Source organism: Phoenix dactylifera, chromosome 11 (genome assembly GCF_051530095.1).
Source record: "Phoenix dactylifera cultivar Ajwa chromosome 11, Ajwa_hap1_PhDact_Kaust_v1.1, whole genome shotgun sequence".
Taxonomy (NCBI): Eukaryota; Viridiplantae; Streptophyta; class Magnoliopsida; order Arecales; family Arecaceae; genus Phoenix; species Phoenix dactylifera.
In genome coordinates, this window is record NC_143200.1 from 9,223,783 (window position 1) to 9,295,871 (window position 72,089).

General features: G+C 42.3%; 1 protein-coding gene and 2 non-coding genes across 3 annotated transcripts; all 3 read left to right on the forward strand.

Moving 5' to 3' along the window:
• The first annotated feature begins 6,558 nt into the window (after positions 1-6,558).
• LOC113463686 (small nucleolar RNA Z159/U59) lies at positions 6,559-6,657 on the forward strand. Its single transcript, XR_003388404.3, has one exon. It is a non-coding gene; the product is annotated as a small nucleolar RNA Z159/U59 (small nucleolar RNA).
• Positions 6,658-6,739: 82 nt separating this feature from the next.
• LOC113463687 (small nucleolar RNA Z159/U59) lies at positions 6,740-6,830 on the forward strand. The gene has a single exon (XR_003388405.1). It is a non-coding gene; the product is annotated as a small nucleolar RNA Z159/U59 (small nucleolar RNA).
• A 30,467-nt stretch (positions 6,831-37,297) lies between these two features.
• On the forward strand, positions 37,298-40,245 carry LOC103721490 (polyphenol oxidase, chloroplastic-like). Its single transcript, XM_008811731.4, has 2 exons — positions 37,298-39,122; positions 39,495-40,245. Exons 1-2 carry the CDS (start codon positions 37,923-37,925, stop codon positions 40,053-40,055), a joined length of 1,761 nt encoding a protein of 586 aa, XP_008809953.4. The 5' UTR covers positions 37,298-37,922; the 3' UTR covers positions 40,056-40,245.
• Positions 40,246-72,089: the final 31,844 nt, after the last annotated feature.

Genomic DNA, 72,089 nt, shown 5'->3' on the forward strand with positions numbered 1-72,089 from the left:
GATGATATTAAATAAAATATGTTGTTTCCGCAGTCTTGAATGCCTCTTCCCTATCAAGCCAATTGTCTGCCGTTCAAACCTTGACTGGAAATAATTATGTGAGATGGAAACGAGACATAGAAATAGCACTGGGTCTCTTGGGTTTAGATTTTGCTTTGGAGGAGCAGCCTTCAAAACCAACAGATAAGAGCACTATCGAATACAAGGCTGAGTATGTCAAATGGGAAAGAGCTAATAGGCTATGTTTGAAGATTATCAAGCGTTCCATATCTGATTTCATTATGGGTGCTATACCGGACCACGACAATGCTAAGATTTTTTTGGATGCTATAGGACAGCGATTTGTTGAGTCCGATAAGGCTGAGACTGGGGACCTAATGGATAAATTTATGAATATGAAATATGATGGTGTTTGTAGAGTTAGGGAGTACATCATGAAAATGCTGCACATAAGTTCTAAATTGGAAGCCCTCAAAGTTCCCATTGCAGAGCCTTTTCTTATCTATCATATTCTTAATAGCCTTCCTAGCCAGTTTAATCAGCTTAAAGTTGCTTATAATGCCCAGCGTGACAAATGGGATTTGAATGATTTGATTGCTGTGTGTGCCCAAGAGGAGTATAGAATACGTCGTGAGACTGTTGAAACTGTGCAACTGACCCATCAGGCTTCTCAAAACAAGAGGTCTTCTCATAATCGTAAGGGCAAGTTCCATAAGGGCAACAAACCTCACTACAATCAGCAGAACAAAGGGTCTGGAGGGCAGACTTCTGGTGGTCCTAAAAGAATTATGAAAAAGAATGACAAATGTAAATTCTGCGAAAAGAAGGGTCATTGGCAGAAGGATTGTTTTAAGTTTAAGGCTTGGTTGGAGATGAAGAAGAATTCATCAGGGATTAATAAGGAGACGGAGGCCAAGTGAGAATGAAGTGAACCTATGCGTTGGAAATGGAGTTCAAGTTAAAGTTGAGTTTATAGGAGCAGTGAAGTTATCCTTGGAGTCTGGTTTTTCTCTTATTTTGGAAAATATATTTTTTGTATCGACGATGAGACGGAATTTAATTTCTGTGTCAAAGCTTGATCAGTCTGGATTTTCTTTTAAATTTAGTAATGGAATGATTGAACTATTTTATGACTCTCGTATGGTTGGACATGGCATTTTGTGTGATGGTTTATACAAATTGATTTTGGCTCCAGTTGATGAAGTCTCTTGTGTTACTAAAGTTGGAAAGAAAAGAGCTTTAATTAGTGAATCATCTTCTATATTATGGCATAAGCGTTTAGGGCATATTTCAAGAGAGCGAATGGAGAGATTCATGAAAGTTGAGATTCTACACTCTCTGAATTTTTTGGATTTTGACACTTGAATAGATTGCATAAGGAAAAAGTTGACCAAAAATTACTAGAAAGGGATCTACTAGGAGCGATTGTCTTTTGGATCTTATTCACTCCGATATTAGTAGACCGTTACCTTCTACTATATGTGAGAATAAATACTTCATAACCTTCATTAATGTTTTCTCGTGTTATGGTTATGTTTACTTAATTAATGATAAATCTCTCGCTCTTGAAAAATTCAAGATATTTAAAATGAAAGTTGAAAAACAATGTGGGAAAAGTATTAAAGTTGTAAGATCTGACCGTGGTGGTGAATACTATGGTAAGTATGACGAGTCTGGTCAGAACATGGGTGATTTTGCAAGATTTTTACAGCAAAGTGGGATAGTCCCTCAATACACAATGCCAGGAACACCTGAGCAAAATGGTGTTTCTGAAAGGCGTAATCGGACTCTAAAGGATATGGTCAGGAGTATGATGAGTAGAACAAATTTGCCAGAATTCTTATGGGGTGAAGCATTGAAATCTGCCATGTACATTCTGAACAGGGTTCCTAGTAAAGCTGTTGAGAAAACTCCTTTTGAATTGTGGACAGGTCGTAAACCCAGTTTAGCCCATTTTAAAGTTTGGGGCTGCCCAGCTGAGATTAGGATTTATAATCCTCATGAAAAGAAATTAGACCCCAAATCCACACCTGGTTTTTTTTCATTGGGTATCCAGATAGATCAAAAGGCTACAAGTTCTATTGTCCTAATCGTGGCACCAGAATTGTTGAGTCCATTACAGCAAAATTTTTAGAAAATGATGTTGGTAATAGTGAGAGCTCCGTGTTAAATAAAATTTTTGCTGAACCGGATCAAGTTGTGGTTCCGATTCCTGTTGTACAAGAAAAAGTTATTTCTCAGCCAATTACAATAGTTAATGAAGAACCTGAGCATCAAGAAGAACTTCACGTTCCTCCTCCAACACCAGTAGAGTCATTTTCTGAACCACAAGTTAGGAGATCACAAAGGGAAAGAATGTCTGCCTTGCCTAATGACTATATTGTCTACTTACTGGAGAGTGATTTTAATATTGGGCATAATATTGATCCTGTTTCTTTTAATGAAGCATTAACAAGACCTGACTCAGATAAATGGCTGAATGCCATGGAAGATGAAATGCTTTCTATGAAGAGAAATAAAGTTTGGGAACTTGTTGAACTTCCACCACATGTTAAGGCCATAGGTTGCAAATGGGTTTACAAATCCAAGTTAGACTCAAAAGGGGATGTTGAACGACAAAAGGCTAGACTGGTTGCCGAAGGGTTCACTCAGCGAGAGGGCATTGACTATAATGAGACTTTTTCACCGGTTTCATCCAAGGATTCCTTTAGAATTATCATGGCACTTGTAGCACACTATAATTTGGAGCTTCATCAAATGGATGTTAAGACAGCATTTTTAAATGGAGATCTCTATGAAGAAGTTTACATGAGGCAACCTGAAGGTTTTGTCGTAGAGGAAAAGAAAAATTTAGTGTGTAAGTTGAACAAATCCATATATGGGCTCAAGCAAGCATCCCGACAATGGTATTTGAAATTTGATGAAGTTGTGACTTCTCTTGGTTTTGTTGAAAATACAGTGGACCAATGCATTTATCTCAAGATCAGTGGGAGAAAATTCATTTTTCTTGTTTTGTATGTGGATGATATTTTACTTGCCAGCAGTGACCTAGGGTTACTTCATGAGACAAAGAAAATATTATCTGCTAATTTTGAAATGAAAGATCTTGGAGAAGCTTCCTTTGTACTTGGAATTGAGATACAGCGTGATAGAGACCGTGGCTTGTTGGGACTTTCACAGAAGACATACATACGACGCATCCTAGAGAGGTTCAATATGCAAAACTGTGCACCCGGTGATGTACCTATAGTAAAAGGGGATAAGTTTAGCAAAGTCCGGTGTCCAAGAAATGAACTTGAAAGAGAATCTTTGAAGAACATACCCTATGCAAGTGCTATAGGGAGCTTGATGTATGCTCAAGTTTGCACTAGACCTGACATAGCCTATGCAGTAAGCGTCCTTAGTAGATTTCAATCGAATCCAGGACATGAGCATTGGAAAGCAGCTAAAAAAGTTATGAGATATTTGAAAAAGACTGAAGGTTATATGCTTACCTTTCAGCGTACAGATCATCTTGAGGTGGTAGGCTACTCAGATTCTGATTTTGCAGGATGTCAAGATGATCTGAAGTCAACTTCAGGTTATGTTTTTATGATGGCTGGTGGTGCTATTTCTTGGAAAAGCGTTAAGCAAACTCTAGTGGCTTCTTCTATTATGCAGGCTGAATTTGTGGCATGTTATGGAGCTACGGTCCAAGCCATTTGGTTAAGAAATTTTATTTCTAGACTGAAAGTTGTTGATTCCATCTCGAGACCAATTACCATCTACTGTGATACTAGTGCAGCGGTGTTTTTTTCAAAGAATAACAAGAGTTTTGGTGGCTCTAAGCATATAGACATTAAGTACTTGGTAGTCAGAGATAAAATTAAAGAAGGGCAGACAAAAATAGAGCATATAAATACAGAGGTAATGATTGCAGACCCATTGACTAAAGGACTCGCATCGAAAGTCTTTAAGACACATATTGCCAATATGGGCATTGTGGAAACTTTTGATATTTTGGATTAGTGGGAGTTATTTATGTAAAAGAACTATGTTTTGGCTTGATCCTCTTTACGAGGTACGTAGGCAACCCATATGCTTCGGGTACAGCCTCTTCCAATTATAAAAATATTTATCTCCCTATTTATAATTCTGTATTTTGTGCATAGAAATTATAATTATGTTTGAGCATGCATTGCACATATGTCTTTTATTATGATATCATTTTGATCTCGAGATATAATGCATAAAGACATGATGTGAGTCTCTTTTGAGACATGTGGCTTCTTTTGAAGCATTTATGAGGACCGATATGAATTAGCACACCTTTGATCACATTTTGGTGCTAAGTTCATACTACATACTACCACATTGGTTGGAGGATGGGGATCCATGTCGATAAGGATGTTAGCATTTGTAGCTGTGGAGTGGTCTTACATCGATTAAATGGTGTAACGACTTCCATGCTCAATGTTGATGTTCTTGTTGGACCGGATCATGTATCTAAGGTGATTATCATTTGAGCTATATGTGTGGCCACTTTTGTAGTCTAACCCGAGAGTCGTTTTCAAAACAAAGTTTTTAAATTAATATGACAATCCGTGTTCGCCAAGTGGGAGAATGTTAGAATAATTTTAAAATATGGGCTTACACTGATTGCGTATTTTTGTTTTATAAAACGGGTTAGACGTATGGCTCAGAATGGTACTATGGTTAAGCCCAATATGATGTGTGATCATTTTGTTTTATGGGCTTTGGTGCACCTTGGATGTATAGGATTGAGTCCTATTTATTGTGGTACTTTTGGTATGTAGGCCAGGAAACCCAATTAGGGTTTTGGAGCCTTTAATGGGAAGGCTCCTCTATGTTTCCTATATATAGGCTAGGTCTCCCTCTCCTCTCCATATGGTTGATAGCTTGCCCCATTGACGGCTATCTTTTGTGAGGAGCAAGGAAGGAAAGATTCAGCCGCTATTATTCCAGGTGATTGAAGAACGTATTCAATATGTCTTCCGCAGGTATATCTCTCAAACTTGAATACGGCATTATTGTGATTCTAAATCTTAACATGTTATTATTTATATCTAACAGAGTATTAATAAAGAAAATATACTATATAGAGAAGTAATATATCAAAGTCCAATTTTACTGTATCCCAATCATCAAATAGATAGTTTTGGAAATAAAAAAAAATTGTAGATAACTAATCCTCATCTTGTCCCCCCCTCTCCATCCATTCGATATGGCGTTTTTTTAGCACCTTAAATTTCCAGCAAACTTATTCCCCTCTATGTCCTTCTCTCTAAAGCCCTATGCACCTTCGGTCACTATCATTTTTTATATTGATTTACTATTATTTAATAATTTTTATGTGATTTATATTTTTTTGCTGCTAGATGCATATTTCATGTGCATGTATGCTAGTTTTTTTTTTTTTTCGGTGACACATGTATGCTGGTATTTATTGCATATTTGACAATAAAATTTAATGAGACCCAAAATATATCCGGTTGTAAGCCTCATACTTGTCCAGATCCAATATTTACAAAGATTGATCCAAGGTCAGTCCAAGGCCCTCTAAACCTCAATAGACTAAGAGTATGCACGGGTCCAATTGAATTGATTTGGAGCTAAACTTGAAACTAAACTAGTTTAAATTTGTTTTCTAAAATCGAAATCGAAATTAAAACCGAATCGACCAACTATAAAAACAGCTTGAAATCAATTCAAAAAATTTAGTTTGGCTTGGTTCGGTAATATATATATATATATATATAAAAGAGACTAGATTGAGCCGGTTTGAATATATATATTTATATATACATATATAGACTGGTTAGATTAGTTTAGATTAGTTTTTTGAAAATCCAAGCTGAAAGCAAACTTTGAATTTTTTTCGGTTCTGAATTTCTCAAACTAAAATCAAGTGAAAGTTTAAAAATAATTAACTTAAATTGAACCGAAAAAACCCGATCGGATTAGATTCGCAGATCGGACCATTTTATATATATATATATATATATATATATATATATATATATATATATATATATATATATATATATATATATATATATATATATATAAAAGAGACTAGATTGAGCAGGTTTGAATATATATATTTATATATACATATATAGACTGGTTAGATTAGTTTAGATTAGTTTTTTGAAAATCCAAGCTGAAAGCAAACTTTGAATTTTTTTCGGTTCTGAATTTCTCAAACTAAAATCAAGTGAAAGTTTAAAAATAATTAACTTAAATTGAACCGAAAAAACCCGATCGGATTAGATTCGCAGATCGGACCATTTTTTGCACACCTCCGCAACTGACCCATTCCTGCCCCAAAATAGTGCCTAGGGTTTAAGGCCCGGGCATCCTTGCATCCATCTCCCCCGTTCCTCTATAAAAGCCACTTCTCTGTCCGCTTTTGCTTGTTCTTCCTCCGGCGGCGACGAGATGAGGGAGGTACGCTTCTTCGCTCTCCTGCTTGAGGTCCGATCTAATGACGGAAAAATCTTTGATATTTTATTGTTTATCTTTTAGTTGTTTATCTTTTTGGTTGGTGTGATGGATATCTCCGACGATGATCACAAGAGTAACTTTCGTTCTTCCGAGGGTGGCGATGATCGCCATCTATGCGGAAAAGCTTATGGAGACCTGAACTGAGGAGACCCATCCATCAATTGAATCGGTACTATTTATTTATTTATTTATTGTTATCTGATTTACCTTTTTAAAATTCTGTTTAATTATAATTTCCGGTGATGATCAGATCAAAACTTTCGTTCTTCCGAGGTATTTGTTGTGCAATGCGGAAGATTCATGGAGACCTGAACTGAGGATACTTGTGTCAAGAATTTTTACTCCTCGATTTTTCTCTTACTTTTTGCTGTTATACTTTGTATTGGATTAACGCGATTATTATGCTCTTTGAATCTCTGTGAAGATCATTTTTTGAGATTAAAATAGTGGGCTGACATCATTTTGATGAATGGAATTATCTGTTTCTGAGGGATTTATCTGCACTTGCGTTTGAGATAAACGTTATTCCGTTTTCCCTTTCAGGATCACTATGGGGTTGCGCACGAAAGCTGATCTTTTGTGCAATGCCCTGATCAAAATTGCTATGATTTCTGGGGTTTGTTATTATATTCCATTATTAGAAATTAGTGACTTGCATTTTTGTTTGACTAATTTATTTCTTGGAGCCGTGTTTTCCAATTTCTGCCATTCTTAATAATTGGTGTCTAGTCGTTCAATACTTCACTCTATACTAGCTTTTAGTATTGATTTATTTTATCATGCTTAATTACTTTAGAAAATCAAAATTAAAGGTATGGCCTTTCCAGATGAATGGGTCACTTATTGTTTTATTCAAGTTAAAGCATGTTTTATTTTTCTTCTTTTGTGATGGTTTTACAGGTCATTTACTGTCTATTAGGTGCTTTTGTTTGCAGTTCCTGATTGGGGCCAGGATTTTGATTGGTAGAGTAAGTTTGCCCGAGGATGGATCTGTTTTTGAATTTTTTATCTGAAATATCAGTTTAACATGATTTATTATAAAATACTATTATCCATATCATTGTAGTATTTATAAAAGTATATTGCCCTCACAAATTCAATCAACCTTGTTTTCATTTGATTCTGTGTTTAAATATGGTGGTGTCATGCCTTACAGGCTCCTTTTTCTATTTTAGACGTGTCTGGAGTCATATTCAGGATTCAACAATGCAAATTCAGGGTCATATTAAGAACTTTGGGTCTTTGTTTTGTTGTAATTGGCAATGGGTGTTTTACTTGGGGAAAGATCGAAATTGTAGCTCTCAACTTTAATATGTATTTATACTGCTTTTTACCGTGATATTGATTTCTTTGTTGTTTATGTTGCTATTCACTAGTCAGGTAATCTTTACATTATCTCTTCAGTTAAGGCTGGCTGCAGCTTCTGTTGTTTGATAATTTCTTAAGGGATAGTTACCAAAAAAAAATTCCTTAAGGGATATTTATTTTGCAATATTTTAAGTTACATGTTTCTTTGCAGATTCTGTGTTTATTTCACATATGAATGATTTCAGATATCATGTTCATTACTCTATTTAACTGGTTTAATGTTATCGATATTCTATTGATCTTTTGAGGTCCAAGCTTCCAGTGATTGAACATAACATCAGTTTCAGCCTTATCTGAACAATGTATTGATGTTGAAATCTCAAATTTGTTCTGAGGGAGCCATTTACTTGCCATAGTTTACAAAATATTAAGCATATAGGCGTGTCCTTACTATTTTCTTTTGACATGTCCTTACTCTTTGCATTTTCTTTTGCTTATCTTTTGGGTTTTCACAATGGGTCGAAGACTTGCTCGCTGCTACCACCGACAGATCAAGAACAAGCCTTACTCCTAAGGCCCTATTTGGGGGAGCTGTTGGAAGTAGAGCTTTTGAAAGTAGAGTTGTTGGAAGTAGAGCTTTTTGAAGTAGAGCTTTCAGTGAGCCTACTGTTCCCATTGATGAGGGTATCGACTATCGATCCACCTGCCCCCATGAAAATGCCTTTAGTAGAGCCAGAGATTCCTGTGAAGCATGGAGTTAGGAATTTCATGGCATCATTTGACTTTCAGCTTCCACATCTAAAGAGCAGCACAAGTCACGCTATTAGTTGGATGAGGAGCAGATGAGAACCATAGTTGAGCAGGTGATTTCTGGGAGAATTGCTTCCAGAGCTGTTAGTCAGGGGGAGCAGAGACACATGGTTCATTGCCTACGGATCAGAGGATGGAACCTCATGTATCTTCATTGACCTAGATGGTAGTTGAGTTGAGGCACAACATCTCGGACATCCACTTCTTGGTGACCAGTCAGCTCAGAAGGACTGGAGACATTGAGAGGGAGACAAGGACCTTGTAGACCTCTGTACAAGATGAGATCAAGCATTTTACTACAGAGGCTCAAGGGATTGGAATGGAGATTTTGTGTTTGCTAAAGGAGGTTTGGGACGAGTTGCGGTGACTGATCGAGTCTCTTATTGCATCTGCATCTACTCTTGTTGCAGTTATTTGTTGCTTTACTTAGGAGATGAGAGTCAGTCGACCTTTTTAGCATGGTCCCTCTAGACCATCAGCCCATTGGCCTAGCCGCTCCACTATTTAGCATCCCCATCATAGCTCATCTTCATCTTCTGATCAGTCACCTAGGAACCTTCATCTTCTTATTTTGTATAGATTCTTAGGGATCTTAGAATTACATTTTATTATATGTACTTGTAAAAAACAAAATACAATGAAGTTATCCTTTTTGTTTATGCCTCTTTGCATAATGATGTTACTTTCTAGTTTTAGTTCTTCCATATATTGCTATGTATTGTGTTCTTATATTGTCTTTATGTACTTTTGCTCCTATGCTGTTCTTATATATTATGGACTTGTGGGAAGTTTCGTGAATGACTTTATTTTGACGGGTTCATGTTTATGACTTTGTCTTAATGCAATGCTGTTGAATTCTTACTTCTATAATATGTTCAGTTAAAAATGCAAAGCAATGAAGCTATCAATTTTGTGTATATGCCTCTTTGCATGTTGCTTACTTTCAAGTTCTTACTTTCCATCATCATATCTTTTTCATTATCACCATGATAGTAAGAGAAGGGGAAGAGTTGCTATATTATGGCAGTAAGGGATAATCAAAATCTTGAAAAAAAATTATAATATTGAAAACTTGCAAAATCTTAAGGAAAATTTTTCAAAGAATCTACAAGAGGATACAAAATTTCAAAGAAAAAATTGAAGGAAATGTAAATCAATAGAACTTGAAGCACTATTTCTGCATGATTTAATCATAATTCGAGCACTATTTTCTTGTGATTCAATGAAGGGTATTAGTGAATTTCATAAATTACCTTCTATTTAAAAAAAGATGTTATTTTTTTAAAACTATTTTTTTTGATACTTAAAGATTTTGTCATTATTAAAAAAACAGAGATTGTTTACCTAAATGATTTGATTTTAGTGGTACAAAATGTTTGAGTAAAAAGTTTATTAATTACCTATTTAAAGTGTACTAGAATGCTCATAGGATGCTAAGAATATATCAATCCAAAACTCTTAATATGGAAGAATGAAACCCAAGTTAATGAAGTGCTGAACTAAGAGGAGTCAACCCCAAGAGTACTGCAAGCAGGCCTCTGTATGTCCACAGGTAAAAACAGAAGACTTCAATTTTGGGTAGTTTCAAGAGTCGACCCCAGCACACTAACAAAGACTGGCACGCATTTACAAGTCAGCCCTTGGATCAATCGAGTCAACCCCAAAACAATCTCAAAAGAAAGATAGAAAGAGGTCAAAATATGCACTTTCATGAGTCGACCCTTGTTTAATGGCTAGAAATATTTTCCAATTACTTTTTGAAACTATAAATGCATAGAAACACCTGAGGAGGAAAAGCAAATGAAAGAGAAGTGATACAGGAGAGAAGAAAGAGTGATATTCAAGTGCCTTAAGTGTGGTCTTAAATATCACATCTTCCACTATAAAAGAAAGTTGGTGTAGATCATTCAAGTCCATTCAAGGCCAACTAACAGCTTCTAGGAGCTGCGTCAAATCTTTCTCAAATTTCTTTTAGGGGGCTTTAATTTTTTTTATTACAAATACTTGTACTTTTTTTGTAACAAGTTTTAAGTATTGAAACTTGGAGAAGGGTCCATCCAAATTTTGAATTGGAGCATATCAAGCCTAGAAAAGACTTGGAGGTGATTTTGATTGATTTTCTGTGTAAAATCTACTGGATTGATTGTGAGCCCAATCAAAACAATCTTGTTATAATTGTAGAGAGATTATAGTAAAAATTCTCAAGAAAGGTGTCTTGGTGAGTGGACTTAAGTGCAGGGCTTGGCACCAAACCACTATAATTTTTTTATATTTGTAGTGCTTGGTTTGTGTGCTATATTCTTTTTGCATATTCATTTAGTTATTACTCATATCTTTCATTGCATGTCACATACACATTAAATTTTCTTGAGCTACACTTATAGTTTGAAGTTTTTGAAAAACCCAATTCACCCTTCTCTTGGGCTTTTCAAAAACTCTAAGTGTAGTAGGCTATGGTAGAATTCTAGCATTGGGCAATAGTAGCACTAGGTTATGGTAGAATTTTAGCATTGGGCTATAGTAAGGTTATAGCACCAAGCTATGGTAGATAATCTAAATATCTATTCTTAGGATAAAAGGCTAAGGTAAACATAAAAATAAAAGATAATTTGATTAGATTGTTTATCGAAAAGTTCCAATACATAGCATACTTTCCACTTATTTATGCTAACAAATAATAATTGCACACTATGACAACTGTTCTCACATCCAACGTCCATTCTTGGTAGTTCTGGTAAGTAGCACTAGTTATCCTCGAGTATACATATTTGATAACACGGTTGCTCTGCAACTGTCAAGCCGATAACCATGTCTTTTCGATTTGAGACATAGTTCTACATTTGCAACTATCCTTGAGGCTATTTTAATCACCTTGATCTATTTACCATATTATGGTTGATGACAAAAAAGTTTTAAGCTTTTGGGCTGCTCTTGATCGAATTCTCCTTTCTCAGTCTATACTTCCATATTTGGTGAAATTTGTTATGGTCGAACTCTTTCCAATTCAGGAAGGGCCGCGTGAGTCTTTCTTATACTAGTTTTATCTAATCCACATTGAACTTGCTCTCAGTCACCAACTGGCTTGTTGAGATCGGGTGTAAATATTTGGTCCCCTTTTCTTTCATTAGTGAATGGTAAAATTGAGTTACAAAGTTTCTTTAGTAGTAAGGTCTGCACTTACATAATTCGAGTTGAATTTCTCTTCTAATTAAAAAGATTACAGCTTTTCTGAAATAGACTAACTAGTAGAAATAACTATAAAAAAGCTACATGAGGTAGATCTCAACTTTATCTTCAATCTCTACCTAATTCTTTCATAATTGGGAGATATATTCGAGCAAAACCTTTTTTTGGAAAGATATATATTTTTTTTGATTAGCCTATCTCTCCCAGCTAGAATTGTTTGCTAAATTGTTTCATCTTATCACCGGATATATGGTGGCCCATCTCTCTAATTCTAAGCCATTTAGGCCATTTAGTGTCAATCAGCTGCCAAAATTTTAAATTCGTTGCGATATGGCTAAGCCATCTCTGCTATAGAATGTTATCACATGATAACTAATTTTTTGTAAAATTCAATAACTGCTCTTCCCACTATATGAGCAAGAGGTCCTTGTTTTGGCAAAAACTGAAGGGAAGAGTAGTGCTATGAGATCTGTACCAGTGGATAAATGATAAAGGATTGAGTATTTTGAGATCTGTGTATATGAATGGATGACAAAGGATGAAACCTTTAAGAGCCAGACAAATAGATGAATAATATAGGATGGAGAGATTTAAGATCCATGTAGGCAAATGAATGTTAAAGGTTGGGCAAATGAATAACAGTGGATGTAAAATGTAACACTTTGAGATTTATGCATGCGAATGGATGATAAATGATGGAGTGCTTTGAGATTTATGCCTGAGGATGGATGATAGAGGTTGGTATGCTTTAACATCCATGCAGGCGGATGGAGGATGGACCACTTTGAGATTTGTGTAAGCAATGACATAGAATGGACCACTTTGAGATTTGTGCAAGCGGATGGAGGATAAAGGATGAAGCATTTCAAAATCCGTATAGGCGAATGAATGACAGAGAATGGAGTGCTTTAAGATCTATATATGTATATTAATGATAGAAAATGGAGTGCTTTGAGATCTATGTAGGTTGATGAATGTTAGATGATGGAGCGCTTTGAGATATGTGTAGATAAATGGACAATAAAGGATGAAGTATTTTGAGATCTATGCAGGTGAATGGTTGCTAAATTTTTTTAAGATTCATATACTTTTATTAAATTTATTTTAAAAGGGATTTTTTTTAGCCTAAAATATAATATTTTTATCTAATAAATCGGGTATGAAAGATGATCCTGCTTTATTTTTTTTAGTTATCATCTATTATTGTATGCTATGACACTTCTAGGGGAAGCAATACAGTAACATAGGCGGGTCAGTGGGGAAGAGCGCAGAGAGGGGGGGATGCATTAATTTTCGTGCACTAGTGAAGAGTCAGTGGGGAATTTTGTCGAATAGCTGAGGGGTGGGGACCATGGAGGTTGGGGGGGGGAACGACACGACCCGAGGCGGGGTCGACCGGTGGACAGGCAGTCCGGGATCCCGGGGGTGCAGTGAAGGGTCGGACCTGGGCGGAGGTAGCGAAAGGGGGTCCCCGGCAGCTAGCGTGGACGACCCATCGGATGCCTTCTAGGGTGTTAGAGATGCTGCGGAACAGCACGACCGAGGTGGTGGTCTTCCCGGAGGAAGAGCTGGAGGGGACCCGAGCGGAGTGGTGGAGTACCGCCGTCATTGTGAGGAGCTTGGGTAGACCTGTTCCTGTGGATTGGGTGGCCAAGGAGATTAAGCGGGTGGGACGGCTGGACTACAATGTGAACTGCTTCTTGCTGATGGATGGCTTCATTGTCGTCCGGTTTGCCAAGGAGGAAGATCGGAGGCTGCCTTGATGAGTGGTCTGTGGACGGTGGCCGGCCAGCTGCTTGCAATGGAACGATGGCGACCTAACTTTGTGCCCGGAGAAGGAGGGATTGGCCGGGTGGTCGTATGGCTTCGGATGCCAAGGCTGCCTTTGGATTATTGGAAGAAGGAGACTATCCTTAGAATTGCGGCTTGTGCTGGTAATCCATTGGCGGTGGATGAATTCACGGATCAGGGGCGGCGATATGGTTTTGCTCGGGTGAAACTGGAGCTGGATTGTTCTCAACCTCTTAAGCCGGGTACCTTGATTAGGGGGAGTTCGGGGGGGGGGGGGGGGGTTGAGGAGACCTTTTTGTTGCCCAGATAGACAACCCAAGAGGGGGGGGGGTGAATTGGGTTTTTAAAATAATTTGACTAATTAAAACTTTGTGGATGATTAATTAAAAACTATAGCAAGTTATTTAATTCAGGCCTAGTGCTGTGAGTAATGTGCGGGGAAGAAGATGAGAGACAATGCACTACAAACACAAAGTTTTATAGTGGTTCGGAGCTAACCCTTGCTCCTACGTCCACTCCCCAAGTCTCACTTGGAAATTTCACTATAACCCCCTTGGATTACAGCCGGTTGTTTTGCAAGCTCACAACCAAACTTGTTGTTTTACGAGCTCACAACGAACTCGGTCGGTTTTCTCAGGCTCACTGACTAGAACCAACCCCGATTGTTTTCCCGGGCTCACAATCAAACCCTTACATACGTTGGTTTTAACTTGGCTCACCAACCAACCTTAAACCTCTTGATTCAATCCCCCGATTGAATCAAGTAAATACAAGAGATAGAAGAAAACAGAAAATAGCTTCTCAAAAAGCAGATTTAAAACAATATAATCGTAAAGGAGTTAGAAGCCCTCAAACGCTTTTAAGCTGGTGAAGAGGTATGGCTTCTGGAACTCCGGTCTCCTCTCGAAAGAGTGGTCGACTTGAATGCAGGAGGAGGAAGCTTTGATTGTTGGGAAGAAGTTGTTGGAGCAGTAAATGCAGATCTCCCCTTTTTCGTTTAAGAGCACTTGGAGAGCTTGAAAACTTGAATGCTTGGAGTGGAATATCTGTTCTCTGCCTTGCTACAGTCCTCTGTGGCTATTTAAGCCAACCCCCATGGAAACTAGCCGTTACTCTGCTTTTTCTGGCCGTTCTGCACACTCTGCGCAGCCTGACAATATGACCGTTGGTGGGTTGGAGTCGACTCGCGCGATCAGGAGTCGACTCGGCTGTAGCAGGAGTCGACTCACGCTTTTCCGGAGTCGACTCGGCAACTGTTCCAAATTTGAATTAAAGTTGCCGTCTTGATTGGGAGTCGACTCGTCTTGACCTGGAGTCGACTCGCCAACTTCTGGAGCTGACCTGGCAATTTTGGAGTCGGCTCATCCACTGAAGTCCGTGGATCCAATTTTGAATTTTGTCCACTCGAGTCGACTCGACTGTCCTGGGAGTCGACTCGAATCTCAGAGCCCGAACTCCCGTTTCTCTGTCTTTTGGCTCATCCAGTCTTGGAGTCGACTCGAACTTCCTTGGAGTCGACTCGGCTCTCAGTTTCCGAAAGTTGGTCTTCTGCCTTTTGACGTGAAGCTTGTCTCGGAGTCGACTCGAGCTGTCTGTGAGTCGACTCGAATCTCAGAGGCAGTAACTTGGTCTTCTGTCTGTTGATGGTCGCGGAGTCTCGGAGTCGACTCGTGCAATGCGGGAGTCGACTCGAATCTCAGAGTCCGAAAACTGCTTTCTGACTTTTCTTTGTGTTTCTCTTGGAGTCGACTCTTACTACCATGGAGTCGACTCGTTGAACATTGGAGTCGACTCGCGCACTTCGGGAGTCGACTCGTTGACAGTCTCTGAGTTGAAGCTTTCTGTCCTTCTGTCTGTTCTCAGTCGGAGTCGACTCGTACTGATCTGGAGTCGACTCGAGCTCGTGCCAGTGAACTTGATACGCTTGGAGTCGACTCGTGATACTCGGGAGTCGACTCGAGTCTCAGACATTGGTTCATGCAGACTTCTTAACTTATCCAAAATACTATGAACCAAGTCTAGAAACACTTGGACAGGATTTTCACTGAAACACTCAATTGAATTCATTAGTAATCACAAGATATACTCAAATGCTTTGAGCTCATCAAAATCAAATGGGGTTTTAATCAATCACTCCACAATCTCCCCCTTTTTGATGATGACAAAACTTTGAGTATATATAAAATGAATTGCTCATAAAACAATGAAGTAAAATCCATAAATGAATTCAAATGTCTGATAATTTAATTTATCCAAGTTTGAAAGGAGTGAAACATTAAATTTCGGAGTTAAAGCTCCACCTTTCATTTGGAATTATATAAGCCTTCATATTATGCAATCAATTGTTCGGCTTATATGTCATTAATGATTTAGCTTGATTAAAATTCAGATTCTCCCCCTCAACATATGCATTCAACTATGTTTTGATTCTCTGAATTTCCTTTTAATGCTTTGAAGTTTTTGAACTGAATTTTATCTTTTTAGAGGGAAAATCTGTCAATTTGTTCTTGAGTAGGATTCAGCTAATCTCCGAATATCCCTTGAATAGATTCTGGAGATTACTCCATTAGGAGCCCCAAAAGAGAGATAATGAGCCTCGAGGTACCGAATCCACTTAGAACAAATTTGTGTGTGTTATTAAGAGTTTATCTTTTTATTTATTTCCATTGATTTCTTTTACATATTTTTTCATATTTCTCCCCTTTTTACATATTTTATACATATTTCTCCCCCTTTTTGTCATCATACCAAAAAGGAGGTAATCACACACAATCAATGGCACAACCAATCATCAAATGGCACATAATTGAAGATAAAATGTCTACTCATTGTATTGATATGAATGTGAATACATGTAAGAATACAATAAGTAAAGCAAAGCAAGACAAAACACAACTCAAACACATCTATGTCCTCCTCGAGGATGAAGCTCCCCCTCTCGAGGATGCATCTCCTCCTCTGGAGGATGTGGCACCTCCTCTCGAGGATGGTGCTCCTCCTCTCAATCGGCTCTGCTCCATGAGGAGGGTGACTGCATCTGTCACATGTCCGAGCTGCGTGATAATAGACGTGGTGGCTCTGCTGTGTGTAGTGGAGAGCTCTGTCACCGACGCCTGAAGCCCAGTCACCGATGTCTGAAGTGCGTCCAGCTTGTCGATGAGTACATTCACCAAGCGCTCGGCCCCCTCGGTGGTGGTGTGCATGTCACGACCTATCTCCTCTCGCATCTGTCGAGTGGAGCTCGTGACCTCACTCATGCTGTGGAACTGGGCCTGGACCAAACTCCGGACATTGTAGATCTCTTCCCGTACATGAGCCGTCATGTCAGTCACGGCTGTCAAGGAAGGGACCAACTGAGAAGATACGGGTGCAGGAGTGGGGGCAGGCACCGCACCTCGGAGCTCCCGAAGCAGCTCATCCCTCAGATCTCGGACGATCTCCTGCCGCAGCTCCCGGAGCTGCTCTGTATCAATACGGACCTCCATAGATGGTGGAACTGAGGAGGAAGGTCCGGCAGAGGTGGTAGGAGCAGGAGGAGTGGATGGGAGGTCTGGATGGTCTGGAAGGTCTGGGTAGTCTGAATCTGGCTCAGGACTGGGTGATGGTCTGGTGGTCTGAGCAGTGAGAGTGGACTTCCTAACCCAGATCCCTTCTCTCTTCCGAAACCCCATCCTGTGCATAGTCCCCGTACATAAGCGATCAGTCCATCGCAAGGCACGAGAGGGTTCCCTCTCAGGAATGGGAATCTCGTACTGCCTAAAAAGAAGAGTGAATAACATCCCGTATGGGAGTGAGAGCCTAGGTCTATCTAGGGGCTCACACATATACCTATAAATGAGCTTTGGGAAGTTGATCGGGGTGTCCTGAAGGATATAAGACATAATAGCTAAGTCCCTCTCATTCACAAAATCAAATCTCCCTGTCTTAGGGAAGATGGACCTGGACAGAATGCTCAAAAGGATTCTCACTTCAATAGGAAGTGAGCTAGCAGATACCTCATCTAGGGGGGACTGAGGTGGATGCCCTAAGACGACCGTAAGGGCCGCAACTCTATCCTCAGGGTGTGCGGGAGCCACCCCTACTAATGGAAGGTGAAGGATATGGGCAATGAGGTCCTCTGTGACACGCAACGGGACACCTACTACCCTGCCCTCGATACCTCCATCTTCCCGATGGACGGTACTGTAAAACTCTTGAACTAGGCCAGGATAGGTGGGAAGGTCCAAGGTGAGGAAGTACTCTAGGCCCTGGGCTCTAAGCCTATCGCCTATGGTGAACCCCTCCCGGGAGAGATAGTCGAAATCGACAAACCTCCCGGAGGTGACGGCCTTCCCGGCCAACGGCCTAACGAGAACCACCCTAGGCGGGGAACGATCCGGAGGTGGTTCCCTCGCGGGATCGTGCCGCGCCTTGGAGCGCCGCTCGGGACCGGCCTCGGGACGGGACCTCTTCCTAACGACGGTCTTACGAGGCATCTTGACCTAAACGGGAAGAAAAATACCTAGAGGACGGTGAAGGACCGACAGAGGAAGCTCGGGACGGACCGGAAATGACCTAGGAACGGACGGAAACTCAATGTCCGGCGAAAAATCGACGGGAAAAGGGCTTGGAGACGATCGGGGATGACCTAGGAGTCGGCTCTAGGGCTTTGTGAACAGTGGCGGCTTGAGGAAGAGTGTTTGCGAAACGACAAACTTAGGGTTAAAAAGTCGGATCCCGACTGCGAGTCGACTCCCCTGAGTCGCGAGTCGACTCCAGAATATGCGCGAGTCGACTCCCGATAGTGTGCGAGTCGACTCCCCCTCAGCTGCCAACTTTGCGAGTCGACTCCCGCAAATGCGCGAGTCGACTCCCCCTCAGGAGCCGGCTCTGAAACTTACTCGAGTCGTCTCTAACCTTGGCACGCACCTAAAAACCATGCCATAATCGTGCCAAATGAGGGAAAATCACCTAATTAAGGACTGATTTGATGATCACTGCATAGAAACTCTATTTTAACCTCATTCTAATCATCAAAATCAATTAATCTAGTGAAAAACCCACTAGGATGGATCAATCACTCCTAATCCCCTCCTAAGCACACTAAACCTCTCTTCACTTAGGGGTTTTGTAAAAATATCTGCTAATTGATTATCAGTACAAACAAATTGGAGTGACACATCACCATTCAATACATGATCTCTTATGAAGTGATGTCTTATCTCAATGTGTTTAGTTCTTGAATGTTGAATTGGATTTTTAGTTAGATTTATGGCACTTGTATTATCACAATTAATGGGGATTTTATCTTGTTTAATGCCATAATCTTCTAATTGTTGTTTAATCCATAAGATTTGAGCACAACAACTCCCGGCTGCAACATATTCAGCTTCTGCAGTGGATAATGCAACCGAGTTTTGTTTCTTGCTAAACCATGAGATTAGGTTTTCTCCTAGAAATTGACAGGACCCGTTGGTACTTTTTCTATCAAGCTTACATCCAGCGAAGTCTGAATCTGTGTACCCTATTAAGTTTAGGCTAGATTCTTTAGAGTACCACAGCCCTATGTTCTTAGTTCCAATTAAGTATTTAAAGATTCTCTTAACTGCAGCTAGGTGTGATTCTTTAGGATTAGCCTGATATCTAGCACACATGCACACACTAAACATAATATCAGGCCTACTTGCAGTAAGATACAGTAAAGAACCTATCATACCTCTATAAAGTTTTTGATCTACAGATTTACCTGATTCATCTTGGTCTAACTTGCATGATGAGCTCATGGGGGTGCTGATTGACTTGTTTCCCTCCATATCAAACTTCTTGAGCATCTCCTTGATATATTTTGCTTGATTGATGAAGATGCCTCCTTCAGATTGTTTGATTTGAAGCCCGAGGAAGTAGTTCAGCTCTCCCATCATGCTCATCTCAAACTCACTCTGCATCAAATCAGCAAATTCCTCGCAGAGGCGATTGTTAGTAGCACCGAAAATGATATCATCAACATAAATCTGTACTAATAACATATCCTTATTTTTCTTTTTCAGAAATAATGTTGTATCTACATTTTCCCTAGAGAATTCATGTTCTAATAGGAATTTACTAAGTCTCTCATACCAAGCTCTAGGTGCTTGTTTTAGTCCATAAAGTGCTTTGTTCAGTTTATACACATGATTAGGGTATTGATGATTTTCAAAACCAGGAGGTTGTTCTACATACACTTCCTCATTTATATACCCATTTAAAAATGCACTTTTTACATCCATTTGAAATAGTTTGAAATCCTTAGAGCATGCATATGCTAATAATAGTCTAATAGCCTCAAGTCTAGCTACGGGAGCAAAGGTTTCATCAAAATCTATGCCTTCTTCTTGATTATAACCCTTTGCCACTAGTCTAGCCTTATTCCTTATAACAATTCCATTTTCATCTAGCTTATTTTTATATATCCATTTTGTACCTATAATTGGATATTCAGAAGGCCTCTCTACTAGATCCCACACTTCGTTTCTAGTAAATTGGTTTAGTTCTTCTTGCATTGCATTTATCCAATTTACATCATTTTCGGCTTCTTCTATATGTTTGGGCTCAAAGTGTGAAACAAAAGCTAGATGGCTATTTAGATTTCTTAGTGAAGCTCTAGTCCTAACCGGTTGAGATGGATCATCTAGAATGAGTTCCTTAGGATGTCCGTGAGCATACCTCCAAGCTTTTGTTAGCCCATGATCCACAATAGCCTCTTGGCTTGATGATTCTCCTTCAATTAACTTTTGATTATCATCTTGTAATCCCATCTCATCTATCTTTTCCTCAAGTATTTCAACATCATCATCAAAATTAACTTTCTTACTAGAGGAGATGTCACTAGAGTCATCAAATACTACATGTATAGATTCTTCTATGACTAAGGTTCTTTTATTAAATATTCTATAGGCTTTACTAGTTGTAGAATAACCTAAGAATATTCCTTCATCAGATTTAGGGTCAAATTTCCCTAGATTGTCTTTCCCATTATTATGCACAAAACACCTACATCCAAAAACATGAAGATAATTAACCTTTGGTTTTCTGTTTTTCCACAGTTCATATGGTGTTTTCTTTATAATGGGTCTTAATAAAACTCTATTTAATATATGGCAGGAAGTATTAATGGCTTCTCCCCAAAAGTACTTAGGGAGGTTACTTTCACATAACATCGTTCTAGCCATTTCCTCTAGAGTTCTATTTTTCCTTTCCACAACTCCATTTTGTTGTGGTGTCCTAGGTGCAGAAAAATTATGGGTTATCTCCTTTTTACTACAAAATTCGTCAAATAATTGATTTTCGAATTCGGTACCATGGTCACTTCTAATGGCTATGACTGAAGACTCTCTAGCATTTGTTACTTCCTTATGGAACTTTTTAAACATAGAAAATGCTTGATCCTTATGTGCTAGGAACATGACCCATGTGTACCTGGAGTAATCATCTACTATAACAAGACCATATTTATTTCCACCTAGACTTGTTGTTCTAGTTGGACCAAATAGGTCCATGTGTAATAATTCTAGAGGCCTAGAGGTAGAGACATATTTTATGGATTTAAAAGAGTTCCTAGATTGTTTGCCAAATTGACATGCTTCACATATTTTGTTCTTTTCAAATTTTAATTTTGGCAAACCTATCACGGAGTCTCTTTTAACTAATTTAGTTATTGTGTCAATGCTTGCATGACCTAACTTACGGTGCCATAACCAACTAGCATCATTATCTTTAGTTTCATTTACAACTAGACATTGGTTATGTTTTGCAAGATCTTCTAGGTCTACAACATATACATTTCCACGTCTAATCCCTTTAAAAACTAAGCTATTATCATTAGGATTTGTTATAATACATAGTGATGGTTTAAACATAACATCATATCCTTTATCACATAATTGACTGACGCTTAACAAGTTATGCTTAAGACCATCAACATATCTAACATTATCTATAAAAGTAGAAGGGGTGATTTGAACTTTACCAATACCAATGATGTGACCTTGGTTGTTGTCTCCAAACGTCACAGCACCTCCCTTCTTAGCTTCAAGGGTGAAAAATTGGTCTTTATCACCCGTCATGTGCCTTGAGCAGCCACTATCCAAATACCAGTAATTTTTGTTGACCTTGGCTGCAAGACACTCCTACACAAGCAAATCATGTCATCTTAGGTACCCAAGTTTTCTTGGGTCCTTCATGGTTAGTCAAGTTGGTTCCTTTTGGAATCCATACCCTTTTAATTTTTCTTTTAGTTTTACTTTTCCTAAAATTACATACATTTGCTTTATGGCCTACTGTACCACAACAAAAGCAGGTTATTTTCTTAGTTTTTGTTTCCCCAGCTTTAACAAAGAAGTTACTAAGAAGTTTTTGCTTATTCCTTGGTTTATATCCTAAACCGGCTTTATTAAACACTGCACGTTGACTATTTAGTATCATGTTTAATTTTTCAGAACTATAGGTAAATCTTTCAACTAAGGGTTTGTATTTGTTAAGTTCTTTAGTTAGTGTTTGATTTTCGGCTTTTAGATCATTAAGTTCTTTAGTAAGATCCTTATCTAAGGTTTGTTTATATTTTTTAAGTTCTGAAAGTTCCTTAGTTAGTTTTTCATTATCTTTCGTTAAGGTGTTAGTCTTCTTAATTAAGAGTTGGTTGCTTGTCTTAAGTTCTAGATTTTCTTTGGTAAGATTATCTTTATCCTTAATTAATGAATCATGCTTATGAATATAAGTTTGGTTAGTTACTTTTAGTTCTCTGTTTTTAACATTTATATTCTTATACTCAATCATTAATTCATTGAACGCATCATAAAGTTCATCAAATGTAAAATCAAAATGCGTATCGGAAGTTACCTCGTTTTCGTTGGCCATGAAGCAGAAATTGGCCTTCTCTTCTTGTTCTTCATCTGATGAGGAGGATGATGAGTCGGAGTCCGATAGGGTAGTGACAAGTGCCTTTTTCTTCTTGTATTTACTCCCCTTCTTCAGTAAGGGGCACTCCGCTCTTATGTGACCCGGCTTCTTGCACTCGTAACAACCAATCCCCTCATTTTCCCTTTCCTTACCTTTGTCTTTGCGGTAGGAATTTGAGGGGCCTCTCCTTTGATGATAGGACTTCTTGTGGTTGATGAATTTTTTGAACTTGCGCACAAGAAGAGCCTCACCACCATCTTTCTCGTCTTCTTCTTCTTCACTGCTGCTGCTGCAAGACAAGTCCTTGTTAGAAGAAGTAGATTTAAGGGCTATTACCTTTTTCTTATGGGAGGACTCTTCCTCGTTGTGTTGTTTCATGGTGAGCTCGTGCGTCATGAGGGATCCAAGAAGCTCCTCAAGTGGTAGCTTGTTCAAGTCCTTGGCTTCTTGGATTGCTGTCACTTTAGCTTCCCACGACCTTGGTAGACACCGAAGGATTTTCCTGACAAGCTCACTGTTAGTATAGTTCTTGCCAAGGCTTTTTAGACCATTGACAATATCAGTAAACCTAGTGAACATGGATGTGATTGTTTCATTTGAATCCATTTTAAATAGTTCATATTTATGAACCAAGATGTTTATTTTGGATTCCTTGACTTGATTCGTGCCCTCATGGGTCACTTCAAGTCTGTCCCAAATTTCTTTTGCTGAATTACAAGTTGAAATCCTATTGAATTCATTACGGTCTAAGGCACAATAGAAGACATTCATTGCTTTAGAGTTTAATTGTGCCTTCCTCATGTCATGTTTATCCCAGTCCATTTCTAGTTTAGGTACCTTAACACCATCTACGTAAATGGATGGGATGTATGGCCCATTTACTACAATGGACCACATCTCATAGTCTTGGGCTTGGATGAATATTCTCATCCTAGCCTTCCAGTATGAGTAGTCAGATCCATTGAAGAAAGGGGGTCTTTGGGTGGACTGACCCTCAATGTGAGAAGATCCAAATGGGGTTGTCATTTTGATCTTTTAACTCTTGAGTGGAAGAGTTTTTGGCTCTGATACCACTTGTTGCCCAGATAGACAACCCAAGAGGGGGGGGGGGGTGAATTGGGTTTTTAAAATAATTTGACTAATTAAAACTTTGTGGATGATTAATTAAAAACTATAGCAAGTTATTTAATTAAGGCCTAGTGCTGTGAGTAATGTGCGGGGAAGAAGATGAGAGACAATGCACTACAAACACAAAGTTTTATAGTGGTTCGGAGCTAACCCTTGCTCCTACGTCCACTCCCCAAGTCTCACTTGGGAATTTCACTATAACCCCCTTGGATTACAGCCGGTTGTTTTGCAAGCTCACAACCAAACTTGTTGTTTTACGAGCTCACAACGAACTCGGTCGGTTTTTCCAGGCTCACCGACTAGAACCAACCCCGATTGTTTTCCCGGGCTCACAATCAAACCCTTACACACGTTGGTTTTAACTTGGCTCACCAACCAACCTTAAACCTCTTGATTCAATCCCCCGATTGAATCAAGTAAATACAAGAGATAGAAGAAAACAGAAAATAGCTTCTCAAAAAGCAGATTTAAAACAATATAATCGTAAAGGAGTTAGAAGCCCTCAAACGCTTTTAAGCTGGTGAAGAGGTATGGCTTCTGGAACTCCGGTCTCCTCTCGAAAGAGTGGTCGACTTGAATGCAGGAGGAGGAAGCTTTGATTGTTGGGAAGAAGTTGTTGGAGCAGTAAATGTAGATCTCCCCTTTTTCATTTAAGAGCACTTGGAGAGCTTGAAAACTTGAATGCTTGGAGTGGAATATCTGTTCTCTGCCTTGCTACAGTCCTCTGTGGCTATTTAAGCCAACCCCCACGGAAACTAGCCGTTACTCTGCTTTTTCTGGCCGTTCTGCACACTCTGCGCAGCCTGACAATATGACCGTTGGTGGGTTGGAGTCGACTCGCGCGATCAGGAGTCGACTCGGCTGTAGCAGGAGTCGACTCACGCTTTTCCGGAGTCGACTCGGCAACTGTTCCAAATTTGAATTAAAGTTGCCGTCTTGATTGGGAGTCGACTCGTCTTGACCTGGAGTCGACTCGCCAACTTCTGGAGCTGACCTGGCAATTTTGGAGTCGGCTCATCCACTGAAGTCCGTGGATCCAATTTTGAATTTTGTCCACTCGAGTCGACTCGACTGTCCTGGGAGTCGACTCGAATCTCAGAGCCCGAACTCCCGTTTCTCTGTCTTTTGGCTCATCCAGTCTTGGAGTCGACTCGAACTTCCTTGGAGTCGACTCGGCTCTCAGTTTCCGAAAGTTGGTCTTCTGCCTTTTGACGTGAAGCTTGTCTCGGAGTCGACTCGAGCTGTCTGTGAGTCGACTCGAATCTCAGAGGCAGTAACTTGGTCTTCTGTCTGTTGATGGTCGCGGAGTCTCGGAGTCGACTCGTGCAATGCGGGAGTCGACTCGAATCTCAGAGTCCGAAAACTGCTTTCTGACTTTTCTTTGTGTTTCTCTTGGAGTCGACTCTTACTACCATGGAGTCGACTCGTTGAACATTGGAGTCGACTCGCGCACTTCGGGAGTCGACTCGTTGACAGTCTCTGAGTTGAAGCTTTCTGTCCTTCTGTCTGTTCTCAGTCGGAGTCGACTCGTACTGATCTGGAGTCGACTCGAGCTCGTGCCAGTGAACTTGATACGCTTGGAGTCGACTCGTGATACTCGGGAGTCGACTCGAGTCTCAGACATTGGTTCATGCAGACTTCTTAACTTATCCAAAATACTATGAACCAAGTCTAGAAACACTTGGACAGGATTTTCACTGAAACACTCAATTGAATTCATTAGTAATCACAAGATATACTCAAATGCTTTGAGCTCATCAAAATCAAATGGGGTTTTAATCAATCACTCCACACTTTTGGCAAGGTTTCATCTACGAAAACTTGCCTGCCCCTTGTTCCAAGTGCGGGAGGATAGGACATCTGGCGACGGAATGCGGCTGCCCTCCAACGGGGGGGGGGGGGGGGGGGGGGGGGGGGTTCGACGGAGGCAGCATCGGTCAGGGGGAAGAAGAAGGTAGATGCGGAGGCGGAGTCTGGTGGGCAGAAGGAAGGAGTAGGAGATGCCTCGGAGGAACCCTCGGCCTTTGGTCCGTGGTTGGTTACCAACCGTGTATGGCACCAAGGGGCGGCCACGAAGAAACCATGGAGGAAGGAGATGACCGATTCTGGCTCTGGACTGAGTGCGACGCCCACGGCTTCCAGAAACGGCAAGGTCGCAGTGGGGGAGGGGTCGTGTACCACTGTCTCCCCGATCGACCTAGAGGCGTGGCAGAAGCCGCTGAAGGTTGCCCGGCGCCGGACGCCGGAGAAGGACGTCTCGGCTGCCGGGGCGGGCAAGGATACGGCCGGTTCGAGTCAACTCGGCCGAGTCGAAGGAGATGGAACCGACTCAAACCCCAGGCCGGACTTGGGTCGACTCACTCCGAGTGAGGTCCAGGAGGTGGGTCGGGGTGCGAGTGGGCTGGATGGTGGACCGGGCCGGGTTGATGGCAGGCCAGAGCCCACTGTGGTGCAGCGGCCTGGTGGATCGGATCCGAGCCCGAGGAAGCGGTCCAGAAGCCCGTGTAGGGCGTTTGGGATGGGGGGCAAATCGGAGAAGGGGTCGTCTCACACTGCGGGGGGGACTCGATTTCCGGCAACGGTGAAGGGGCGGCTGGTGGTTGTTCCCCACCGAAGAAGCCGGAGCTCCCCTCCTCCTCAATCGGCGACTCGTCATCGGCCCCCACGGTGGGTACGTGAGGCTAGGGGCGGCGGTGATCTCGTTGGCGGCGGAGGGGCGGAGGCTCCGGGGAGGAAGCTGACCAGAGCCTGTTCGGCGGCGTCCAATCTTTCGGCGCTGGGGATGGCGGCTCCATCCAGGGTGGCCGGTAAGGGGGGATGGCCGGAAGTGGGGACTGGGGAAGTCGGTGCCGAAGGTGGGGTACCGAACCTTGGCGGAATCCCTGTGGTTGTGCCAGGGGAGTTACCGTGCCAAATGGAACGGGGGAGCAATGGCAGTGCTTTGGTCTCTGAGCTGGGAACCGGGAGTTTGGCATCGGGTGAGTCAGACTTCATCAAGAGTACTGATGGGATCAGGACAGAATCGAGTTGGGTGATGATAGAGGGCCCTGTGGCAGTGGATGAAGCTATTGCAGATTCTGCGTGCCATTTGGCACGAACTGGTGACGGAGGGGATCACGATCAAATTTTGTTTAAGATGATGGCTGCGGCTAAGGGTGTGAGTTCTGTAGGTTCGGAGGGTGGAGGAGCTATAGAAGAGGCGGTGTTTCATGATTGCAATCCCGGGGTGGGGGGTTGTGATGCAGCCTTGGGTGACCAATGAAGGTTATACTATGGAATTGCCGCGGCGCGGAGAAGCCTTCTTTTGCCCCAGCTTTCCGCAGGATTGTGCAGCAGCATAGTCCGGATATATGTGTGTTGTTTGAGACCCGGTTATCCGGAAGGAGTCTACAGAAGGCCAGGAGAGCAGTACCTCGAACGTGGGGATTTTATGCAGTGGAGTCTCAGGGGTTCTTGGGTGGTATCATTGTCACTTGGATGCAAGGCTCCTGCAGGTTGGATGTCTTCCATGTATGTACACAGGAGGTGGTAGTTGTGATCTCGGAGGGTAGCAGAGTTTCGTGGGTCCTTGCTGCGGTGTATGCCAGTACTGATTTCAGGGAGAGGCGAATATTGTGGGAGGAGGTGTCTCAGATGATTAATCAGGGGTACCCTATGATGGTAGCTGGTGACTTCAATTGTATTACTGATCCTCAGGAGAAGATGGGGGGGAGGCCTTTCTCATATGAGAGGAAGGTTAAGGAGTTCCAAGATTTTTTGACATCGAGTGGGCTGATAGACCTGGGGTTCTCCGGTTCCAGGTTTACATGGTGCAACAATCAGCAGGGCCAGGCTAGAGTATGGGAGAGTCTTGATAGAGCTTGCGCGACCGCTGGGTGGGTTCAGTGCTTTCCGGATCACCATGTGAGCCACTTGCCCAGGATCGCATCGGATCATTGCCCGCTTCTAGTGAGTACAGATAATTACATTCCAGTTCATCCCCCTTTTAGATTTGAGAAAATATGGCTTTGTTATCCGAGATCATGGGAGATGGTGAGGGAGGCTTGGAGTGCACCAGTTAGAGGAGATGCTATGTATCGGGTGTCCCGTAGATTGGAGCTAACGAGGAGGCGACTGAGGAGGTGGAACCGAGAGGAGGTGGGAGATATTTTCAGGAGGGTTGAGGATTCAGAGGAGGCTATTGCCAGGTTACAGGCTCAGGAGGACCAAAGGGGTGGTCTAGCAGATGTGGAGATGGGGGAGCTTAGATCATTACTGGCCCTGCATGATGGATTTCTTAGACAGCAGGAGACTTTTTGGAGACAGAAATCGAGAGTACAGTGGATAGTGGAGGGGGACAGAAACACTAGATTTTTTCACCAGGCGACAGTTATTAGGAGGCACCAGAATAGAATTAGAGTTATCCGGAATGAGGAGGGGCAGTTGTCGGAGGATCCGGAGGTGATTCAGAGGATTTTGGAGGGATTCTTCAGGGCTAGGTGGACAGAGCAGTCCACGGGTGGGAGTTCGGTGGATATGCCCCCGGCCTTAGCTGGGGTGTCCGAGGAGGAGACAGCAGCGCTGATTTGTCCAGTCTCGGATAGGGAGATCAGAGAGGCAGTGAGGTCCCTTGCGGGGGACAAGGCTCTAGGGCTAGATGGCTTTCCACCCTTGTTTTTCCAGAGATATTGGATGATAGTTGGGCGAGACGTGACGGCGACTATACAGCAGTTCTTTAGTACAGCAGTGATGGCAGGAGATTGGCAGAGGACTTTCATTACCTTGATACCGAAGCGGCAGGATGCCACGGAACCGGGTCACTTTCGTCCGATTAGCCTTTGTACGACCTTGTACAAGGCAACGGCGAGGATCCTTGCTAGCAGGTTGAGAGAGGTTCTTCCTAGGCTTATCAGTCCAGAGCAGGGGGCTTTTTTGGAGGGGCGGAGTATTTCTGACAATGTGCTTATTGCCCAGGAGTTCATGTTTGATCTCGGTCGGGCTCCGATGAGGAGGAGCTTGATGGGGGTCAAGCTTGACATGGAGAGGGCCTATGTTAGGGTGAGATGGGATTTCTTGCAGCAGTCCTTGTAGGGGTTTGAGTTTCATGAGACTTGGATCAGTTGGGTGATGGGTTGCGTTCGTGCTCCCTCTTTTGCTATCTTGGTGAACGGTACGCCGTCCCGCTTTTTTATGTCCTCAGGGGGACTGCGCCAGGGATGTCCCCTCTCTCCCCTATTATTCATTATGTGTGCAGATGCATTGTCTAGATCCCTACGGCGGGCAGTGGCTACTCAGGAGTTGGAGGTCTACAGGCCGGCAGTGGGGGCTTCTCCGATCTCCCATTTGCTTTTTGCTGATGATTGCTTGCTTCTTACTAGATCGTCGCGGCAGGCGGCTCAGGCTATTGGTCAGATTCTTCGGGATTACTGTGCGGCATCGGGACAGCGGGTCAATCTGACCAAGTCAGCTGTTACTTTCAGCCCAAAGACCAAAGTGGCGATGAGGCGGTCTATTATGGAGATCCTGGGGGTGGGAGAGCAGGAGGGTACGATGAAATACTTGGGGGTTCCACTCTCGGGCCAGAGGTTGAGGGGTAGGGATTGCGCATCCATAGAGCTTAGCGTCAGACGCAGATTGGAGGGGTGGCAGATGCATTCACTTTCTATGATGGGTAGGATCATTCTGGTTCGTTCAGTTCTTACTTCGATCCCTATCTATCTACTTTCCAATGCTATCATTCCTGTTACAGTCTTGAGGTCTCTTGAGCAGCTATTCAGGAATTTTATTTGGGGGAGGAGAAGTGGCAGAGGCGGGGTCCATTTGCTGGCTTGGGATGTGCTGTGTCAGCCGACTAGCTATGGAGGTTTGGGGTTGCAGTCCCTGGTGGCGAGGAGGGAGGCCCTAGTGGCTAGACATGCGGCTAGAGTTGTGCTTGAGCCCGAGAGTATGTGGTCCTCGCTGATGAGGGCCAAGTATGGCGCCCTGGCTCCTGGGGCGCGAGCCGGTCGTCACCATTCACCGATCTGGAGGGAGATGTGTGCTAGAGCTGCGGTGGTGCTTTCGGAGATCAGATGGTCAGTAGGTGATGGTCGGTCTATTGATGTGTTAGAGGACAGTTGGATGACCGAGCTACCGATCTGTCGTATGCCGACCATGGCGGATTCGGCGCGATTATCAGGCTGCAGGGTTAGTGAGCTGATGACCTTGGAGGGGGGCCGCTGGAGGGAGGAGATGGTCCGTGAGGTTTTTGGGGAGCAGCTGGCGGAGGCGGTTCTATCCCTCCCTGTCCCCTCCGGAGGGGGGGTCGACAGGTTAGTGTGGATGCCGACGGGACGGTCGCGGGTTCGTGCTAGAGATCTTTGTGCTTTGATCGGTGGGGAGCCTGCTCGGCAGATTGAGGGTGGGTGGATATGGAGGCTGAGGATTCACCCTCGTGTGGCATATTCATCTGGAAGGTGGCCTGGGGCTGCCTTCCTACGAGGAGCTTATTGGTTCGGCGTGGCATGGCGATCTCTCAGTGCTGTGAGGAGTGTGCAGATATCGAGGAGACGATCGAGCATGTCCTTCTACGGTGTCCTAGAGCCCGAGAGATATGGAGGAGGTCACCAGTCCTACTACCCATTTCGGTGGTGTCTGTGCAGGATTTGATTCATATGTTGAGGGTATCCACGCGGAGTCCCAGGTTTGCCGTGGCTGGGATTGTAGTGGCATACTTGTCCTACTACATATGGTTGGACAGGAATGCTGGTCTGTTTGAGGGGAGGAGGTTGTCTCCGAAGATGGTGGTGGATAGAGCGACGCTATCTGCGAGGGAGGTTCTTGCGGCTACCGTCGGGTTTTCTTCTAGGATAGCTAGGGACATCTGGGGTACTTGTCACGCTGCTTCAGCGCTCCTGTTTGCCCTTGTTTCTTGGGTACCCCCACCCCCTGGCTATCTCAAGGTAAATTTCGATGGCAGTCGGTTAGCAGATGGTGTGACTGGAGGGGTTGGATTTGTGATCAGAGATCATCTTGGTAGGCTGATTGCGGCAGGAGGGCGGCGCACGCCAGGTCTCACAGTGGTTGGGGCAGAGCTGCAGGCAGCGTGGGAGGGTATATCCTATGCATGCCATATACTGGGTGTGGAGCGGGTATGTCTTGAGGGCGATTCTTCTGTGGTTATTGATTGGATTTGAGGGGTGGATCGATTTGGGGATGGTCACCCCCTCATTCGGGAGACCCGTGAGATTGCGCGGATGATGGGTGCGGTTCGGATTGGACATGTGTTTAGGGAGGCGAACAGGGCTGCAGACTGGGTCGCCTCTTTTGTTGCTCGGCATTCTGGGGACTTTCTGTGGACGTCTGTATCGGACATTCACCCCTTCTTGTATCTTTTACTTTTTTGCAATTTGGCAGGGTGTACTTATGTCAAGTTATATGAAATGAGTAGCCGTTAAAAAAAAAAAAAAAAAAAAAAAAAAAAAAAAAAAAAAAAAAAAAAAAAGCAATACGGTAACGATTTTTTTTTTTTATAGAAGTATAAAATAAATTTCGTAATGGGCATCATTATTGTGCTTTGGTGTCACTATTACTGTACAACCACGTGATCGCTAATCATTGATAGCGACGGAAGAGTTCGCATTTGATCGCATTCGTGTACGACGTTGGAGAATTATATTTTCGTGGGACCCGCCGGAGGATGCGGACTTGCTTGTGGGGTGGGTCGCTGCAAAAAAAACATGAAAAAACGGTGGGGAAAAAAGGAGACGGGCAAGGTTTTATAATATCCACGTGAAGTCTGTACGAGTTTTGGCCCACGTTGAAAACGACAAGGCCTTGTTTAAAAAATTAAAAGAGATAAAAAGATCTGGCATGTTCGGCATTATAAAACGTCACGGCTTAATCATTCACGCACCTACCACATCTTGTGTAGCTTCTTTTCTTTTCTCTAGTTATTTTATTTTATTTTATTTTTTATTTTTTAAGGCTCTTGTGCAGCTTCCTCTCCAAAAACTGAGCGTGTGGCCGTGAAGATGGCAGCACAGTTGGAACGAAACTTTATTTTCATCGATGTACTTCAGGTTCGAAATACATGGGCGTCGATTAAATATGGAGATTGGATGCCCACCGTCTGAATACGCTCAGTAAAAGTGCCATCTGGTCTAACTGATACTAAGATGGTGCTGAAATGATGTACTCACATATGGAATAATTTACGGGTTGAAAAAGGTATTAGCAAATTTTTTACCTGGAAGGGAGGCTCAATAACGACTGCTATGTAGTTGTGATTTTTTTTTTTATCAAAAAAAAAAAATACTAAGCGCGTGAATGCCGTCCACTAACTTTTATTTTGGTACATAAGTCCACTAACTTTGCAGAAGGCTCTACAAACGTCGATGCCAAAAAGCCTGCCCGCCGCGTTCGTCAGTACAAAAACGTCGCATCATAACTCAATTATTCACGCACCGACCGCATCTACAATTTTTGTTACATTTTTAGTATTGTACAGACGAGTGAAAGATGAGTTGACTGAGACAGCACGTTTACTGATACGGTACATCGAATTTAGTGGTCACACAATTTTCTTTTCGTGCGTTGGACATTAATTATGCGGCCTAAATGATGTCGCACGGTATAGCAACTAGCCACTTGGGCTTCAAAGCTCGGCAATGTTGGCGTATGGCATAAATAGTAGATTAAAACAAAATCTTAGCATTTCACCATTTGATTCCATTAGCGCAAAATTACTCTAGAGTTGATTAGGTTTTAAGATGTATAATCTTTGTCGAATCAATATTTACTAAGTTTACTGAAAATTGGAATTTTCTTTTGGACGGGATATTAAGTTCATATATTTTTATTGACTAAATAAACTTTTCGATACTAGAATTAATTTTAAAGGAAAACCACTTCTATGAACTTATTTTGAGCCACGACTTTTTGGCACGACTCTATTCTGCTTTTTAAAAAAGAGTAGTGTTAGCCACATCCAGTAAGGGGACAATATAGAGGAACAGCTAACATGACATTGTTGATGGGGCTGCTCGGTCGGATCGGTTAGAAGTAAGAGTAGCATTCTGAAAAGAGAAAGTTAGCCCATTTCGTCTTCTTCCTAATCTGAATATTTAGCAGTGGCTATGCTCTCCTTTCTTTTGTTGGAAAAGTATTGTCTAGAAACTGCTATATCTTTATTTATAGAAATATTATGTCACACCTCCGACTCAAGATCGCGAGCCAAAATTTGCAGCAACAGCCGCACATTTGTAGGAAACTCTCCACACGAGAATGCAAGGCATCTCATAGTAATATCAAAATCATGCAGCAGAAATAATTTAACTAATAATATACAATCTTTATTTCATTAACTAACACCACCTATAATATCTCATAACTCTAACATTAGTCTAAGGTAGTACATAATTTAAATATATTATGATTTAAGATAATTTATGCCATAGTTTTTCTAATCGCTCTTTCATATTCAAAATTTCGATAGGCTAGTTTTCTGAATCTGAAAAAAATAAGAAATTGCATAATGAGCTAAACAACCCAGTAAGTAATAAATACTTTAACTAGATAAATTAGACAATTAAATATATAATATTACGCAGAACATAAATATATATGCTGTACTAATATACGAATCAAATCTTTCTTAAAATATTTTTTTTTTTGGATTTAAATTCTTTCAAATATTCATTTCATCTTATTAATCTTGAGCTATGACCACATTCCATGTGGCAGAGTCATAACACCGACTAATCATCTTACGATGAGCTGTGCATCATCTTGTAGCAAAGTTCTTTAGGATTGCTGTTCTGCTGACGATATGTCACTAATCATCTTGGATGTACGATCTTCAGAAAAAAATTATATACCAATGTATTTGCCTCCATTGACGGGGTCCTCAACATAGCTTGCGGTTAGTTGCACATTATCTTGCAACAAAGTCCTTCAGGATCACTGGTTTACTGGCGGTATGTCACTAATCATCTTAGATACGACCTTTAGGACAAATCATGTGCCAACATATTTATCCTCATTGGCGGGATCCTTAACATAGCCTGTCGAAATTCAATTAGCTCTCAGTTTCATATGTCAATTCTAAAATCATGCAGTGTCAAAATTTAAATATCGTTTATAAATTAATTTCTTTTAATTTATCAAATTCAATTCAACAACCAAGAACTATGACCACCTGTGGCTGGGTCATAACACCGACTAATCATCTTGTGATGAGCTGCACATCATTTTGCAGCAAAGTCCTTCAGGACCGTTGGTCTGATGACGGTATGCTACTAATTATCTTGGATATAACCTTTAGGACAAGTGTCAATGTATTAGCCCCCATTGGCAGGGTCCTCAACATAGTCCGACTATGAGTTCAAATTTATTTCGATTCGAAACTCTTTTTCTCAAAACATGTTTAGTATCCCAAATCGAAAGATGCAATACTGAAATCAGTCAAACACAATCCATATCAAAACCAATATGTTCAATCGGAATCATACAATATTCTAGAAATAGGCATAAAACACCATGCATTAAATTCATAAATCAAGAATAATTTGACTCAAAAAATATTTATAATTTACCAATAAATCTAGAAAAATGTTGCATTACTTACCTCGAATGCAATCCAACTAACATTATTTGATTGAAAAGCTTAAGGCAGGGACCGGCACCTTACGCGGCAATCAATGGCTAAAAATTATTTAAAAATTATATTTCTCATCAAAATTTATCATGATTATTTAAAGAATATAATCCTAATTCTAGTATCCTCATAGGGCTGACCAGATGAGACTGCCCGACAACTCGATCAGTTCGATCAAAATAAAATTCATTGTATCATGCTTGGACTAGGACACAGATGGTTCAACAATGATCAGTGCGATCAAATCTAATAATGTTTAGTAAGGACGAGGGTGGGGTTGACACGCCGCTCGACGACCTGAGATTAGGACCCTTCATCAAGATAAATTCAAAATCACTATGAAGAGTTCCTACTGAATCCAACTACCCTACAGAGAGTAGAAAGAGAAAGTCTGGTAGGGAGAGAAAGTTTTAATTGTTATGGTAGTTGGAAAAAGATCTAGACCACCTTCTAATTGTGCACAAAAAGTACATAGTAATAAAAGTGAACCAAATAATATTTTTCCAGATCCATTTTCACATCCAAATTTATGAATATATAGATATAAGTTTGAACATCTGGCTAATATCCTTATTTATATCTATATCCATTAAAAATAAATAGATATGAATATGGATAGAAAGCTATTGAATCTATATCTGAATATCTACATCTATTTATAATCTTATTAATTATATATATTGGCTATGAAATTTTAAGAAATATAACAAAACTTATTAACATGCCATTGACTTAATTTACCTTGTAGTCAATAATCTTTATTGGTCATATGGTTTATTGAAAAAGAAAAATAAGAAAATTGTATTTCCATCTGTCAATTAGAATATATTTGAGCAGTCTTTATATAGTACTAGGAGGCTGACGAAATTTGGTAGGACCGACAAAGTTTGGCACAATTAATCACAAATCAATCAAGATGAAATTTGGTAAGGCCATCTAAGTTTGGCATAATCAATCAATCAATGGATTCTAACATAGTTTAAGCATTTAAGTATTCAACTTATGTCCGTCTTCACATCCATGCTTATTAATTGAAATGTATCTACATCTATTTAGAACAATATAAATATAAATTTTTGCATTTGATTAATATATGCATCTATATCGGTATTCATCAAATAAAGATGAACATGAATACAAATATACTAACATCCGATTATATCTTATCCATTTTCATCCCTAGAGCCACACCTCCGCCACCCTGGACCATTAAGTTAGGCAAGCTAAATTATTGGAAATTTGGCCTTAAAAAACTCATTGCTTCAGCCTACCTAATTTTTCGCAAGTCAACCAGCCTTAAAAAACTCATTGCTTTAGCCTACCTACCTAATTCTCAGGGCAGGTCCATCAGCTGATCTGTTGCCCTCTGCTTACGTTTTACATGTGCCCGTCCTAATAGCAGAGCCTTCAGCCGCCCACGACCCCACTTTGTACCACCTCAGTCGCTAGCCTTCTGATCCGATCAATAACAAAAATACATGTTATTATCAATAATAAAACCTACGTCCTTGCGCTGTCAAATTGCTAAAGTGGGCCACTAGTCTATTACATATTTAAGTGACCATAAAGGAGATCAATTTGCAAAAGCCAAAACGAAACAGAGATTGGACTTTGAAAAATTCTAAACTAACGGACACTTCTCATCATGAACAATCCTGATGAAATATGGCCAGTGCTTGGTGCCTGAGAAATCAGCCAACTTGTGAACCTTGAAGGAAATAATTATTTTAAAAATTGAAGGAAATAATTTTTGTAAAAAAGAAGGCTAGAATTTTTGAATGTTGGCACAGAAGTCTCCATGTACGCTCGTGAACCTTGATTCTCAATCAGCTCTCCTAGGCAAGAAACCGTACCCAAGTTGATGGAATATCCTCAAATGGATGATGCCGATCGACATAGATACATGCCCATCCCCATCCTGTTACTTGGGCAAGTTTTCACTTTTCCTGACTCTATGGGTGTTAAAAAACGCAAAGCATGCATAAAGGATTTTTATACAGAATCATAGTATTGAGATCTGATATACGTTGTTTGCTTTTGTCTTCAGAACTCTTTAAGTTTTTGTTTCGTAATGATTAGTTTACATGGTAGTTGGAGATCATTACTTCAGACCCCTCCAGGTGAATTATTAGTATAGTTCACTTGTTTGTGGTATCGAATCCATAACAATTCGGGATCTAGTGAGTAATTATACAGAGCAAATAAGCTGAATCAGACACCTAGGAGATTACTAGCTTATTACTCGATTGATGCTAGTTTAACCTTGTGAATCCAAATTGCTCAACGTGTAATTGAAAAATCCGATAATTTGGTGAAAATGAGTAGAACCGCAGCATGTATCTGCTTGTAAGGAAGCTTAAGAGTATCTTTGATTCGTACAAACATATGAGAATAATTAATCCAGGTAATCAACCCTAGTCATTTATAGATGAGAGTCTTATCAATGTATGGTGGACGAAACAAATGACGCGAGACCCATATCTTCTCTTTATTTTATATCTTCTCCTTATTATTTTGTCCTCCACTATTAATTAGAGGACCACCTATCAGAGAAACAATGGATGAATCACTGGACTAATGCAAACTAAGGAGTCGGTGCGTAACCTGTTCGATGGAGGGCATCTATTTTTCACCCTCGAATAGTGGTGTGCCTCCATTGCGGCACATGGACGGCATCTATTTGATAGCTAAATTCCACGTACCAAAAGCGTCGGTGGTAGATGAACACTCCTTGTCTTTTAAATGTCTTTTTTTCCCGTCATTTCAATGTGAGCAGAGCAGTAAGGTTAGTAAAACAAAATAAGCACACATTCTTACCTGGAACAAAACCGTGAGTTTAATAGTGAAAACCTTGGAAAGCAGATCTTTTTATAGTGGAAATGAAAAAGTTGGGGGTGAAGACACGAGAGCTCCACTCACAGGAATCTACTTTTTTTTAATCGTACAGACATATAATATATACAAGCTCTCTATATGTAGCTAGCGAACAACCGTGTCTGGCATTTGAGTGGAGTGGTTTGGACCAGAAAATATATCCCACTTTCTATATCAATTTTTTTTTAATTTAACAGATCATATTCATGTGAGAACTATATGAATGCCGCTTTTAACCTTAAAAAAAAAAAAATCGCTTTAGGGTTCGTTCTCTAGCTGCTAGGTAGTATAGAACAAGAAGGGTGATAAGTCCGCCACCGAAGCCAAGCATTTCGTAATTTGTTTTATTCTACGTGCTACGCAGCTGAATCCGTGTCACTTGACTTGTTTTCTTTCCCCTGGAATAGTTAATAAAGCTATTCCATCTCATGCATTCGAGAACTTAATACCTATTTTTGATGTTTTATCCTTATATAATTAATGTTTTACGTTTAATATCTAAGCAAAGTTAGATCATAATTAAGCCTGCGGACGTGTGCGGTAATTCGTGGTCTGAACAGAAAGTTCTCAATTAATGGCACCAAACAAGCTAGACCCGTGACCTGCTGAGGCCTATATATAGAGCTGCGTCCACCATTATAGTCTCAGGCTGCAATCCTCTACCTTCTCCCCAGGAGAACTTCTCTTCCCCGACGATCGTCACTATAGGGTAGGAGAATCCAATTAGCCAAGATAATACCGTCAGGGCCGACAACACCGTCCATCCATCCACCCTCCCTATCAAGCAGACATGTCCACCAGCGTAGGATTCTTGAGCAGCATCGCCCCCTCCGCATGTCCCCTCCACGACCGCAGCTCCGGCGCTGCCCTGTGCCGCCGCCTCATCCGGTCCCGTGTCTCCTGCCACGGCAACGGTGAGGCCCGGCAGCCGCCACCGTCATCGCTGCTGATGGACCGGCGCGACGTGCTGATCGCGCTAGGCGGGCTGACCGGCGGCGCAGCAGCAGCAGGCAAGATGGCTCTGGCGGCGCCGGTCATGCCCCCGGACCTCAGCACATGCCACGACGCCAGCTCTTCGGGGCTGGGCGACAACCTCAAATGCTGCCCTCCCTATACCAGCGCCGACATCGTCGACTACACCTTCCCGGATACGCCGCTCCGGGTGCGGCGTGCCGCCCAGGAGGTGATTAAAGACAGCGACTACATGGACAAGTACAAGGAGGCCGTGAGGAAAATGAAGGAGCTGCCGGACGACCATCCCTGGAACTTCTACCAGCAGGCTCTCATTCACTGCGCATACTGCAACGAGGCCTACGATCAGGTGGGCTTCCCTACCGTCCCCGTCCAGGTCCACTACAGCTGGTTATTCCTCCCCTGGCACCGCTACTACCTCCACTTCTACGAGCGCATCCTTGGCAAGCTCATCGACGACGACACCTTCACCCTCCCCTTCTGGAACTTCGACTCCGGCGACGGCATGACGATGCCGGAGATCTTCACCGCCGACACGTCGTCACCTCTCTACAACGCCAACCGGGACACCTCCCACTACTCTCCGGCCATCCTCGACTACAAGTACAGCTACGGCAACACGGCGGGCAGCGGGGAGACGGGGAGCGCTCTGGTGCTGACCAACCTGTGCACCATGAAAAAGACGTTCAAGGAGTCCCTGCCGCTGGCGGAGCTCTTCATGGGGGACCCGCTGCGGGCCGGGCAGGAGGCTGACACTTCCAACGGGCCCGGGCAGCTGGAGAGCATCCACAATGCCGTCCACATGTGGGTGGGCACGCCAGATTCTCCCCACATTGACATGGGCGACTTCTCCACTGCCGGCAAGGACTGCATTTTCTTCAGCCTCCACTCCAACGTCGACCGCCTCTGGCACATCTACCGCACCTTCCGTGGCAACAAGACCGAGTTCAACGACCCGGACTGGCTCGACTCCACCTTCATCTTCTACGATGAGAACGAGCAGGTTGTCCGAGTCAAGGTAATTACTTAATTAACGACTTATACCACCATCTTTTCGTTTCAATTTGATATCTTCTATAAAAATATTGTTTGTAGAAATCAGTTTCATAGATCGTGGAACCATTTTGCTAACTTTTTCTTTTTAACTGCTGCAAAGATAATGCACTTTTCTTCTTCCATTGCTGTATCCGTCATAACGACGACTTATTAACCTAAAAAGATAATGCAGGGTAATTTACTGCCGATGGTTAAAGTTTGATGCTGACTTTGTTCGTACTTCTTTACTTGTCATATAAGTGCGCACATCTAGATTTCAGATCAAAGAATTGATTGACATGAATATCTTTTTTTGCAAAAAAAAAAAAAAAAAAAAAAAAACGTGGGAATCCAGGTGAGGGACTGCCTGAAGCCGAACAAGCTTAGGTACACGTACGAGGAAGTGCCGATACCATGGATGAACAAACTCAACTGCGTGAAGACCACGGAGACCAAGGAGAAGACGAAGGCGGAGCTGTCTCTGGTAAGGGTGGGAGCGTTCGGGTCGGAGCCAAGGGAGCTGTCCAAGACGGCGCTGCGAGTGATGGTGTCGAGGCCGAAGAAGAGCCGCAAGAAGGCAGAGAAGGAGGATAAGGTGGAGGTGCTGCAGATCAAGGACATCGCGGTCGACACCGATGGGCCGGCACGATTCGACGTGTACATCGCGGCGCCATACGGCGACCTGGCCGGGCCCGACTACGGGGACTTTGCGGGGACGTTTGTGAGGCTGCCGCACAAGGGGAAGGGCAAGAAGAGGAAGGGCGCCCTCAAGCTGGGGATTACCTCCCTGCTGGAAGACCTCGAAGCCGAGGACGCCGAGAAGCTGGTGGTCACGCTGGTCCCTCGAATCGGTGAGTTCACGATTGGGGGCGTTGCGATCAAGCTGCTGCAGACCGACAACCCCAGACTTGTCTAAATCATGAAATAATCTGTCGACCGATCGCTGGATTTCTTTTCGTTCCGTTGCATTGCGTGGCATTTGATCTAGGAGTGAATTGTCCTTGTCTCAGCAGTTCGCTGCTCTTTGCATGTGTCGTGACTAGTGTGTCACGAGCTGTTGTCTTCCCTGTATGAATAATACATTCACTCGATTATGCGTTGCTTGAGCTTCCTTTCTTGTGCTTGTTTCGCTTTCCTTCTTTGTATGTAATAAGCTAATTTTGTTGGAGATAACCAACACAAAAAAAATTGATTGGAAAAGATGTATTCTTAGTGGAGAACAATGAAGAAATAAGACTAGAATGTCTCTACTTGATGATAGACTTAACATTTTATTGATTCGAGTGTTGTAATATGAAGTTACAAAGTTGAAAATTTATAAAGTAATTTTCATATGAATTTTGACCAAATTCATTCACAACTTTTTAAAGCACAAGAACTAAGTTCTTAAAACTAGGTTTATGAACCACACAATTATTATTCAACTTTGTAGACTGACTTCTTATATTTCTATAAATCTCTACATATCCCAATATAACTTTTCAATGCTCAACACATATATATTATTAAAATAATAAATAAAAGATAAAAATAAGTTTAATCCTCTGCAGTTCGCTGCTCTTCGCAGGTGTCGTGACTAGTGTGTCACAAGCTGTTGTCTTCCCTGCATGAATAATACGTTCACTCAATTATGCGTTGCTTGCGCTTCCTTTCTTGTGCTTGTTTCGCTTCCCTCCTTCCTATGTGATAAGCTAATTTAAGGCTACAATTACTCAGGACTGGAGGCCCGTACGGGACTAGGACTGTTCCGGGTCCCAGGTGGCGCGCTACTGTCCTCGGAGGAATGGGAACCCGTAGTTGAATGGGCGTTGGATTTCCTTCTTATTTAAGAAAAAAAATCATTTTAGCCGAGACGTCGGCCGACATGTCTGTACTACGAATCCACTAGCGTAAAATAAATAAAACTCCGCGTACAAACCCGCGCGCCCATCATCCTAAGCCTTTCAGATTCTTCGATTTCTAAATACTTATAAAATTAATTTTATTATTGTTAAATATTAATATCAATGCATTATAATATTAATTTAATTATGAATTTACCCTTTTCAGCCTTTCATTTCATCTGAGATAAAAAAAAGAAGAAGCAAGATCAAGGGTCATTTCCGAAATGATCTTTGCTTTTACCGCGAGAAAGCTAGGAGCCCACCCAAGAGGCAATTAAAAATAGCAAACTCACTGCATAACAGGCAAACATTTACTCTTGTAATTTTTGCCAAAAACTCGAGTTATCCAAGCCTAACCGTCTAAAGGTCGTCTTTAAACTTGGCAAAGGCTTAACCCGAGATCATATTTTTGAATTTAGTTATCATGTTAGGCATGGCAATTCTTTAGCCAAGCCCAAACTTACCTTCACTTGAATTCTTAGAGAGATACCTTTTCAAATTTTCATGAAACCGCAAAGCTCAGTTTTGATACTTTTCTTTCTTTGTGATATGAAGCGGAGAAGTGAATGAAGGCAGTGGAATAACTGTCGTTTGTTATCATCAAATTGCGGCCACCTTTCTAACCACTACCAGTCATTAGTTGGTGTTGAGGGGGATCAGCCCGGGCTCATCGCTGCTGCCCAATGCAAAGAACGAAGTTTTAACTTGGCAAATTAACTGTCTCATTTCCTCCTATCTGCCAATTCATCATCTCTCCCTGTCATATATTTTCTTTCTTTAAAAAAATTTCTATTATTTACTTGAAAACAATTTAACTATGGAGAGAATTTTAAAATAAGGACTGCAATAAGACGAGATTCGTGAAACATGGAATGATTATATATATGTCTCCTGATCTTTACCAAGCCTTACGAATTGTGTAACATCATTTATCTATGTTAATTAAAGCAAATTCAAAATGATAATGAGGGGTTTGATTGTTATTTTGCATGTTGGATTCATCATGATCGGAGTATTGACAAGCATTTTCTTGTCATTATTCTTTTTTATTTTTTATTTTTTGCTAAAAACAGTGGTATCATACATAATGTGCACGGATACAACCAAGAAGATCAAAAAGCAAAAAAAATTAAGAAGGGCATTAGGCAACTCCGCCTCGCCCACCCATATATGGCCTCTGAGTGGTTAGCAACAAAGGAGGCCACCCAATTCACAGCCCCATTCGCTTTACGAAATATATGCTTTGCCTAAATGACCATCCCATTCCGAACTAAGGCCCAGATGTCCCTCAGCAGCGGATGGTAGTTACCGACTCTCCTGATACCTGCAGAATCCATCCAATGATCATCGCAGAGTCACCCTTCAAAAGGATCCTCCTCACGTGTAGAACACACCTGACATAACACGGTCCAGACCAGGCCACTCCAACTCCGCCCCTGGCACCGAGGTGTCAAACAACTGGCATCCCCCAGCAGCAATCACCCTTGAATCCAGGCCTCTAAAAATTAATCCAACACTAAAAATTACCTATCATGACATTTCAAAAACTATCATAAAAGTCAAAAACCATCACAATAGAATTTAGTGTTATTATTCATCGTTCATATGCTTATGAAAGCTTCAAGACGAACTAATGTTCCACCTCCACATTTCTTGATGAAAGTAGAGAAGGTAGAGTGCAACAGGCCTCAAGTTTAGAAGATGGACACAATTGATAAGAGTGAAAATGTAAGAGGTAGCTTTAACTAGCCCAAAGATTGTAAAGATGTAGCATTAGCTGAGGGCCGATTGAAAAAATGTTGACTTGCTAGTTTGGAATCCCTCAACCATACAGCAAGTCAGCACTGCAATTTGTTTGTCATGATGTTTAATTCGTGATGAGATTTCGACTTGCTAGTTTTCACATGCTTGCTGATAAGCTGATCCATCAATCATAAGGATAGACTTAGCTGTCTTCACTATAGAATTTGTTGAAATGTGCTGTTGCTACGTATATCAACATTCAAATGTGGATATAAGTCTTTCAAACTAACCTGCTATCAAAGCCAAGGAAGCTACGTATTGCTTTAAAACTGGCCTAAGTGTAATAATCGCTCTCTATAGTTGCTTCCTTAGCTTTCTTTTATAGTGGCATGATAGCAACTACGTTGTTGTCCCATCGAAAATAGTGTGAAGATGACTATACAATATTCCACTGGGAACAACATGGTAATGACTATGCAATGTCCCATTTGTTATGCCAAAAGACTTGTTTCCACCCTTTTCATCCCATTTGGGCAAGCCAGAGAGATTGAGATCCTTAGGGAACTTGGTTGGTCAGAGCAAAAGCTATAACACTAAGCTTGCTTGGGCAAGGTCTAGATTCGCTTAAGAGCATGCCACTATTATTGATCTAGTCTAAAAGACATGGGTCAAAGAGAAAAAAAAAAAGAAAAAAGTGTTAGATGTATGCCCTAGAAGCCAATTTGGCTGACACATTGTTGATTCTAGGGACATAATTTTGTATTTGACTATTTATTATTGAATAAATAAAAGGCATCTTTTCATTCATATTGTTTATGTGTCTATGAATCGTCCAAGAAATTAATAAGATGATGATACATATTCTCAAGAGTTGAGAATTTGAGCCATGTATCATTGGTGATTAATTTCTAAATGCTCCTGATCAATGGATCATCACGAGGACGGTGATCGATCCGATCAGTGCACAGATCACCTTTCTTCTGGATGGACGAGACTTGAGTCCACAGTGTAGGGACACTGAAGTGATAGTGCAGGTGCTTGTTAGAGAACAAGGGTACTGAGCGTGACCAAGACAAGAAGTCACTTGGATGTCTATCCACTCGTCAGTGACTTGCTTGATGTTGCAGTAGTGTGACTGGTCCTTTGACCTGCGGTGCTTCGGCTACTCACAGTGAGGTTATTGTAGTTTGACTGCACACATACATGGTCTCTAGCCATATGGGTCCATGCAGTGTAGATTGGCTGCAGTAAGTTCACTGTAGGAGTAGGGTATGCACCTATAAGGAATCTATCGACCTTGATAGAAGAGGAGTGATCCTATGTGATTTGTTAGACTGAGTTCTAAGACCTTGGCCAGGGCAGTAATATAAAGTGGAAAAAGAGTTTTCCATTATCGAACTCAAGTCGAATAAATCTTGACATATGACAGACGATGGGGTTTGACGAGTTGTCCATGACCTCCGTCCTGTAGGGATCCACGATAGTAGGACTGTATCACATGTTAACTGCACCTAGAGGTTCATCATTCCATTCTGCTGGGTAGCCACTACATGCTGCTAGGTGTCACTGGTGGATGGTGGGACTCATAGGGATTATCTTGATGATCGATAAACCCTAATGAGTTGAGTTGGAATCGTTCCAACCCATTGAAAGGAGTTTTCAATGATATAGTGATAGAGATCACAATATATCTCACTACCAGTCAGAATAGAACCTATGGGGTCACACACACTAGAAGTATTGACCGATCCGATGGTTGAAATCGTGATTAGGAATCACAAAGAAATCAATTTGATTGATAGAAGTTGAAGAAGTGAACAAAGGGAATTAATTAATTAGACTTAAACACAAATCCTACTTCGGGTGGGATTCCTAGAGTCCTAATTGGATTAGGGCTGGGAATCCTAGTTGGAGTAGGACTGGAATTCCTACTTAGAATAGGATTCCTACAATCCTAATGAGATTAGGAATTTTGAATTAAAATTGGATTCCTACTTGGAGTAGGATTCCTAGAAATCCTAATTGGATTAGGACTTCGGATTCAAATAAGAGTCCTAATTGGATTAGGACTAAAAATAAATACATCCTAATTAGATTAGGATTCTTTAAGTCTAAATTAATTATTAATCTAATGAATCAACATGACTCCTAATAGGATTAGGATTGAAGAGTTCAATTGAGTCATGATTCATTCAAGTCCTAATTGGATTAGGACTAGCGTAGATTGAACCAAATTTGGCTAATCCTAATTGGATTGGGATTAAACCATGAGAGAGGCACCTAATCCTCTTTGGAAGAGGATTAGGTTAACCAAGTAAGAGGGACATCAGCCCCTCTCACTTGGCTAGGGCGACATGAAGAAGCTAGGGCCGGCGCCCCCCCCTTCTTAGGCAAGTTGTCATTGGAACTCCTAAAAGTTAGGAGCTCCAATCCCTTTATAAGGAGGACCAGGGGCCGGCGCCCTAAAGCAATTGAATCCTCTTCTCCTTGCTGCCGCCACCCTCTCCCAACTCCCTGGTTCAGCCGCCAACAAGAAGGAAAAAGAAGAGAGCCTTGTCCGCCTCCTCTTCCTCCAATCCTTCTTCCAACGCGGGGAAAAGAAAGAAGGCTGCAGAAGCTGTGTTCTTCTTCCTTGAGTTCCTTCTTCCTCTTCCTCCTCTCAAGCACAATCAAGGGTTGATTGAAAGAGAGGAGATCAGCCATCAAAAGAAGTCTTTGCAAGGGACCTAGCACCCCGGGAAGACAAGAAAGCTTTGATCGGTTCTCTACTTCGTGTGGATACCCGTAGAGGCCGGACGTTTGAACGGCTTCAAACGAACCCTCTTCCAAAACCACGAATTCAGATTTGCGGTGATCATCTACCCGCGCAAGGTGAAGATTTGATCTTCCTATTAGTTTTAAAAGTTTTAATTCTTACCTAATTACGAAAGGTCTCGAAACAACGTTCATGCGATGAACGTCGATCCCGTGCATGCCGATTCCGCTGCCATCTGAAAAATTTTTGAAATATCAGCGGCATGGGCGGGTTCCCAACAGTGGTATCAGAGCCTAGGCTTCGTAGATTAAGGTAAGAATTAAATATCTAAAGGCTTATTAGATCTGAAAATTGAATGATCATGCATGCTGAAAAATTCTGCATGCAGATTTTTCAGAGGTGCTGATTTTTTGCATGCTGATTTTTATGTGATAAAAAGATGATTCTAAATGCATTGTTAATGGGATTACAAAGTTTAGAATCATGATTAGCATGATCAGCGACCTATGTCATGATACAATCAGTTAGTTTTCAGATCTGAAAATTATAATTGTTGCATACGGTGATGATCATAGGATTCAACCCCTTTTGGTATCAAATGTAATGACCTGCGATGTGATCTGCGATGTCATGTAATTTTTCAGATGCTTGCATGCATCTTATTTGATGTTTTGAGAGGCCTGCGTGCCTCCTAAAAGGAGATGTAATTTATTTTTATTTTATTTTACATCTGGTTGTATTTCTGTGATGTGATGTACATCAACGATCAAGTTGAAGCAAAGGCATGAGATGAAAGGTGATCCAAGCGGTTGATGGCGATGGGATCAAGGGTTGATCAAGGATCGAATCAAGGAGGCTTGGAACCAATTCAAGAGTTGAAGACCACTTGATCGATTGATGTGCATGTGCTTGTAATACGACCTAATTAGAATCCATGATCATCACCTAGTTAAAGTTTAGCTTTAATTTGATGCTGCGATTATAACTGCCTGTGATGTGCCGTTTGCATGTGATGTAAATGCGAGTCGGGTAGATAGGTTTACATGTGATGTAGCAAACCCAATTGAGACCTAAATCAAAACCTCCTCAATCAAGTCGAGAGTGAACCGACATGAGCAAGTCATATTAGATTAATTGATCTAATTGGTGTCTAGGAAAGCATGAAAGGTGGTTACTTAATTAGGACCTTACTCTCTGAGTAAGGGGAGCCTCCCACCTGCTTACCTGGCCAATTGTTCGATTACCTCTTATGAAGGGCTCAAGTTGCAAACACTAAGACCTGATTAACCAATATTAAGTCAATAGGTCTTCCACTGTAGTAGAGCTGCTAAGGCCTTTCTGATGTTGATTTGTCTCGGCTGGACACAGTGGTCAAGTTGCATCGGGGGGCTGGACCTCTCTATAGACATGAGATGTTGTAGGGTAAAGGTGGGGTTGGGCACCAATAACTGTTAGGTGAGGACCCAATGACGACTTTATTCCTACGGTTATACGGTGGGTCTGACTTAACTAAGAAATGGGACCAATAATTGTTAGGTGAGGTCTTCATGGCTTAGAGACCAAGTTACACTGCAACATGCTTGAGAAGCATTGTTCAAGAGTTGTACACTCATCCATCTATGTGTCACCAATAACTGTTAGGTGAGGTGGCATATAAATCGGTGGGACCGCAGTACCCACTAGAAACCCTAGTCGTGTGGGATTTCCGTTTTCCTACCAGAGGAGTGTGAGGGATTCGAGAAAATAGTGGGAGTTACATTTGTTCTAAAAGACCTTAGAACAGATTAGGATCAAGTACAAAAGTCTAACTAGAATCTTTACTCTCTGCAGATACAATGTCAGCTTCAAACCCTTTGACCCGTATTCTTGAGACCAACCGATTGACCGGAACCAATTACAAGGACTGGCTTAGGAATCTCAAAATTATTTTGAGCTGTGAGAAAATAGGCTATATACTCGATTCTGATATCCCCACACTACCAGCACGTCCTACTGATGTTCAGCGTGAGATGCATAAAAAGTGGTTGGATGATGACATTAGAGTAAAATGCTATATGATGGCATCTATGTCTAATGAACTCCAATGCCAGCATGAAAATATGAAGACTGCTAGGAAAATACTGGCACACCTGCAAGAGTTGTATGGTGAGCAGAGTCGCACAGCTCGTTTTGAAGTGTCCAAGAGGCTCTTTAAAGCGAAGATGCGCGAGGGGCAGTCTGTCCATGATCACGGTCTGACCATGATCAAGGACCTAGAGGAGCTTGAGAAGCTCGGTATGGACATGCACAAGGAATTACAAGTGGATTTGATCCTACAGTCACTTCCTGATTCATTTGGTCAGTTTATAGTAAACTACCACATGAATAAGATTGAATGCACTAAGACTGAACTCATAAACATGTTGGTAACTGCTGAGGAAGCCTTGAAAGGTTCAATGGGCAATGTCCTTGCTGCTGAGTTGACTTCTGGTTCCAAGAGAAAGTCTACTTGGAAGAAAAAGAAGCCTGCTAAGAAGCAGAAGAAAGACAAGAAGCCCAAGAAGGAAGTTCAAAAGAAAAAGGCTAACGACAAAGGAAAATGTTTCCACTGCAATGTCGAAGGCCACTGGAAGAGAAACTGTCCTTCATACCTCGAGAGCCTGAAGAACAAGAAAGGTGACACACCTTCGGAAGGTATAGACTTGCTCATAATTAAAACTAATCTAACGGTTTCTTCTACTTCTAGTTGGGTTATAGATTCTGGTTCTAGTGCTCATTTGTGCACTACCATGCAGGGTCTAAAGGAAAGTAGAAGGCTGGCGGAAGGTGCGGTAACCCTTCGGGTTGGCAACAGGGCAAAAGTTGCTGCTGTGGCTGTGGGCACCTACCATCTGCGACTACCGTCTGGATTTAGTTTAATACTTAGAGACTGCTATTATGTACCTGTTGCTAGCAGAAATTTGATTTCTGTTTCATGTCTAGCACAGGAAGGTCATATTTTTACATTTGACAAAGACTGCTGTTCTATTTATTTGAGAAATAAAATAGTCGCACGTGGTTTCATGATTGACAGTCTCTATCATTTACATATGGATGTATCTGTGAATGTTACCGAGCAAGAAGTGAGTGCCAAAGGATCCAAAAGATCCAGAGATGAGATAAACCAAAGATATTTGTGGCACCTCAGGCTTGGCCATATTGGAGAGGACAGAATGAACAAAATGGATAAAGATAGGGCTTTTAGGCTCATTGACTTCCGAGTCATATCCAGTTTGCGAGTCCTATCTTCAAGGAAAAATGGCAAGACTGCCCTTTGTGGGACATGGGGAGAGGACCACTGAATTACTTGCCCTAGTACATACAGATGTATATGGCCCATTCGATGTGCTAGCCAGGGGACGTTATTCTTACTTCATTACCTTTACCGATGATTATTCGCGGTATGGGTATGTGTATCTTATGAGACACAAGTCTGAGTCTTTTGAAAAGTTCAAAGAGTTCAAGAATGAAGTAGAAAAACAAACTGGAAAACCTCTTAAGGCTCTTCGATCAGATCGAGGAGGAGAATACCTTAGTGGGAAATTCCGGGACTATCTCAAAGAAAACGGCATAGTCTCACAATGGACACCTCCGGGTACACCTCAACTCAACGGGGTGTCAGAGAGGAGGAATCGGACCCTATTGGATATGGTCAGGTCCATGATGAGCTTCACTGATTTACCTATGTTCCTTTGGGGAGATGCCTTACTCACAGCGATTTATTTATTGAATAAAGTTCCCTCTAAATCCGTTCCTACCACACCGTATGAGATATGGCATGGTAAGAAACCAAGTCTGGGTCATCTCAAGATTTGGGGATGTCCGGCCCACGTCAAGAGACTACAGGCGGACAAGTTAGAGGCTAGGACCATAAGTGCTCGTTTTATAGGATATCCTAAAGAGTCATTAGGATACAATTTTTACGTCTCAGAGGATCACAATGTATTTGTGAGCCGTCATGCCATCTTCTTGGAAAATCAGTTTATCCTTGATAGAGGCAGTGGGAGGAAAATTGAGCTTGAAGAGAAAGTCTCTGAAAAGCAACGAGTCATGGATCCTATTGAATCCATTCATACAGAGCCAGTACACGATGTCCCTCGACCACCTCGTAGATCTAGTAGGGTCTCCCATCCTCCCAATAGATACTTAGGTATACTAGAAGAGGATACCGAGGAAATGTTCCTAGTGGGAGATAGGGATCACATACAGGACCCCAAAACCTACAACGAGGCGATATCTGATATCGATTCCGAGAAATGGCTGGAAGCTATGAAGTCAGAGTTAGACTCCATGCATTCCAACCAAGTCTGGACCTTAGTAGACCCACCAGAAGGTATTGTACCTATTGGATGCAAATGGATCTACAAAAGGAAGATAGGTTCGGATGGAGAGGTAGAGACCTATAAGGCAAGGCTTGTGGCGAAAGGGTATAGTCAGCGCGAAGGCATTGACTATCAGGAGACCTTTTCACCTGTAGCCATGCTAAAATCCATCTGAACATTGCTTGCCATTGCAGCATTTCATGATTATGAAATCTGGCAGATGGATGTGAAAACTGCTTTCCTGAATGGATATCTTGATGAAGATATCTATATGGAACAGCCAGTTGGGTTTCACTTCCAGTGATGGAGATCACAAGGTCTGCAAGCTGCAAAGGTCCATCTATGGACTCAAGCAAGCATCTCGGAGTTGGAACACTCGTTTCGATGACGCAATCAAAACGTTTGATTTCATCAAAAATGAAGAGGAACCGTGTGTTTACAAAAGGTTAGTGGGAGTGCTGTCGTTTTTCTCGTACTGTACGTAGATGACATTCTCCTGATTGGGAATGATATTCCCATGCTAACCTCGGTCAAGGTCTGGTTGTCAAAAGAATTCTCCATGAAAGACCTTGGGGAAGCATCCTATATTTTGGGAATAAAGGTCTATAGAGATAGATCTAAAAGGATGCTTGGCCTTTCACAGAAAATGTACATAGAGGAGGTGCTGAAGAGGTTCAGCATGGAAAACTCCAAGAGGTGTCTCTTACCCCTAAGACATGGAATTCATCTCTCCAAGAAGATGTGCCCCAACACATCTGAAGAGATTCAACGCATGAGCAAGATTCCCTATGCATCGGCAATAGGAAGCCTCATGTATGCCATGCTGTGTACACGACCTGATACAGCTCTTACTGTGAGTGTCACAAGCAGATATCAGTCGGATCCAGGCAAGAAGCACTGGATAGCTGTGAAGAACAGTCTTAAGTACTTGAGAAGAACTAAGGACATGTTCTTGGTCTTTGGGAGAAGATCAGAGTTGAAGGTAGAAGGATGCACACATATTGATGATAGAAAGTCTACATCAGAATATGTGCAATTGTGGTTCAGTAAATTGGAAGAGTTCCAAACAACCGATCATTATAGATTCTATCTTAGAAGCTGAATGTTAAGCCGTATCTAAGGGTGCAGTGGAAACCTTCTGATTAAAAGTTAATTGCAGAGTTAGGTGTAATGTCATTAGATGCCATAATACTTTACTGCGATAACATTGGCACCATAGCACTAGCTATGGAGCCATGGTCTCATCAGAAGTCCAAGCACATAGAGCAGCGCTTCCATTTCATACGCGACTATGATGTAGAGGTGCAGAGAGTAGACTCCGCGGATAACGTGGCAGACCCGTTCACTAAGCAGCTGAGTCAGCAAAAGACTGAAGCCCACCTTGAGAAGATGGGCCTAAGATATATGACCAATTGGCTTTAGTGCAAGTGGGAGATTGTTAGATGTATGCCCTAGAAGCCAATTTGGCTGACACATTGTTAATTCTAGGGACATAATTTTGTACTTGACTATTTATTATTGAATAAATAAAAGGCATCTTTTCATTCATATTGTTTATGTGTCTATGAATCGTCCAAGAAATTAATAAGATGATGATACATATTCTCAAGAGTTGAGAATTTGAGCCATGTATCATTGGTGATTAATTTCTAAATGCTCCTGATCAATGGATCATCACGAGGACGGTGATCGATCCGATCAGTGCACAGATCACCTTCCTTCTGGATGGACGAGACTTGAGTCCACAGTGTAGGGACACTGAAGTGATAGTGCAGGTGCTTGTTAGAGAACAAGGGTACTGAGCGTGACCAAGACAAGAAGTCACTTGGATGTCTATCCACTCGTCAGTGACTTGCTTGATGTTGCAGTAGTGTGACTGGTCCTTTGACCTGCGGTGCTTCGGCTACTCACAGTGAGGTTATTGTAGTTTGACTGCACACATACATGGTCTCTAGCCATATGGGTCCATGCAGTGTAGATTGGCTGCAGTAAGTTCACTGTAGGAGTAGGGTATGCACCTATAAGGAATCTATCGACCTTGATAGAAGAGGAGTGATCCTATGTGATTTGTTAGACTGAGTTCTAAGACCTTGGCCAGGGCAGTAATATAAAGTGGAAAAAGAGTTTTCCATTATCGAACTCAAGTCGAATAAATCTTGACATATGACAGACGATGGGGTTTGACGAGTTGTCCATGACCTCCGTCCTGTAGGGATCCACGATAGTAGGACTGTATCACATGTTAACTGCACCTAGAGGTTCATCATTCCATTCTGCTGGGTAGCCACTACATGCTGCTAGGTGTCACTGGTGGATGGTGGGACTCATAGGGATTATCTTGATGATCGATAAACCCTAATGAGTTGAGTTGGAATCGTTCCAACCCATTGAAAGGAGTTTTCAATGATATAGTGATAGAGATCACAATATATCTCACTACCAGTCAGAATAGAACCTATGGGGTCACACACACTAGAAGTATTGACCGATCCGATGGTTGAAATCGTGATTAGGAATCACAAAGAAATCAATTTGATTGATAGAAGTTGAAGAAGTGAACAAAGGGAATTAATTAATTAGACTTAAACACAAATCCTACTTCGGGTGGGATTCCTAGAGTCCTAATTGGATTAGGGCTGGGAATCCTAGTTGGAGTAGGACTGGAATTCCTACTTAGAATAGGATTCCTACAATCCTAATGAGATTAGGAATTTTGAATTAAAATTGGATTCCTACTTGGAGTAGGATTCCTAGAAATCCTAATTGGATTAGGACTTCGGATTCAAATAAGAGTCCTAATTGGATTAGGACTAAAAATAAATACATCCTAATTAGATTAGGATTCTTTAAGTCTAAATTAATTATTAATCTAATGAATCAACATGACTCCTAATAGGATTAGGATTGAAGAGTTCAATTGAGTCATGATTCATTCAAGTCCTAATTGGATTAGGACTAGCGTAGATTGAACCAAATTTGGCTAATCCTAATTGGATTGGGATTAAACCATGAGAGAGGCACCTAATCCTCTTTGGAAGAGGATTAGGTTAACCAAGTAAGAGGGACATCAGCCCCTCTCACTTGGCTAGGGCGACATGAAGAAGCTAGGGCCGGCGCCCCCCCCTTCTTAGGCAAGTTGTCATTGGAACTCCTAAAAGTTAGGAGCTCCAATCCCTTTATAAGGAGGACCAGGGGCCGACGCCCTAAAGCAATTGAATCCTCTTCTCCTTGCTGCCGCCACCCTCTCCCAACTCCCTGGTTCAGCCGCCAACAAGAAGGAAAAAGAAGAGAGCCTTGTCCGCCTCCTCTTCCTCCAATCCTTCTTCCAACGCGGGGAAAAGAAAGAAGGCTGCAGAAGCTGTGTTCTTCTTCCTTGAGTTCCTTCTTCCTCTTCCTCCTCTCAAGCACAATCAAGGGTTGATTGAAAGAGAGGAGATCAGCCATCAAAAGAAGTCTTTGCAAGGGAGCTAGCACCCCGGGAAGACAAGAAAGCTTTGATCGGTTCTCTACTTCGTGTGGATACCCGTAGAGGCCGGACGTTTGAACGGCTTCAAACGAACCCTCTTCCAAAACCACGAATTCAGATTTGCGGTGATCATCTACCCGCGCAAGGTGAAGATTTGATCTTCCTATTAGTTTTAAAAGTTTTAATTCTTACCTAATTACGAAAGGTCTCGAAACAACGTTCATGCGATGAACGTCGATCCCGTGCATGCCGATTCCGCTGCCATCTGAAAAATTTTTGAAATATCAGCGGCATGGGCGGGTTCCCAACAAAAAGGATGGCTATAGAGTTACAAAAACCCTGGAGAAACTATTGTCAACGGCTCTTTAGAGTGAGAAACTCTGAGGAGAGAGAAAGGCTTGCTCGTGCTAACGGTCTCCTTCGCCGGCGGTGCTCGGCGGAAGGGGAGCTCTGCTGTCTCCGGGTGCTCCCGTGAATCCAGGTTCTGTCTAACACCCTGTGCACAAGGGATCGCTGGTTTCTTCTTTTTGCAGGGAACCCAATAGATCCGACGAAGGGGAAGATGCCGATGGTGGGGTCGACGGGCTCGGTCGGAGAGCCGACGTCGGGGGCGACGGCGGCGGAAGCAGCCTCGACGAAGCAGACTGCGGCGTCGTCGACGAGGTCGTGGGTGGAGGTAATAGCTTAAGGAACAGGTACGTCTAAGGGGAAGGGCAGGAAAGGGGACCGACCGGGTGGCTGGACGCGGCCTGGGCCCTGGGTCACCCATCGGCTGATGGAGGCGGAGGTGGCTCGGTTGAGCCATCACTTTCCGTCGGTCTTCGAGCTCCCGGAGGAGCTCATCGAGGCTGCCAGCCGGGAGTGGGAGGGAGTAGCACTGGTCGGTCGGAGCCTCGGTCGGCGAGTGCCGGTCAAGTGGGTGGCCAAGGATGTGGCTGCTCGGCTGAAGAAAATAGGGGAGGTGGTGGCGGTCACCCTCGCCGAAGACCACTTCGTGCTGCGGTTCCGGTTGCCGGAGGTCTGGGATCGCGCCCTGTTGGAGGGGCCCTGGGTGGTGGCAGGGCAACTGCTAGCCTTGGAACCGTGGGCGCCGGACTTCCTACCTAGGGAGACTCCGGTCAAGACCGTAGTGGTCTGGCTTCGGCTACCTGGGCTCCCCCCGAAATATTGGTCGACTTTGACCATTCTGGACATCGCGGCCAAGGCAGGAAGGCCAATGGCGGTGGACGGTGTCACCAAGGGGCGACGAGCCATGGGCTTCGCTCGTGTTAAGGTGGCTATCGACGCATCCGAACCTCTCCTCCCAGGGATACGAATACTCGGGAGGACGAAGGCTATCTGACAGTCTTTCGTCTTCGAAAGCATCCCAGATCTCTGCGTTCGGTGTGGAAGAATCGGGCATCTCGGGCCAGTGTGCCGGTCTGGGGCTTCGGCTCCGACCAGAGTGAGTTCACTCGAGGAGGAGGTCTCCGGCCCGATTTATGGCCCGTGGTTAGTGACCTCCCATGCCCGGCAGCCGCGGGAGAAAGGGTCGCCGGAGTTGGGGAAGGCGACCGAGCCCTCCGCCGGGTTGCCCCCATCTCGGCCTACTCCGCCAGTTGCTTCGCCCAGCCCTCCGGTGTCCCCACCGGACCTTGAGGGTTGGCAAAAGCCCACCAAGGTGGCCCGCCACCACTCCTCGCCGGTGGTGGCGGTCTTGGCCTTCGACGGGCGAGAGGAGGGCTTCCGAGTCGACACGGTCGGCGACCTGCTCGTGGGACGCGTCGACTCGGTGCCCACGGCGGATGAGACCGGGCTGTCTGGGTCTCGGGCGGGCTCGTCGGATCAGGCCCGAGTATTGGGGCGGCGGGCCAGGCCGAAGTTAAGCCCAAGAAGCGGCCCAGAAATTCTGGGCTGCAAATGGAAGTGGGCCGCTCCCTGGGCCGGGGTCGGGCGGGCCTGATAGTCAACTTTAAAGACCACGCAATAGCACGTATCTAGTAGGATAGTGATTACGGGTATCGATCCACAAGGATTGGGGTATAGTTGTTTTCTTAAAAATAAAAATATTTAAAAGGATGAATTTGTGAAGAAAAACTAAACTAAGCAATTTAATAAAAGAAAATGCAATTAAAGGGATATCAGTTTAGGAGAACCTAGGATAAGGAATTCACCACTAACATCGGAATAAGGATTAATTATATTTTTAATTTATTCTTGGATTATTATGCAAATTAGCTACAAGCCTAATAAGCATTCGAATAAAATTCTCACAAAAATAATTTAGGCATAATCCATCTTCAGTTGGCATGAAATGTCTACCCTAATTTAAGGTGGCAGCACATCGCATCTTCCCTAAGCATGGACTATCTTATTTTTACTTCAACGATCATGAAGAACAGTTGTACGAACATCATACTTAAAATCACAGAAATTAAATATGATTCAAAAGAAGATATTCATTAAAAACAATAAGTCCATACAACTCCAAGAATATAAAATAAAATATAAAATCCGTCTTCTTTTGTTAGGGCTGCATCCAGCCTTAGAGAGGAGATCAACCTTCCATGCAGTGGTGGATGGCAGCAGCAGCACAGCAACAGGCTTCCATCACGATCGGCTTCCTCTGCCTCAGTCTTTCATTTTTTTTTCTTTCTTTTGAGAAGGCATTCCCAAAAAGACCCAAACTCTTCTCTCTCCTTTTATTTTTTTCTTCTTCCCGTGGGAGCTTGTGGGATTCCGCCTCTGAGAAAATCTTGATGGGGATCAGTCCCCGGTGGGGAAGAGGGAATGCCCCCCCCGGTGGGGAAAGAGGAATGCCCACTCTGATCAGAAGTCCTACCTTATATAGGCAGCCCATCTCTCTCTCTTGCTTGTAGCTGCTCCGAATGGGTGGATAAGGCATGAGTTGATCCGGTCGTTTGAAAGAGGCTGAGCTGGGAGATGAAGCTCGATCAAATGATTCGGGAGGATGAGGATGAATATGGAGACGTGGGATTTTGGATTCTGAACGGGATCTGGGACGGCTGGGAGCTGATCCGGAAGGGCCTTGAATCGCGGACGACTTCTAGTTTGTAGGGAAGATGGGTTGCTCTGTTTTAAGGTTGGGAAGCTAGATCAATGCATGGGTCTAATCCGCACGCGGCTGGGAATGGGATAAGGACGATTACTAACGGGATGAAGGCTGAGAAGAAATGAGATGAGCCGTTGCTGCTGATCCGCGGATGCTTTGGGCTTGGTTGGGAATGAACACTGGAAACAGGGGATAAGCTTGGATTCGGCTGGCAGTTTAGATGAAGCTTGCTTGGAAGCTTGGGAACGACTGGCCATGGGATAAGGATGTGATCCATTCTAGAGTTAATCCGAATGGGATATGAGGAAGAAATTTGGGATTAATCCGGCAGAAGGTTGGCTTGATTTGCGAACGGGATGAGGATGCAGGGGATTCGGAGAAGAAAATGATGAGCTGGGAGATGAGTGGATCATGGACGATAACGGGGAACGGATGCCCGGTAGAATCGCGGAATGGCTTGCGGATGAGGTTGATCCGGAACAGGGGAGTTGATTCATAGATGAGGAAGCGAATCAGATACGAATGACTTTGAGTTTGATTTTCGGTTGGCTGGGATCAATCCTGAATGCTGGGCTGGTTCGGGTGAAGTGGATGATGAACGGAATGAAGAGGATGGATTTTTGAAACGGGGGAGATTCTATTTGTGGACGTGATCCGTGGAGGTTTTTGGAAATGAAGATACGGAAGGGAAGAAGTTGGATGTGCTGGGTTTTTAGAGTTTATCCGTGGGAGATGATCGGGATGTAAGAATACGCTCGAGATGCTCATCCGGCTCTGATGAAGATGGGGATGCTGTTCCGAAAGATGAGATTCCGCTGGGATTTTGTGGAAGTCTTTGGATGGAAGACACGTACGGTGCTTGGATGCGAAACAGGGGTTATGTTTGGGTGTGGGAAGATGTTGGGAACGAGCTTTATTTTGAGTGACCCAATTCTATTCGTGGACTCGAACGACATGCATACAAGCTGAGGATTGATCCACGAGTGTGACGTGGGAGGAAAGGAAATTGGAACATGGACAAGAGACTAATCCACACGTGGGCGACATGGAGGCTGATGGGACTAATCCGTGAACGGAATATGGTAGAGTTTGATTGGACCTGCACACATTAGACTCAATCAGTAAATAAATAAGTAAAACTCGAATTACCTTTAATAATTTATTAAAATGCAATGATGAAGGTAACACATTTTTTTAGTTAAATTTATAAAATATGTGTATTAAAATAATAATAAGTGCTATGAAAAAGAGGATAATTTATGTATTATTTAGCACTTATCACACCCCCAAACCTACATTTTGCTAGTCCTCGAGCAAAATAAAAAAAAAAACTAACTCACTTTCGCAGGAATCGCGATTGCATTTTCCGTATGCAATAAGGCTTTAAACCCCTAGGTGGCCCTAGTGGACGAGTTTTGTCTCGTGAGGGTTTCCGGCTCAGATACCTACAAACTGCTGTCGAAAGAATTTATTTTATTATTTTATAAAATCTAATTTCAAATGCATTAATGCCAAGAATTTCAAAAGCACACAAAGTTTTAATTTCTAAGTCAGCCCAAATCCTAAGTCAGTATGCAACTTGAGTTGAAGTCATTAAGTTTCTGTTAGGGAGTTGTAAGGCTAATTTATACTTGGGTGCTCGATGATATCTGGACCATACACAAGCTAAGACTTTAGATCTCCAAAATACTGCTAAAGCTAGTAGTTTCCAAGAATTGGTCAGATAAGACCTATTCGCTGATTCAAAATCATCCTATCTTGCAGGATTTCGAGAGTTGTGGATGTTTACTTTAATACCTCATGGGCTTTATCTGTAATATTCCAGTTTACTCGAATTTTTACAATGATGGCTTTCACACTATCGTCTTTTTCAAGGTCAATATTATTTTTTCTTTCTCTTTTTTTATATATTATTTTTTTATTTTGTTTATTTATTTTGTATTTATAAAAAAATTATGCACTTTTACTCTTGTAATGATTCCTCCGTGTAGTGAGCATTCAGTCAACAACTCCCACACCAGATGGCATAAGGTGTTGGGCATCAAGACTCCCCTACGGACCTATGCTCGGGTTCATCATACAAGCCCACTGACCTTTGACAATAGGTAGCCCTTTTTGATGTACCTGACTAAATTCACCTCTTTTTTTTATATAAATAAATATGGGATAATAGTGAATTAGATAGGTATGATTCATCAGGACTCAAGGTTGCTACCAGACTTAACAACATATTGTTGAACCTAACCCTTAGAAGTATAGGCCATGTGTGTTGTGAAATTCCAAAGTAAAAATTATCTTACAACTCACTAAAAGGACTTTTAATGAAAAGAACTCAAATTGACTTACTCCTGACTAGTTAATGGGACATTGTCCGGGGAGCTTGGGGTTTGCCGGTTCGCGGTGATGCCATGCAGAGGATTTCACGCAAATTGGAGTTGACTAAGCGACGGCTACGTCGTTGGAACCATGAGATAGTGGGCGACATTTTCAGAAAGCTGGAGGAAGTAGAGGCCGCGATTGTTGACCTCCAAAGATGAGAAGATCAGGTGGGTGCACTCCCTGATGCGGCAACATAAAATATTCTGAAGACAAAAATCTAGAATTCAGTGGATCAGGGCGACCGGAACACTAGTTTCTTTCACCGATCCACGGTTATCAGAAGGCAGAGGAATATGATTTGTTCCTTGCGGGATGAGCAGGGCCACAGGATTGAGGATGATTCGACGATCAGCCATATCCTACTCGACTTCTTTCGTTCTCGCTGGACGGAGGATAGTGGGCCCGTCGCCGTTGGTCAGCTCCCGAGAGCTGATTCCCAAATCGGTGCAGCTGAGAATGCTCTGTTGGTTCGACCAGTGACGGAGGGGGAGGTGCGAGCGGCGATCTGGGCTCTGGGGGAGGATAGGGCCCCGAGTCCAGATGGCTTCCCTCCTTTCTTTTTTCGGAGATACTGGGGCATTGTCCGGATTGTAGTGGTGGAAGCAGTCTTGTGTTTCTTCAGTCGGGCAGGGATGCCTGACGACTGGAAGGCCACATTTATCACGCTGATACCAAAGCGCCAGGACGCGTCCGAGCCAAGTCACTTTAGACGGATCAGTTTGTGCACTACTTTATACAAAGTTGTGGCAAGAATCCTGATGGATCGCATGAAGCCCTTTCTCTCTGGCATTATCTGTCAAGAGCAAGGTGCTTTTGTGGGAGGTAGGAGTATTTCCGATAACGTTATGGTGGCCCAAGAGATGATGTGGGATCTTCGACGGGCCTCGAAGCGACGAAGCCTGATGGCTATCAAGCTGGATATGGAGCGAGCTTACGATAGAATCAGGTGGAGTTTTCTTAGGCTAGCCTTGGTGAGTCTGGGTTTCCATGATACCTGGATTGGTTGGGTTATGGGGTGTGTCCGGGGTCCGAGATTTTCTATCTTGGTCAACGGCTCACCGTCCCCTTTCTTTAGATCTACTATGGGGCTTCGGCAGGGTTGCCCGTTATCCCCGTACCTGTTCATCATTTGTTCTAATGTCCTGTCTCGATCATTGCGGGCTGCGTGCACTGCCAGAGAGCTGGAGGCTTACGCCCCGCTTCAGGGGCCCAGCCGATATCACATTTACTCTTTGCCGATGACTGCCTCCTCCTGACGCGTGCTTGCATAGCAGATGCTCAGGCTATCAGGCAAGTTTTGGCCACCTACTGTGAGGATATAGTGTTATTTTGATGATTAACAAGCAATTATCTAGAGTATGTTATAAGTTAAATTGATACTTCATTTATAAGACTATTACTCTCAGGATATTTGTATAAATTGATATAGATACATTTCATTGTTTATTTGAATGAATCTAACCTTGAGATGCAGCAAAGTGTGGATTGAGTCGACCCAAAGGATGATTGGGTCGACCCCGGCACATCAAGAAATCATTTGGCACACTTCTGCAAAAATGGCACAGATGAACAGTGAGTTGGGTCGACCTAAGGAAAGCATGAGTCGACCCAAACATCAAGATCCTCAAAACAAGACAGAACAATGGTTCTCTGGATTCACTGAGAGGGTCGACCCAAGAAGTAGTTGAGTCGACCCAAGCTTGAGTCGACCCAAACCCTGAGAGGGTCGACCCAAAGGCAAGACAGAAAAGAAGACAGAAAATGGTTCTCTGTAATTACTGAGAGGGTCGACCCAAGAAGAAGTTGAGTCGACCCAAGTGAACTTTGAGTCGACCCAAAGAATGGTTGGGTCGACCCAAGGGAAGGAAGGCTGAATTTTAAGTTTCTGTGTTTTCTGAGAGAATCGACCCAAGGAATGTTTGAGTCGACCCAAGTGAAAGTTGGGTCGACCCAAGGACTGGTTGAGCCGACCCAAACACGGGCTGAAGCATAACGGCTAGTTCTGCAGATGTACTTTTTGTCCTTCCCAAAGTCAGTAACGGCTAGTTTTTGAATTCTAACCATTGGGGCTTGTTCAATGGATGTAGGAGACTATTTAAAGTGGCACTATTCATCAGATAGAACAACTTTTTGAAAGCAATATCAAAGAGTACACAAGAAAACAAAAGTGCCCTAATCTTCTTCATCCAAGTGCTTCATTCAAGAATCAAAGAAAGGGGTTGAGCAGATTCAAAGAGTCATCAAGAGCTCCATCCTCCCTTGTAGAGTGAAGCATTCTTGACAAAGAAGAGAGAAGCCACTTCAAAGCGATAAATATTTTCTATACTCTTCTTTGTAGTTTATATTGTTTCATTTGCTCATTTAGGAGTTTAAATCTTCCTTCTTTATTTGTTAAACAACTTGTAAAGGTTGGTTGGTGATCCCGGAAAACCAACGGAGTAGGTTGATTGGTGAACCCGGAAAACCAATTGTAAAGGTTCGTTGGTGAGCCCGTAAAACCAACAAAGGTTTTTGGTGAACCCAGAAAACCAAAGTATAAAGGTTCGTTGGTGAGCCCGTAAAACCAACAAAGGTTTTTGGATTGTGAGCCCGGAAAACAATCCAACTGTAATTCGCGAGATTATAGTGAATTCCCAAGGGGTCGCTTGGGGAGTGGACGTAGGTGCTAAGGAGAGCACCGAACCACTATACTTTGTGTTGTTTGTGTTGTGATTTGCTTTAGCTTACTAACCATCCATTTGACTTGAGTAAGATAGTTTAAATTTAAAAAGAAACCAATTCACCCCCCCTCCCCTCTTGGCTTGTCACCTTGGGCAACAAGTGGTATCAGAGCGAGGTGCTCTAATAGTACTCATTGATCTCACAATCAAGAGTTAAAGATCATGACAACCCAAGTGGGATGTTCTATGAGTGAGGGGCAATCCACAAATAGACCACCTCTATTTAATGGCACAAACTACACATATTGGAAAGCTAGAATGAGGATATTCATTCAAGCTTCAGACTATGAACTATGGCAAATCATCACTAGAGGACCTCACACACCCACACTTAACATAGAGGGCACTATCATACCCAAACCAGAAATGGATTGGAATAAAAGTGATAGAAGATTAGCACAGTTAAATGCAAAAGCTATAAATATACTTTACTGCTCATTAGATGTAAATGAATTTAATAGAATATCTACTTGTACTACTGCCAAAGAAATTTGGGACAGACTTGAGGTCACACATGAAGGGACCAATCAAGTTAAGGAGTCAAAAATAAACATATTAGTACACAAGTATGAATTGTTTAAAATGGAATCTACTGAGTCCATAACTGATATGTTTACTCGTTTTACTGATATTATAAATGGGCTTAAGAGTTTAGGAAAGTCTTACTCTAACTCTGATTTGGTGCGAAAAATTCTCAGGTCTCTACCAAGGAATTGGGAGGCCAAGGTAATCGCTATTCAAGAAGCAAAGGACCTCAACACACTGCAGTTAGAGGAGCTTCTAGGATCACTCATGACCCATGAGTTGACAATGAGGCAAAATTCAGAAGATGAGGTCAAGAGAAGAAAGCCCATTGCCCTAAAGACTACCACCCCTAAACAACTAACTGAATCAGAAGATTCAGATGATGATGAAGAAATCGATGAAGAAGGGATGGCTGTGCTTGGGAGAAAATTCAGAAAATTTATGAGAGGTAAGAATAGGTTCCATAAAAAGAAACCCTTCCTTAAAGGTAACTCAAGCAAAGAAAAGGGTAAGGACAAAGAAAAAAAAAAAGAAACTTCCATTTGCTATGAGTGTAACAAACCCGGGCATTATAAGATAGATTGCCCAGATTTGAAGTGGATGGCAAGAAAGTTGAAAAAGAAGAATTTCATGGCTGAATGGAGTGAAAGTGAGGAATCAAGTTCGGAGGAGGAAGATCATCAAGAGACGGCCCAAATGTGTCATATGGCCAATGACGATGAGGTAGATACTGAACTTGACTGTGATTTTACTGTTGATGAATTACATGATGCGTTCTTAGAACTCATGGAAGAACATAAGAAACTAATTAATAGAAATAAAGTTCTAAAAGAAGAAAATCAATCTCTTATTAAGGACAAGTTAAAACTGTCTCATACCTGTGAAACCTTGAGTAGGAAACTTACAAATGAAACCAAGGATCTAATTGCTGAAAATATCAAGCTAAAAGAAGATGCTGAAAAATATAAATCCTTGGTAGATAAATTTACACTTAGTTCTACCAAATTAAATATGATTCTTGATAGCCAAAAAGCTGTATATGATAAGGCTGGTTTAGGATATAGAACAAATAGGAAACAAAAATTCTTAAAGAACATTTTTGTAAAAGCTAAAAGTGAAAATATTACTTGTTATTGCTGCAATAAGTTAGAACATAGAGCATATGAATGTAACTTTAGAAAGTCCAGTCAAAACAAATCAAGTTATAATCAAAAGATTAACTTCAAGAAAGTTTGGGTTCCAAAAGGAACATGGAGTACTAACCCTAAAGGACCCAACTTAGTTTGGGTACCTAAAGTTTCTTCTTGATCTTGATTGCAGGTCTGTCTTACAGCTGATAAAGTGGAAAAACGATGGTATCTAGATAGCGGTTGTTCAAAACACATGACCGGTGACGTAGATCAATTTGTCACCTTGGAATCAAAGAAAGGTGGAGTAGTAACCTATGGAGACAATGGTAAAGGGCATATCATTGGAAAGGATAAAATTTTCATTGCTCCATCTATTTTTATAGGAAATGTCTTATTAGTTAAGGGTTTGAAACATAACCTTCTTAGTATAAGTCAATTTTGTGATAAAGGGTTTAAAGTTACATTTGAAGCATCTGTATGCATAATCACTAATCCTAAAGATAATAGCATTGTACTTGTAGGACAAAGGCAAAGAAATATTTACTTAGTAGATCTTCATGAGTTAGGCAGGAAAAATGGTTTATGCTTAATTACTAATGAAGAAAAGAAAAATGAAACTAGTTGGCTTTGGCATCGAAGATTAGGACATGCTAGTATGGAATTAATATCAAAACTAGTTAAGAAGGAATTAATAAAAGATGTGCCAAAATTGATCTTTGAAAAGGATAAAATATGTGGACCATGTTCATTGGGAAAACAAACTAAATCATCTTTCAAATCGAAGAATGTAGTATCAACAACTAGACCATTTGAACTCATACACATGGATTTATTTGGACCTACTAGAACTACAAGTCTAGGAGGGAAGAAGCATGGACTAGTTATTGTTGATGATTTTTCAAGGTATACATGGGTTTCATTTTTGGCACATAAGAATGAAGCATTTTCAGAATTTTTGAAACTATATAATAATATCATAAATGAAAAGAAACTCACCTTAGTAGCAATTCGAAGTGATCATGGTACGGAATTTGAAAATCAACACTTTGAAGAATTTTACACTAAAAATGGAATATCACATCAATTTTCAGCACCTAGAACGCCTCAACAAAATGGGATTGTTGAAAGGAAAAATAGGACATTGGCAGAAATGGCACGCACAATGTTGTGTGAGTCAAATCTTCCAAAGTACTTCTGGGCTGAAGCTATAAACATTGCTTGCCATATTCTAAATCGAGTTTTAATACGACCTATAACCAAGAAAACTCCTTATGAACTCTGGAAGAATAAGAAACCAACTGCTAAATATCTTAAAGTTTTTGGATGTAGATGTTTCATCTTAAACAATGGCAAGGAGGATCTAAGTAAATTTGATGCCAAGTCAGATGAAGGTATCTTCTTAGGATACTCCACATCTAGCAGGGCATACAGAGTATTCAATAAAAGAACCTTAGTAGTGGAAGAGTCAGTCAATATTATATTTGATGAGTCTGATAGTGAGTCTGCTAGGAAAGAAAATATTGTTGATGATGATACAGGAATTATCGATTTTGAAAAGTTGAATATTGATGACGTGCCAAATCAAGATAAGGGAGATGATAGCGTGCCACCACAATCCCAAAACTTGCCAAAGGAATGGAGGTATGCATATGGACATCCTAAAGACTTAATCATTGGTGATCCATCTCAAGGGGTAAGAACTCGATCATCTCTTAGGAATTTAAATGATTATCTTGCTTTCGTTTCACAATTAGAACCTAAGACTTATGAAGAAGCTGAAAAAGATACTAACTGGATAAATGCCATGCAAGAAGAATTAAATCAATTCAAAAGAAGTAATGTATGGACATTAACTGAAAGACCAAAGCATAATTCAGTAATTGGAACAAAATGGATATTTAGAAATAAATTAGATGAAAATGGATTAGTTATAAGAAATAAGGCTAGATTTGTAGCTAAGGGATACAATCAAGAAGAAAGAATAGATTTTGATGAGACATTTGCTCCTGTAGCTAGATTAGAGGCTATTAGATTACTTCTAGCATTTGCATGTTTCATGGATTTCAAATTATATCAAATGGATGTGAAGAGTGCATTCTTAAATGGTTTTATTGAGGAGGAAGTATATGTAGAATAACCTCCAGGTTTTGAGAATCATGAATTGCCAAATCATGTCTTTAAACCACATAAGGCATTATATGGATTAAAGCAAGCACCTAGGGCTTGGTATGATCGATTAAGCAAATTTCTGCTTAATAATGACTTTAGTAGAGGAAATGTAGATAAAACTCTATTTCTCAAAAAAAAGGACAAAAATCTATTAGTGGTACAAATATATGTAGATGACATAATCTTTGGTGCCACAAATGATACTCTTTGCAAAGAATTTGCTGATTTAATGCATGGAGAATTTGAAATGAGTTTGATGGGAGAACTGAGCTTCTTTCTAGGATTACAAATCAAACAAACTAAAGAAGGCATTTTCATTCATCAAACTAAGTATACAAAGGAAATACTAAAGAAGTTTGGGAATGAAAATTATAAGGGAGTAGGCACTCCAATGAATCCCACTAGCAAGCTAGACAAGGATGAAAAAGGGAAGAGTATTGATATCAAGCTCTATAGAGGACTAATTGGATCCTTGCTCTATCTTACTGCTAGTAGACCCGACATCGTATTTAGTGTAGGAATATGTGCTAGATACCAATCGGATCCTAAGGAGTCACATTTAAGTGCTGTTAAGAGAATCCTTAGATATTTAAGAGGAACTACCAATATAGGGCTATGGTACTCAAGGGACTCCTGTCTAAATTTGCTTGCGTATTCAGATGCTGATTTTGCCGGATGCAAATTAGATAGGAAGAGCACAAGTGGCACATGTCAATTCTTAGGAAATAACTTAGTATCATGGTTTAGCAAAAAGCAGAATTCAGTGGCACTGTCCATAGCTGAAGCTGAATATATAGCTGCTGGTAGTTGTTGTGCTCAAGTATTATGGCTTAAGCAACAACTAGAGGACTATGGAGTTAAACTAGATAATATTCCTATTAAGTGTGATAATACTAGTGCCATCAATCTTACTAAAAATCCAGTTCAGCACTCTAAAGCCAAACACATAGAAATAAGGTACCATTTTATTAGGGATCATGTGCAAAATGGAAATATATGTATTGAGCATATATGCACTGAAAAACAATTAGCCGACATATTTACGAAACCATTGAGTGAAGATAGATTCTGTATGCTAAGGAGGGAATTAGGCATATGTAATCCTTTTTATTGAAGAAATATAAAAGGGAGCTAGTAGTCTCATGATACATTCTTCCAATTTCTAAAATCCCATGAAACATGAGTCAAATTTGTTATCTAGAGATTCCTTACTCATGTATCATTGTCCCATAAAGAGTTTATAAGGATTGGAAGCAAGAAAAATTCTTAGAAGCAAAAAGGAAGAGAAAAGAAAAAATTCTGCACTTGGGTCGACCCAACCCTGAATAGGGTCGACCCAACGTTGAGTCGACCCAAGAAAAATCTTGAGTCGACCCAACGTCGGGACCCCACTGTTAAAAGGGGACCCGAGAGCATTGTTAGGGCACTGTTTGCCCTTGTCCTCTTCTGAATACTCTAATCCCCACTCTCCAAACTCCTCCAAACTCCTCCAAACAGTAGATTACCTTGAGATCTTAGAGAAATGGGACCCAAAAGAGCCGTAGCCAAGAGATCCGGAAGAGTCACACGGATCCAACGGGAGGAAAGGCAACCTACGGAGCCATCTACCGTGTCTCCACGACGTGAGGCACGTGCGGAGGCCCCTCCTCCTCCTTCCCCCTCAGTGATACTTGCAAGATTTGCAGGGAGACCGGTTACAACGGGGAGAAGGATCCATTCCGAGTTCTTTGATCAAGAAGGGTTTCGGTTGAGAGAATGGATCCAAAGGCAAGGTTGGGAGTATCTTTGCTCCCTAGACGTGATGATTTACCCCGGATTGGTTCAGGAGTTCTATGCCTTCCTCAAAACTGGTATGGGAGGGCTTATTTCGGAAGTTCGAGGGGTTCGAGTTCGAGTTTCCGAGGAGAGCTTGAGTGAGCTACTTCATCTACCCTGCATGGGAGCCACTTCGGAAAAGCCTGAAAACAAAATGAGAGCTCTACAGTTGATCATGGAAAATGAGAACTTCGACTTTTCCACGAAGGTAATAGCTAGTTCTCTTACTGCTGAAATGAGATTACTGCTCAGTATAATAAATAGAATCTTATTTCCAAAGACCGGGAGATTCGATCTCATCACAGAGCGAGATCTAGCAGTGATGGAGTGTATGATTCAGGGGATTCCCCTAAATCTTCCGGCCATGATACTGAGACAGATGAGGAAGGTGATGTGCAACTCCAGGGTATCACTACCTTATGGTATGATACTCACCTTGATTTTTCGATAGCACGGTTTAGCTCTCGAGGAGGAGGCATCCAAGAGTCTGCATCATACTGACACATACACTGCACGGACACTAATACGCATGGGATATGAGAAAGTAAACGGGCAGTGGATTCACACTGGAGCAGGCATTCAGGGTGAGGCACCAGAGGGAGATGCACCAGAGGATGAGGATGAGGAGCATATGGATCATCCTACTGCACCTTCAGAGGCTGGACCATCATCATCCGTTCCTCCGAGAGATACGGATGAGTTCTGGAGCAGGATGACTGAGCTCATGTCAGCTCAGGCGAGGACTATCACTGACGGGCTGACGAGCCGATTGGACGCCCGATTGGACGTCATGTCTGCTGAGATCAGTGATCTGAGGCAGCAGATAGGAGCACTCCGGAGAGAGAAAGAGACCCATGGACCATCTGTGCCACAGGCTGCTGAGTCAGAGATTTCGGCACAGAGTCATCCAGCTCGTCGTGCTCCACGCCAGACACAGTCTCACCAGGCTCGACCTCCCCTCGCCACGTACACTAGGAGGATGAGGACTAGATCCCAGCCATTAGAGTCTCCCTAGGCTAATCTTAGCATCTATGTTTAGAGCCTAGGCTAGATATCTAGTTCTCGTATGTATTTTTCTTTTATCATGTATCTTTAAACTTTGATTCAGGAACATTGTATCTGTTTTTGTTTTTGGCATGAATGTATGAAAATGTTCCCATTTTGATCAATGAAATTTGAAGTTTGGTATTTATTGCATCTTTTCCATGTATCTTTTTGATGATAACAAAAAGGGGGAGAAGTAAAGAAAGAGTATTTATTTTAGAAGAAGTAAAGATCTTAGGGGAGAAGTAAAGATATTGTTTAGAGTAAATAAAGTAACAAAAAGGGGAGAACTAAAGATATCTTTAGAGTAAGTAAAGAAAGATTAATAAGAGCAAAAGTAAAGAAAGTTAAAGAAAGGAGAAGTAAAGAAAAAGAAATAAGAAGTTATGTAAAGAAAGAGAAATAAGAACTTATGCAAGAAAAGAGAAATAATTGGGCAAATAAATTGAAAATCATATAAGAAAGCTTATACATCCAAGGGGGAGCAATTTGTAACAATGAAAATCATCAAATCAAAAATTTCTATCAAATTTCAGAATTTGGCACATATAATTTCAGAATTTGGCACGCACCTCTCGTACCCCGATACATAACCTGAAACTCATATTTTATCTCAAATTTTTGAAGTTTCATCGTTAATGAATTATAAATGAAAGGGGGAGCAATTCAAAAAATCAAATTGGCAACATTTAAATGAAATAGGGGGAGATTTCACTCTTATATATGAAAAGCTGAAATTCAGCAAGTTAAGCCCTTTTAAAAACTGATCTTAAAGACAAGTATCAATAGGCTCATACTCTTTATTTTGTAATCATCAAAAAGGGGGAGATTGAGGATGATAGTGTTATTTTGATGATTAACAAGCAATTATCTAGAGTATGTTATAAGTTAAATTGATACTTCATTTATAAGACTATTACTCTCAGGATATTTGTATAAATTGATATAGATACATTTCATTGTTTATTTGAATGAATCTAACCTTGAGATGCAGCAAAGTGTGGATTGAGTCGACCCAAAGGATGATTGGGTCGACCCCGGCACATCAAGAAATCATTTGGCACACTTCTGCAAAAATGGCACAGATGAACAGTGAGTTGGGTCGACCCAAGGAAAGCATGAGTCGACCCAAACATCAAGATCCTCAAAACAAGACAGAACAATGGTTCTCTGGATTCACTGAGAGGGTCGACCCAAGAAGTAGTTGAGTCGACCCAAGCTTGAGTCGACCCAAACCCTGAGAGGGTCGACCCAAAGGCAAGACAGAAAAGAAGACAGAAAATGGTTCTCTGGAATTACTGAGAGGGTCGACCCAAGAAGAAGTTGAGTCGACCCAAGTGAACTTTGAGTCGACCCAAAGAATGGTTGGGTCGACCCAAGGAAAGAAAGGCTGAATTTCAAGTTTCTGTATTTTCTGAGAGAGTCGACCCAAGGAATGTTTGAGTCAACCCAAGTGAAAGTTGGGTCGACCCAAGGACAGGTTGAGCCGACCCAAACACGGGCTGAAGCATAACGGCTAGTTCTGCAGATGTACTTTTTGTCCTTCCCAAAGTCAGTAACGGCTAGTTTTTGAATTCTAACCATTGGGGCTTGTTCAATGGATGTAGGAGACTATTTAAAGTGGCATTATTCATCAGATAGAACAACCTTTTGAAAGCAATATCAAAGAGTACACAAGAAAACAAAAGTGCCCTAATCTTCTTCATCCAAGTGCTTCATTCAAGAATCAAAGAAAGGGGTTGAGCAGATTCAAAGAGTCATCAAGAGCTCCATCCTCCCTTGTAGAGTGAAGCATTCTTGACAAAGAAGAGAGAAGCTACTTCAAAGTGATAAATATTTTCTATACTCTTCTTTATAGTTTATATTGTTTCATTTGCTCATTTAGGAGTTTAAATCTTCCTTCTTTATTTGTTAAACAACTTGTAAAGGTTGGTTGGTGAGCCTAGAAAACCAACGGAGTAGGTTGATTGGTGAACCCGGAAAACCAATTGTAAAGGTTCGTTGGTGAGCTCGTAAAACCAACAAAGGTTTTTGGTGAACCCGAAAAACCAAAGTGTAAAGGTTCGTTGGTGAGCCCGTAAAACCAACAAAGGATTTTGGATTGTGAGCCCGGAAAACAATCCAACTGTAATCTGCGAGATTATAGTGAATTCCCAAGGGGTCGCTTGGGGAGTGGACGTAGGTGCTAAGGAGAGCACTGAACCACTATACTTTGTGTTGTTTGTGTTGTGATTTGCTTTAGTTTACTAACCATCCATTTGACTTGAGTAAGATAGTTTAAATTTAAAAAGAAACCAATTCACCCCCCCCCTCTTGGCTTGTCACCTTGGGCAACATACTGCCATGCATCTGGTCAGAGAGTGAATGCTCAGAAATCCGCCATCTCCTTTAGCCCGAGTACGCCACCCAGGATTCGACGGGAGATTCGGAGGATTCTGGAGATGCCCGAGCAGGACGGGACCTGGACCTATCTGGGTTTTCCAATCACAGGTAGGAGGCTGCGTGTATCCGAGTGCACCGGGATGGTGCAACGGGTCCAAAGTAGGCTAGAGGGTTGGAAGGCAGCGTCCCTATCTATGATGGGTAGAGTAACGCTGATTAGATCTGTACTGGGTTCCATGCCCATTTATCTCATGGCAAACATGGTGGTGCCAAGATCAGTCCTACTGAAGATCGAGCGACTTCTTCGGGGTTTCTTATGGGGCTCGCTTGGCGGGGGCCGTGGGGTACACCTGGTGGCATGGGAGAGTATCTGCCTCCCTCTCAGGGAAGGTGGTTTAGGGGTGTTATCTCTCCTAAAGAGACGAGAGCTGCTCCTCGCCCGGCATGCTTTCCGCTTCATCCTGGAGCCGCAGGGGTTTTGGAGCCGGATCATGACTGCCCGCTATGGGAGGGTAGGCCCGGATGGCTGGGCTCGAGGAGGGCGGAGTAGTTCCTTTCTATGGCGTGAGATAGCGAGGTATGTGCCCATGGTGTCGGATCATACCCGATGGTTGATAGGCGACGGGCACAGCATCGATATGACCGGGGATCCATGGGTTGATGGCCTTTCCCTGCGCCTTTGGCCAACTATAGTTAGTGTCGAGGCTGGGGAGGGTCTACATGTCTGTGATCTCATGTCCCTTGGGGAGACCGACTGGGATGAGATTCGATTGGCCCGCTTCTTCGGGGAGCACCTGGCGGAGAGGGTCCGTTCTCTCTCCCTACCTCGGAGTGGTGGGCCAGATGTACGAGTGTGGAGTTCCTCGACCAGTCCTAGAGTCCGGATGGGCGATCTTTCCCGCATTCTTAGGCGGGAGTATGAGCCTGGTCTTGATTGTGCCTGGATTTGGCGATTGGGCCTCCTCCCGAGGGTCGCGTTGTTCCTCTGGAAGGTGGTCTGGGACTGGCTTCCTACGAGAGCTGTACTTGGAGGACGAGGAGTGAGGATCCCATTGGAGTGTGGGATGTGCGGTGCGGTCGAGACGGTGGACCATGTCCTATTTTGGTGCACATGGGCGAGGGATACTTGGCGCCTGGCAGGGGTCCCACAGTTGGTTTGGAGCTGTAGGGACCAGTTCTTACAGTCTATGCCTTAGGGCTCCGAGTCCCCGACACTTTATCAGGTGGTGGTTCGAGCGAGCTGTACCGCCTACCAGATCTGGTTGGCTAGGAACGCTCGTACATTTGGCAAACGATATATGTCGCCAAGATTTGTGGTCGAGAGTGCCCGCTGTCAGGCGACAGAGCTGTGTGACATCATCCCCGCTAGAGGGACCTTGATAGCTCGGGACATCTGGAGCTCCCACTCTGCTTCGGCAGCATCCCGCACGGTGTTTTTCACCTGGGAGCCCCCACCCCCGAGCTTCTTCAAGATCAACTTTGATGGGTCAGTCCTGGATGGTGGTACTAGGGGAGACGCGAGTTTCGTTATTCGGGATCCGTCTGCT

Excerpts from the sequence above, each read along its gene's own strand:
- LOC103721490 (XM_008811731.4), top strand. The coding sequence starts at position 37,923 with ATGTCCACCAGCGTAGGATTCTTGAGCAGCATCGCCCCCTCCGCATGT. Across the intron at positions 39,123-39,494 it reads AGCAGGTTGTCCGAGTCAAG|GTGAGGGACTGCCTGAAGCC; the intron begins GTAATTACTTAA and ends GTGGGAATCCAG.